The sequence below is a fragment of the Acipenser ruthenus genome, chromosome 50 (genome assembly GCF_902713425.1).
Source record: "Acipenser ruthenus chromosome 50, fAciRut3.2 maternal haplotype, whole genome shotgun sequence".
NCBI lineage: Eukaryota > Metazoa > Chordata > Actinopteri > Acipenseriformes > Acipenseridae > Acipenser > Acipenser ruthenus.
In genome coordinates, this window is record NC_081238.1 from 4,642,348 (window position 1) to 4,712,409 (window position 70,062).

Sequence of the window (70,062 nt, forward strand, 5' to 3'; positions counted from 1 at the left end):
CTTTGAGTGTTCTCTTGCTGTTATAATATTGGAAAAACATTTTGGAATTGGTTTTAGCCCCCTTAGCAGTGTTCATTTCTATCTCTCTCTTGGCCTTTCTAACTTCCTTTTTAACTTGCGTTTGCAGTTCAAAGTACTCTTTCTGTGTACTTTTGTTTTTGGTCCCTGTAAACGCTCTGTAAAATGCCTTTTTTTGCTGAATATATATATATATATATATAAATTGGTCTATTAAACCATTTTGGCAATTTTGTTTTAGATTTAGATTTGTCTACTTTTGGGATGTAGTTGTTTTGCGCCTTTTGCTGTGGATATTTTCTCTATTTTACTCCAATCTATTTCTGTTAGTCTCTGTTTCATACCTTCATAGTTTGCTTTTTTTAAATTGTAAACCTTGGCGTTAGTCATTACTTTTGGGGTTTTAAAAATCACTTCAAATGAGACCATGTTGTGGTCTGAGTTTGCCAATGGTACTCTGACCACTGTTTTAGTTATTCTGTCTTCGTTATTTGAAAAACTAAATCAAGGCATGCCTTCCCTCTAGTCGGTGTCTTGACAAATTCTGTTAGGAAGCAGTAATTTGTCATTTCCATCATTTCAATTTTGTTCGGCATGCTCCCCACCGGGTTTTGCCATATTATATGGGGGAAGTTGAAATCCCCCATTAGTATGGCTTCTCCTTTTCTACAATTTGTATATGTGTATAAGAACATAAGAACATAAGAAGATAAGAACATAAGAACATAAGAAAGCTTACAAAAGAGAGGAGGCCATTCAGCCCATCTTGCTCGTTTGGTTGTTAGTAGCTTATTGATCCCATAATCTCATCAAGCAGCTTCTTGAAGGATTCCAGGGTGTCAGCTTCAACAACATTACTGGGGAGTTGGTTCCAGACCCTCAAGTCTCTGTGTAAAAAAGTGCCTCCTATTTTCTGTTCTGAATGCCCCTTTATCTAATCTCCATTTGTGACCCCTGGTGCTTGTTTCTTTTTTCAGGTCAAAGTCATCCCCTGTTTCGACATTGTCTATACCTTTTAGGATTTTGAATGTTTGAATCAGATCGCCACGTAGTCTTCTTTGTTCAAGACTGAATAGATTCAATTCTTTTAGCCTGTCTGCATATGACATGCCTTTTAAACCCGGGATAATTCTGGTAGCTCTTCTTTGCACTCTTTCTAGAGCAGCAATATCCTTTTTGTAACGAGGTGACCAGAACTGCACACAATATTCTAGGTGAGGTCTTAATAATGCATTGTAGAGTTTTAACATTACTTTCCTTGATTTAAATTCAACACTTCTCACAATATATCTGAGCATCTTGTTAGCCTTTTTTATAGCTTCCCCACATTGTCTAGATGAAGACATTTCTGAGTCAACATAAACTCCTAGGTCTTTTTCATAGATCCCTTCTTCAATTCACTATCTCCCATATGATATTTATAATGCATATAATATATATATATATATATATATATATATATATATATATATGAGTAATATGGCACGGGTAGGATAATTGATGGACGTTATATTGCTTCACCTTTCTTGTCATTAGTATCCAGCTTTAACAAGCTCAACAAGGGACAGGTGCCACGAATCGGCACACCGGTATAAAATGCTCTCTGACCAGCAATCTGGGACAGTGTAGTGGAGGAGAAAAGACTTGGAGGACAGCGGGCTTAGAGCGAGGGAGAGAAAGAAAAGATAAAGAAAACAAACAAAAAGGATTACTTGGCAACGACTTTGGAACGGAATTGGACCCCGATTAGTGGACTGAATGAGAACCCGGTAAAAACGACCCTTTTCTGTACCTGAACCACGAGACTGCCAATGATTGATTGTTTTGTTACTTTTACGTATTGAAGAGTTTTTATGTTCTGTTTATTTTCTTTTTGATTAAAAGAAGTATAAATGGTTGCTTTATTGGAAGGCTACAACAACCTGAAAACAATTAAACATACAGACACTGTGCTGTTTGAACTCATATACGATCTCTCCGTGTCTGGTATTTTGCATCTTACCACCTGTCTATTGCAATCAATAAGTTTCCTGCACCATATTACAATATATATATATATATATATATATATATATATATATATATATATATATATATATATAAATGTCTGCTAAGAAATAAATAATAATAATAATAAATGTCGCTATTTGTATATAAAGACCTGCTACACTTCAATACTACTGCCGCTACTCGGACACCACACACGGAATCATTGTAAACACACCGCCATAGCACAGGCTGCCGACCAGCCATACCGCCGCCGTCACGAGAGCCTCCCGTTCCCTTACATACTGCTTCCTATTCCGCTCCCCCTTGTCTTTAAAACCAGCCTTTGAAATAACATTGGAATAAAGCGTAATACATTCCCCAACTAATTTGCCTTACTGGTTAATAGTCTTAAAAGCATAACTTTGAAAGTATCACTGTGAGTTATAATGATCTGTGAGGTGATATTAGTCACTACATTAAGCCCCATCAAACGAATGTGTTCATTTGGAATCATGCATTGATAATGCGTTGTCGGGAAAACTGCAAATATGTATGGAAGCGTGAGTTGAATGATTAATCACATTCTAAGGATTGATATGGTCCTGTTGTTCGTCCTGCCACATAACAATGGCGTTGCAGTTACATGCGCTGCAAAATCAAATATTTAAAATTAAACAACCATCTGATAAAACTTACTGCAGCCGGATTGTTTTAGACACACATGAGCGCATGAAAAACATCAAACATATGTTACCAAAATAGTCATTGCTGTATGATGTACAGCAACTGTGAAATGAATGGTTTTATAATCTGTTATGTGAGACTTCTGTTGAATTTTTAAGCATTTGATTCCCTGTGTACACAAAGATGGCAGTCCTGATTTAACGAGTGGGCAAGCAGAGCTCTCGGTGACTGATTTTTCAGTCTTTTTCAGTCACGTGATTGAGCGCCTTCCCGGCAATGCATCGTAATTAGAAAAGAGTAATGCAAGATATTGAACACGGACACATCCGGGATTTGAACCCGGGAACTCGCGCACCCGAAGCAAGAATCATACCCCTAGATTAAACAGCCAAATGCTGGCGGCGATTTGGTTCCACGAGCTTCCAAAGAAGCGTAGACCTAGATGCTCTGTATTGAGGAATTTGTGTCACCTTGCTGTGTGCCTGTTAGGGGCAGTCTGATTTGCTTTACCTGGCGGCTAGCATTTCTATGGGCATCGAGAGGTGGTCGCTATAAATGAGGAAACTTGTTAAGATAGGATTTAGTTTCGATATGCATACATACACATAAAAAATAAACAAAACAAAACTGTGTTTCGTTGTTTTGCAAAGGGATGCACTGCAATTTGTTATATTTTATTTTATTCTTGCGAGCACGCAGCTGTTTTATATATTCATTTTAAATAGATTGGGGGAAATTGGTACTGTGTACTTTACAAATGTAATCTAGATTGTAACGAGACCATTCAAGTGCTGACGTTGTTGTCTACTTTGTATGTACCACAAAAAGAACAGATTTGCTGAACTGGTTAATTAACCTTACTATAAAAAACTGATAGATCCAAGTATTTTATATAAACTGCAATACTATAATATGTGGTAACTAGTTGAATTAACTTCACTATAAGAAACTGCTAGATTAAGAGTTTGTTTAATTGTATCATCTCTATATGTATCTACTAGACAATTGTTAGATGGTGAAGTGAAAGTGGAATTGTCATATTGTTTACATTGTTGTTAATGTGCTTGAGATTTTGAAAACAATTATTAATTAAAACTTGTAAAGATTATTTTTGGAGTATGATTGCTTGATTTCTCCTGGATAAAAGAGTTTGTGCGGGAACCAACCACTCGAGGTCCTTGTCCTCAATAAACACACGGTGGCGTAGTGAAAATAACATAAATTTCGCTATCTGTATATAAAGACCTGCTACACTTCAATACTACTGCCGCTACTCGGACACCACACACGGAATCATTGTAAACACACCGCCATAGCACAGGCTGCCGACCAGCCATACCGCCGCCGTCACGAGAGCCTCCCGTTCCCTTACATCCTGCTTCCTATTCCGCTCCCCCTTGTCTTTAAAACCAGCCTTTGAAATGAGCCAGGTAAAGGGGAATCATCCTCTGATTGGCGCAGGGAAAGAAACGAAAGATTCTAAAAATGAAAGTAGCCTAATTAAAACAATAAAACAAAACACATAGCAGCGACCTGCGGCAATTGTCCTGCCGTGTGTGTAGCACGGAGTGCCCAGCTGACAAAACAAACACGAGCTTCTCGGTAGTTCGCCGTGATCGTATAGTGGTTAGTACTTTTCGTTGTGGCCGCAACAACCCCGGTTCGAATCCGGGTCACGGCAGGTGCAATCCTCACACGGCAGAGAAGCTTGTTCTTTTTTTTCACACGCCATCTTCATGGCATGCACCTTTTTGAAAGAAAATAGAATACAATAATTGCTTCATCGTGTTAGTACAGGCATGATGCACACCAGCCTGCTGTGTATGAAATAATAATTACAGAAATAATCAATCTATAAACACCATAAAAATCTCCCACAAACACCAGTCGCTGTATTAACGCTTATCGAGTAGAGGCAAGACGGGACCTGTCCCAGCAGCCAACGTTACAGTGGCTTAATTCAATCTTTGAAGGTGATTTTGAGAACGGAGGCGTTGGTGGTATAGTGGTGAGCATAGCTGCCTTCCAAGCAGTTGACCCGGGTTCGATTCCCGGCCAACGCAAGTCTTTTTTGAACTTTTTCATTTAACATTGGAATAAAGCGTAATACATTCCCCAACTAATTTGCCTTACTGGTTAATAGTCTTAAAAGCATAACTTTGAAAGTATCACTGTGAGTTATAATGATCTGTGAGGTGATATTAGTCACTACATTAAGCCCCATCAAACGAATGTGTTCATTTGGAATCATGCATTGATAATGCGTTGTCGGGAAAACTGCAAATATGTATGGAAGCGTGAGTTGAATGATTAATCACATTCTAAGGATTGATATGGTCCTGTTGTTCGTCCTGCCACATAACAATGGCGTTGCAGTTACATGCGCTGCAAAATCAAATATTTAAAATTAAACAACCATCTGATAAAACTTACTGCAGCCGGATTGTTTTAGACACACATGAGCGCATGAAAAACATCAAACATATGTTACCAAAATAGTCATTGCTGTATGATGTACAGCAACTGTGAAATGAATGGTTTTATAATCTGTTATGTGAGACTTCTGTTGAATTTTTAAGCATTTGATTCCCTGTGTACACAAAGATGGCAGTCCTGATTTAACGAGTGGGCAAGCAGAGCTCTCGGTGACTGATTTTTCAGTCTTTTTCAGTCACGTGATTGAGCGCCTTCCCGGCAATGCATCGTAATTAGAAAAGAGTAATGCAAGATATTGAACAGGGACACATCCGTGATTTGAACCCTGGAACTCGCGCACCCGAAGCAAGAATCATACCCCTAGATTAAACAGCCAAATGCTGGCGGCGATTTGGTTCCACGAGCTTCCACGAGCTTCCAAAGAAGCGTAGACCTAGATGCTCTGTATTGAGGAATTTGTGTCACCTTGCTGTGTGCCTGTTAGGGGCAGTCTGATTTGCTTTACCTGGCGGCTAGCATTTCTATGGGCATCGAGAGGTGGTCGCTATAAATGAGGAAACTTGTTAAGATAGGATTTAGTTTCGATATGCATACATACACATAAAAAATAAACAAAACAAAACTGTGTTTCGTTGTTTTGCAAAGGGATGCACTGCAATTTGTTATATTTTATTTTATTCTTGCGAGCACGCAGCTGTTTTATATATTCATTTTAAATAGATTGGGGGAAATTGGTACTGTGTACTTTACAAATGTAATCTAGATTGTAACGAGACCATTCAAGTGCTGACGTTGTTGTCTACTTTGTATGTACCACAAAAAGAACAGATTTGCTGAACTGGTTAATTAACCTTACTATAAAAAACTGATAGATCCAAGTATTTTATATAAACTGCAATACTATAATATGTGGTAACTAGTTGAATTAACTTCACTATAAGAAACTGCTAGATTAAGAGTTTGTTTAATTGTATCATCTCTATATGTATCTACTAGACAATTGTTAGATGGTGAAGTGAAAGTGGAATTGTCATATTGTTTACATTGTTGTTAATGTGCTTGAGATTTTGAAAACAATTATTAATTAAAACTTGTAAAGATTATTTTTGGAGTATGATTGCTTGATTTCTCCTGGATAAAAGAGTTTGTGCGGGAACCAACCACTCGAGGTCCTTGTCCTCAATAAACACACGGTGGCGTAGTGAAAATAACATAAATTTCGCTATCTGTATATAAAGACCTGCTACACTTCAATACTACTGCCGCTACTCGGACACCACACACGGAATCATTGTAAACACACCGCCATAGCACAGGCTGCCGACCAGCCATACCGCCGCCGTCACGAGAGCCTCCCGTTCCCTTACATCCTGCTTCCTATTCCGCTCCCCCTTGTCTTTAAAACCAGCCTTTGAAATGAGCCAGGTAAAGGGGAATCATCCTCTGATTGGCGCAGGGAAAGAAACGAAAGATTCTAAAAATGAAAGTAGCCTAATTAAAACAATAAAACAAAACACATAGCAGCGACCTGCGGCAATTGTCCTGCCGTGTGTGTAGCACGGAGTGCCCAGCTGACAAAACAAACACGAGCTTCTCGGTAGTTCGCCGTGATCGTATAGTGGTTAGTACTTTTCGTTGTGGCCGCAACAACCCCGGTTCGAATCCGGGTCACGGCAGGTGCAATCCTCACACGGCAGAGAAGCTTGTTCTTTTTTTTCACACGCCATCTTCATGGCATGCACCTTTTTGAAAGAAAATAGAATACAATAATTGCTTCATCGTGTTAGTACAGGCATGATGCACACCAGCCTGCTGTGTATGAAATAATAATTACAGAAATAATCAATCTATAAACACCATAAAAATCTCCCACAAACACCAGTCGCTGTATTAACGCTTATCGAGTAGAGGCAAGACGGGACCTGTCCCAGCAGCCAACGTTACAGTGGCTTAATTCAATCTTTGAAGGTGATTTTGAGAACGGAGGCGTTGGTGGTATAGTGGTGAGCATAGCTGCCTTCCAAGCAGTTGACCCGGGTTCGATTCCCGGCCAACGCAAGTCTTTTTTGAACTTTTTCATTTAACATTGGAATAAAGCGTAATACATTCCCCAACTAATTTGCCTTACTGGTTAATAGTCTTAAAAGCATAACTTTGAAAGTATCACTGTGAGTTATAATGATCTGTGAGGTGATATTAGTCACTACATTAAGCCCCATCAAACGAATGTGTTCATTTGGAATCATGCATTGATAATGCGTTGTCGGGAAAACTGCAAATATGTATGGAAGCGTGAGTTGAATGATTAATCACATTCTAAGGATTGATATGGTCCTGTTGTTCGTCCTGCCACATAACAATGGCGTTGCAGTTACATGCGCTGCAAAATCAAATATTTAAAATTAAACAACCATCTGATAAAACTTACTGCAGCCGGATTGTTTTAGACACACATGAGCGCATGAAAAACATCAAACATATGTTACCAAAATAGTCATTGCTGTATGATGTACAGCAACTGTGAAATGAATGGTTTTATAATCTGTTATGTGAGACTTCTGTTGAATTTTTAAGCATTTGATTCCCTGTGTACACAAAGATGGCAGTCCTGATTTAACGAGTGGGCAAGCAGAGCTCTCGGTGACTGATTTTTCAGTCTTTTTCAGTCACGTGATTGAGCGCCTTCCCGGCAATGCATCGTAATTAGAAAAGAGTAATGCAAGATATTGAACAGGGACACATCCGTGATTTGAACCCTGGAACTCGCGCACCCGAAGCAAGAATCATACCCCTAGATTAAACAGCCAAATGCTGGCGGCGATTTGGTTCCACGAGCTTCCACGAGCTTCCAAAGAAGCGTAGACCTAGATGCTCTGTATTGAGGAATTTGTGTCACCTTGCTGTGTGCCTGTTAGGGGCAGTCTGATTTGCTTTACCTGGCGGCTAGCATTTCTATGGGCATCGAGAGGTGGTCGCTATAAATGAGGAAACTTGTTAAGATAGGATTTAGTTTCGATATGCATACATACACATAAAAAATAAACAAAACAAAACTGTGTTTCGTTGTTTTGCAAAGGGATGCACTGCAATTTGTTATATTTTATTTTATTCTTGCGAGCACGCAGCTGTTTTATATATTCATTTTAAATAGATTGGGGGAAATTGGTACTGTGTACTTTACAAATGTAATCTAGATTGTAACGAGACCATTCAAGTGCTGACGTTGTTGTCTACTTTGTATGTACCACAAAAAGAACAGATTTGCTGAACTGGTTAATTAACCTTACTATAAAAAACTGATAGATCCAAGTATTTTATATAAACTGCAATACTATAATATGTGGTAACTAGTTGAATTAACTTCACTATAAGAAACTGCTAGATTAAGAGTTTGTTTAATTGTATCATCTCTATATGTATCTACTAGACAATTGTTAGATGGTGAAGTGAAAGTGGAATTGTCATATTGTTTACATTGTTGTTAATGTGCTTGAGATTTTGAAAACAATTATTAATTAAAACTTGTAAAGATTATTTTTGGAGTATGATTGCTTGATTTCTCCTGGATAAAAGAGTTTGTGCGGGAACCAACCACTCGAGGTCCTTGTCCTCAATAAACACACGGTGGCGTAGTGAAAATAACATAAATTTCGCTATCTGTATATAAAGACCTGCTACACTTCAATACTACTGCCGCTACTCGGACACCACACACGGAATCATTGTAAACACACCGCCATAGCACAGGCTGCCGACCAGCCATACCGCCGCCGTCACGAGAGCCTCCCGTTCCCTTACATCCTGCTTCCTATTCCGCTCCCCCTTGTCTTTAAAACCAGCCTTTGAAATGAGCCAGGTAAAGGGGAATCATCCTCTGATTGGCGCAGGGAAAGAAACGAAAGATTCTAAAAATGAAAGTAGCCTAATTAAAACAATAAAACAAAACACATAGCAGCGACCTGCTGCAATTGTTCTGCCGTGTGTGTAGCACGGAGTGCCCAGCTGACAAAACAAACACGAGCTTCTCGGTAGTTCGCCGTGATCGTATAGTGGTTAGTACTTTGCGTTGTGGCCGCAACAACCCCGGTTCGAATCCGGGTCACGGCAGGTGCAATCCTCACACGGCAGAGAAGCTTGTTCTTTTTTTTCACACGCCATCTTCATGGCATGCACCTTTTTGAAAGAAAATAGAATACAATAATTGCTTCATCGTGTTAGTACAGGCATGATGCACACCAGCCTGCTGTGTATGAAATAATAATTACAGAAATAATCAATCTATAAACACCATAAAAATCTCCCACAAACACCAGTCGCTGTATTAACGCTTATCGAGTAGAGGCAAGACGGGACCTGTCCCAGCAGCCAACGTTACAGTGGCTTAATTCAATCTTTGAAGGTGATTTTGAGAACGGAGGCGTTGGTGGTATAGTGGTGAGCATAGCTGCCTTCCAAGCAGTTGACCCGGGTTCGATTCCCGGCCAACGCAAGTCTTTTTTGAACTTTTTCATTTAACATTGGAATAAAGCGTAATACATTCCCCAACTAATTTGCCTTACTGGTTAATAGTCTTAAAAGCATAACTTTGAAAGTATCACTGTGAGTTATAATGATCTGTGAGGTGATATTAGTCACTACATTAAGCCCCATCAAACGAATGTGTTCATTTGGAATCATGCATTGATAATGCGTTGTCGGGAAAACTGCAAATATGTATGGAAGCGTGAGTTGAATGATTAATCACATTCTAAGGATTGATATGGTCCTGTTGTTCGTCCTGCCACATAACAATGGCGTTGCAGTTACATGCGCTGCAAAATCAAATATTTAAAATTAAACAACCATCTGATAAAACTTACTGCAGCCGGATTGTTTTAGACACACATGGGCGCATGAAAAAAATCAAACATATGTTACCAAAATAGTCATTGCTGTAGATGTACAGCAACTGTGAAATGAATGGTTTTATAATCTGTTATGTGAGACTTCTGTTGAATTTTTAAGCATTTGATTCCCTGTGTACACAAAGATGGCAGTCCTGATTTAACGAGTGGGCAAGCAGAGCTCTCGGTGACTGATTTGTCAGTCTTTTTCAGTCACGTGATTGAGCGCCTTCCCGGCAATGCATCGTAATTAGAAAAGAGTAATGCAAGATATTGAACACGGACACATCCGGGATTTGAACCCGGGAACTCGCGCACCCGAAGCAAGAATCATACCCCTAGATTAAACAGCCAAATGCTAGCAGCGATTTGGTTCCACGAGCTTCCAAAGAAGCGTAGACCTAGATGCTCTGTATTGAGGAATTTGTGTCACCTTGCTGTGTGCCTGTTAGGGGCAGTCTGATTTGCTTTACCTGGCGGCTAGCATTTCTATGGGCATCGAGAGGTGGTCGCTATAAATGAGGAAACTTGTTAAGATAGGATTTAGTTTCGATATGCATACATACACATAAAAAATAAACAAAACAAAACTGTGTTTCGTTGTTTTGCAAAGGGATGCACTGCAATTTGTTATATTTTATTTTATTCTTGCGAGCACGCAGCTGTTTTATATATTCATTTTAAATAGATTGGGGGAAATTGGTACTGTGTACTTTACAAATGTAATCTAGATTGTAACGAGACCATTCAAGTGCTGACGTTGTTGTCTACTTTGTATGTACCACAAGAAGAACAGATTTGCTGAACTGGTTAATTAACCTTACTATAAGAAACTGATAGATCCAAGTATTTTATATAAACTGCAGTACTATAATATGTGGTAACTAGTTGAATTAACTTCACTATAAGAAACTGCTAGATTAAGAGTTTGTTTAATTGTATCATCTCTATATGTATCTACTAGACAATTGTTAGATGGTGAAGTGAAAGTGGAATTGTCATATTGTTTACATTGTTGTTAATGTGCTTGAGATTTTGAAAACAATTATTAATTAAAACTTGTAAAGATTATTTTTGGAGTATGATTGCTTGATTTCTCCTGGATAAAAGAGTTTGTGCGGGAACCAACCACTCGAGGTCCTTGTCCTCAATAAACACACGGTGGCGTAGTGAAAATAACATAAATTTCGCTATCTGTATATAAAGACCTGCTACACTTCAATACTACTGCCGCTACTCGGACACCACACACGGAATCATTGTAAACACACCGCCATAGCACAGGCTGCCGACCAGCCATACCGCCGCCGTCACGAGAGCCTCCCGTTCCCTTACATCCTGCTTCCTATTCCGCTCCCCCTTGTCTTTAAAACCAGCCTTTGAAATGAGCCAGGTAAAGGGGAATCATCCTCTGATTGGCGCAGGGAAAGAAACGAAAGATTCTAAAAATGAAAGTAGCCTAATTAAAACAATAAAACAAAACACATAGCAGCGACCTGCGGCAATTGTCCTGCCGTGTGTGTAGCACGGAGTGCCCAGCTGACAAAACAAACACGAGCTTCTCGGTAGTTCGCCGTGATCGTATAGTGGTTAGTACTTTTCGTTGTGGCCGCAACAACCCCGGTTCGAATCCGGGTCACGGCAGTGCAATCCTCACACGGCAGAGAAGCTTGTTCTTTTTTTTCACACGCCATCTTCATGGCATGCACCTTTTTGAAAGAAAATAGAATACAATAATTGCTTCATCGTGTTAGTACAGGCATGATGCACACCAGCCTGCTGTGTATGAAATAATAATTACAGAAATAATCAATCTATAAACACCATAAAAATCTCCCACAAACACCAGTCGCTGTATTAACGCTTATCGAGTAGAGGCAAGACGGGACCTGTCCCAGCAGCCAACGTTACAGTGGCTTAATTCAATCTTTGAAGGTGATTTTGAGAACGGAGGCGTTGGTGGTATAGTGGTGAGCATAGCTGCCTTCCAAGCAGTTGACCCGGGTTCGATTCCCGGCCAACGCAAGTCTTTTTTGAACTTTTTCATTTAACATTGGAATAAAGCGTAATACATTCCCCAACTAATTTGCCTTACTGGTTAATAGTCTTAAAAGCATAACTTTGAAAGTATCACTGTGAGTTATAATGATCTGTGAGGTGATATTAGTCACTACATTAAGCCCCATCAAACGAATGTGTTCATTTGGAATCATGCATTGATAATGCGTTGTCGGGAAAACTGCAAATATGTATGGAAGCGTGAGTTGAATGATTAATCACATTCTAAGGATTGATATGGTCCTGTTGTTCGTCCTGCCACATAACAATGGCGTTGCAGTTACATGCGCTGCAAAATCAAATATTTAAAATTAAACAACCATCTGATAAAACTTACTGCAGCCGGATTGTTTTAGACACACATGAGCGCATGAAAAACATCAAACATATGTTACCAAAATAGTCATTGCTGTATGATGTACAGCAACTGTGAAATGAATGGTTTTATAATCTGTTATGTGAGACTTCTGTTGAATTTTTAAGCATTTGATTCCCTGTGTACACAAAGATGGCAGTCCTGATTTAACGAGTGGGCAAGCAGAGCTCTCGGTGACTGATTTTTCAGTCTTTTTCAGTCACGTGATTGAGCGCCTTCCCGGCAATGCATCGTAATTAGAAAAGAGTAATGCAAGATATTGAACAGGGACACATCCGTGATTTGAACCCTGGAACTCGCGCACCCGAAGCAAGAATCATACCCCTAGATTAAACAGCCAAATGCTGGCGGCGATTTGGTTCCACGAGCTTCCACGAGCTTCCAAAGAAGCGTAGACCTAGATGCTCTGTATTGAGGAATTTGTGTCACCTTGCTGTGTGCCTGTTAGGGGCAGTCTGATTTGCTTTACCTGGCGGCTAGCATTTCTATGGGCATCGAGAGGTGGTCGCTATAAATGAGGAAACTTGTTAAGATAGGATTTAGTTTCGATATGCATACATACACATAAAAAATAAACAAAACAAAACTGTGTTTCGTTGTTTTGCAAAGGGATGCACTGCAATTTGTTATATTTTATTTTATTCTTGCGAGCACGCAGCTGTTTTATATATTCATTTTAAATAGATTGGGGGAAATTGGTACTGTGTACTTTACAAATGTAATCTAGATTGTAACGAGACCATTCAAGTGCTGACGTTGTTGTCTACTTTGTATGTACCACAAAAAGAACAGATTTGCTGAACTGGTTAATTAACCTTACTATAAAAAACTGATAGATCCAAGTATTTTATATAAACTGCAATACTATAATATGTGGTAACTAGTTGAATTAACTTCACTATAAGAAACTGCTAGATTAAGAGTTTGTTTAATTGTATCATCTCTATATGTATCTACTAGACAATTGTTAGATGGTGAAGTGAAAGTGGAATTGTCATATTGTTTACATTGTTGTTAATGTGCTTGAGATTTTGAAAACAATTATTAATTAAAACTTGTAAAGATTATTTTTGGAGTATGATTGCTTGATTTCTCCTGGATAAAAGAGTTTGTGCGGGAACCAACCACTCGAGGTCCTTGTCCTCAATAAACACACGGTGGCGTAGTGAAAATAACATAAATTTCGCTATCTGTATATAAAGACCTGCTACACTTCAATACTACTGCCGCTACTCGGACACCACACACGGAATCATTGTAAACACACCGCCATAGCACAGGCTGCCGACCAGCCATACCGCCGCCGTCACGAGAGCCTCCCGTTCCCTTACATCCTGCTTCCTATTCCGCTCCCCCTTGTCTTTAAAACCAGCCTTTGAAATGAGCCAGGTAAAGGGGAATCATCCTCTGATTGGCGCAGGGAAAGAAACGAAAGATTCTAAAAATGAAAGTAGCCTAATTAAAACAATAAAACAAAACACATAGCAGCGACCTGCGGCAATTGTCCTGCCGTGTGTGTAGCACGGAGTGCCCAGCTGACAAAACAAACACGAGCTTCTCGGTAGTTCGCCGTGATCGTATAGTGGTTAGTACTTTTCGTTGTGGCCGCAACAACCCCGGTTCGAATCCGGGTCACGGCAGGTGCAATCCTCACACGGCAGAGAAGCTTGTTCTTTTTTTTCACACGCCATCTTCATGGCATGCACCTTTTTGAAAGAAAATAGAATACAATAATTGCTTCATCGTGTTAGTACAGGCATGATGCACACCAGCCTGCTGTGTATGAAATAATAATTACAGAAATAATCAATCTATAAACACCATAAAAATCTCCCACAAACACCAGTCGCTGTATTAACGCTTATCGAGTAGAGGCAAGACGGGACCTGTCCCAGCAGCCAACGTTACAGTGGCTTAATTCAATCTTTGAAGGTGATTTTGAGAACGGAGGCGTTGGTGGTATAGTGGTGAGCATAGCTGCCTTCCAAGCAGTTGACCCGGGTTCGATTCCCGGCCAACGCAAGTCTTTTTTGAACTTTTTCATTTAACATTGGAATAAAGCGTAATACATTCCCCAACTAATTTGCCTTACTGGTTAATAGTCTTAAAAGCATAACTTTGAAAGTATCACTGTGAGTTATAATGATCTGTGAGGTGATATTAGTCACTACATTAAGCCCCATCAAACGAATGTGTTCATTTGGAATCATGCATTGATAATGCGTTGTCGGGAAAACTGCAAATATGTATGGAAGCGTGAGTTGAATGATTAATCACATTCTAAGGATTGATATGGTCCTGTTGTTCGTCCTGCCACATAACAATGGCGTTGCAGTTACATGCGCTGCAAAATCAAATATTTAAAATTAAACAACCATCTGATAAAACTTACTGCAGCCGGATTGTTTTAGACACACATGAGCGCATGAAAAACATCAAACATATGTTACCAAAATAGTCATTGCTGTATGATGTACAGCAACTGTGAAATGAATGGTTTTATAATCTGTTATGTGAGACTTCTGTTGAATTTTTAAGCATTTGATTCCCTGTGTACACAAAGATGGCAGTCCTGATTTAACGAGTGGGCAAGCAGAGCTCTCGGTGACTGATTTTTCAGTCTTTTTCAGTCACGTGATTGAGCGCCTTCCCGGCAATGCATCGTAATTAGAAAAGAGTAATGCAAGATATTGAACAGGGACACATCCGTGATTTGAACCCTGGAACTCGCGCACCCGAAGCAAGAATCATACCCCTAGATTAAACAGCCAAATGCTGGCGGCGATTTGGTTCCACGAGCTTCCACGAGCTTCCAAAGAAGCGTAGACCTAGATGCTCTGTATTGAGGAATTTGTGTCACCTTGCTGTGTGCCTGTTAGGGGCAGTCTGATTTGCTTTACCTGGCGGCTAGCATTTCTATGGGCATCGAGAGGTGGTCGCTATAAATGAGGAAACTTGTTAAGATAGGATTTAGTTTCGATATGCATACATACACATAAAAAATAAACAAAACAAAACTGTGTTTCGTTGTTTTGCAAAGGGATGCACTGCAATTTGTTATATTTTATTTTATTCTTGCGAGCACGCAGCTGTTTTATATATTCATTTTAAATAGATTGGGGGAAATTGGTACTGTGTACTTTACAAATGTAATCTAGATTGTAACGAGACCATTCAAGTGCTGACGTTGTTGTCTACTTTGTATGTACCACAAAAAGAACAGATTTGCTGAACTGGTTAATTAACCTTACTATAAAAAACTGATAGATCCAAGTATTTTATATAAACTGCAATACTATAATATGTGGTAACTAGTTGAATTAACTTCACTATAAGAAACTGCTAGATTAAGAGTTTGTTTAATTGTATCATCTCTATATGTATCTACTAGACAATTGTTAGATGGTGAAGTGAAAGTGGAATTGTCATATTGTTTACATTGTTGTTAATGTGCTTGAGATTTTGAAAACAATTATTAATTAAAACTTGTAAAGATTATTTTTGGAGTATGATTGCTTGATTTCTCCTGGATAAAAGAGTTTGTGCGGGAACCAACCACTCGAGGTCCTTGTCCTCAATAAACACACGGTGGCGTAGTGAAAATAACATAAATTTCGCTATCTGTATATAAAGACCTGCTACACTTCAATACTACTGCCGCTACTCGGACACCACACACGGAATCATTGTAAACACACCGCCATAGCACAGGCTGCCGACCAGCCATACCGCCGCCGTCACGAGAGCCTCCCGTTCCCTTACATCCTGCTTCCTATTCCGCTCCCCCTTGTCTTTAAAACCAGCCTTTGAAATGAGCCAGGTAAAGGGGAATCATCCTCTGATTGGCGCAGGGAAAGAAACGAAAGATTCTAAAAATGAAAGTAGCCTAATTAAAACAATAAAACAAAACACATAGCAGCGACCTGCTGCAATTGTTCTGCCGTGTGTGTAGCACGGAGTGCCCAGCTGACAAAACAAACACGAGCTTCTCGGTAGTTCGCCGTGATCGTATAGTGGTTAGTACTTTGCGTTGTGGCCGCAACAACCCCGGTTCGAATCCGGGTCACGGCAGGTGCAATCCTCACACGGCAGAGAAGCTTGTTCTTTTTTTTCACACGCCATCTTCATGGCATGCACCTTTTTGAAAGAAAATAGAATACAATAATTGCTTCATCGTGTTAGTACAGGCATGATGCACACCAGCCTGCTGTGTATGAAATAATAATTACAGAAATAATCAATCTATAAACACCATAAAAATCTCCCACAAACACCAGTCGCTGTATTAACGCTTATCGAGTAGAGGCAAGACGGGACCTGTCCCAGCAGCCAACGTTACAGTGGCTTAATTCAATCTTTGAAGGTGATTTTGAGAACGGAGGCGTTGGTGGTATAGTGGTGAGCATAGCTGCCTTCCAAGCAGTTGACCCGGGTTCGATTCCCGGCCAACGCAAGTCTTTTTTGAACTTTTTCATTTAACATTGGAATAAAGCGTAATACATTCCCCAACTAATTTGCCTTACTGGTTAATAGTCTTAAAAGCATAACTTTGAAAGCACTGTGAGTTATAATGATCTGTGAGGTGATATTAGTCACTACATTAAGCCCCATCAAACGAATGTGTTCATTTGGAATCATGCATTGATAATGCGTTGTCGGGAAAACTGCAAATATGTATGGAAGCGTGAGTTGAATGATTAATCACATTCTAAGGATTGATATGGTCCTGTTGTTCGTCCTGCCACATAACAATGGCGTTGCAGTTACATGCGCTGCAAAATCAAATATTTAAAATTAAACAACCATCTGATAAAACTTACTGCAGCCGGATTGTTTTAGACACACATGGGCGCATGAAAAAAATCAAACATATGTTACCAAAATAGTCATTGCTGTAGATGTACAGCAACTGTGAAATGAATGGTTTTATAATCTGTTATGTGAGACTTCTGTTGAATTTTTAAGCATTTGATTCCCTGTGTACACAAAGATGGCAGTCCTGATTTAACGAGTGGGCAAGCAGAGCTCTCGGTGACTGATTTGTCAGTCTTTTTCAGTCACGTGATTGAGCGCCTTCCCGGCAATGCATCGTAATTAGAAAAGAGTAATGCAAGATATTGAACACGGACACATCCGGGATTTGAACCCGGGAACTCGCGCACCCGAAGCAAGAATCATACCCCTAGATTAAACAGCCAAATGCTAGCGGCGATTTGGTTCCACGAGCTTCCAAAGAAGCGTAGACCTAGATGCTCTGTATTGAGGAATTAGTGTCACCTTGCTGTGTGCCTGTTAGGGGCAGTCTGATTTGCTTTACCTGGCGGCTAGCATTTCTATGGGCATCGAGAGGTGGTCGCTATAAATGAGGAAACTTGTTAAGATAGGATTTAGTTTCGATATGCATACATACACATAAAAAATAAACAAAACAAAACTGTGTTTCGTTGTTTTGCAAAGGGATGCACTGCAATTTGTTATATTTTATTTTATTCTTGCGAGCACGCAGCTGTTTTATATATTCATTTTAAATAGATTGGGGGAAATTGGTACTGTGTACTTTACAAATGTAATCTAGATTGTAACGAGACCATTCAAGTGCTGACGTTGTTGTCTACTTTGTATGTACCACAAGAAGAACAGATTTGCTGAACTGGTTAATTAACCTTACTATAAGAAACTGATAGATCCAAGTATTTTATATAAACTGCAGTACTATAATATGTGGTAACTAGTTGAATTAACTTCACTATAAGAAACTGCTAGATTAAGAGTTTGTTTAATTGTATCATCTCTATATGTATCTACTAGACAATTGTTAGATGGTGAAGTGAAAGTGGAATTGTCATATTGTTTACATTGTTGTTAATGTGCTTGAGATTTTGAAAACAATTATTAATTAAAACTTGTAAAGATTATTTTTGGAGTATGATTGCTTGATTTCTCCTGGATAAAAGAGTTTGTGCGGGAACCAACCACTCGAGGTCCTTGTCCTCAATAAACACACGGTGGCGTAGTGAAAATAACATAAATTTCGCTATCTGTATATAAAGACCTGCTACACTTCAATACTACTGCCGCTACTCGGACACCACACACGGAATCATTGTAAACACACCGCCATAGCACAGGCTGCCGACCAGCCATACCGCCGCCGTCACGAGAGCCTCCCGTTCCCTTACATCCTGCTTCCTATTCCGCTCCCCCTTGTCTTTAAAACCAGCCTTTGAAATGAGCCAGGTAAAGGGGAATCATCCTCTGATTGGCGCAGGGAAAGAAACGAAAGATTCTAAAAATGAAAGTAGCCTAATTAAAACAATAAAACAAAACACATAGCAGCGACCTGCGGCAATTGTCCTGCCGTGTGTGTAGCACGGAGTGCCCAGCTGACAAAACAAACACGAGCTTCTCGGTAGTTCGCCGTGATCGTATAGTGGTTAGTACTTTGCGTTGTGGCCGCAACAACCCCGGTTCGAATCCGGGTCACGGCAGGTGCAATCCTCACACGGCAGAGAAGCTTGTTCTTTTTTTTCACACGCCATCTTCATGGCATGCACCTTTTTGAAAGAAAATAGAATACAATAATTGCTTCATCGTGTTAGTACAGGCATGATGCACACCAGCCTGCTGTGTATGAAATAATAATTACAGAAATAATCAATCTATAAACACCATAAAAATCTCCCACAAACACCAGTCGCTGTATTAACGCTTATCGAGTAGAGGCAAGACGGGACCTGTCCCAGCAGCCAACGTTACAGTGGCTTAATTCAATCTTTGAAGGTGATTTTGAGAACGGAGGCGTTGATGGTATAGTGGTGAGCATAGCTGCCTTCCAAGCAGTTGACCCGGGTTCGATTCCCGGCCAACGCAAGTCTTTTTTGAACTTTTTCATTTAACATTGGAATAAAGCGTAATACATTCCCCAACTAATTTGCCTTACTGGTTAATAGTCTTAAAAGCATAACTTTGAAAGTATCACTGTGAGTTATAATGATCTGTGAGGTGATATTAGTCACTACATTAAGCCCCATCAAACGAATGTGTTCATTTGGAATCATGCATTGATAATGCGTTGTCGGGAAAACTGCAAATATGTATGGAAGCGTGAGTTGAATGATTAATCACATTCTAAGGATTGATATGGTCCTGTTGTTCGTCCTGCCACATAACAATGGCGTTGCAGTTACATGCGCTGCAAAATCAAATATTTAAAATTAAACAACCATCTGATAAAACTTACTGCAGCCGGATTGTTTTAGACACACATGGGCGCATGAAAAAAATCAAACATATGTTACCAAAATAGTCATTGCTGTAGATGTACAGCAACTGTGAAATGAATGGTTTTATAATCTGTTATGTGAGACTTCTGTTGAATTTTTAAGCATTTGATTCCCTGTGTACACAAAGATGGCAGTCCTGATTTAACGAGTGGGCAAGCAGAGCTCTCGGTGACTGATTTGTCAGTCTTTTTCAGTCACGTGATTGAGCGCCTTCCCGGCAATGCATCGTAATTAGAAAAGAGTAATGCAAGATATTGAACACGGACACATCCGGGATTTGAACCCGGGAACTCGCGCACCCGAAGCAAGAATCATACCCCTAGATTAAACAGCCAAATGCTAGCGGCGATTTGGTTCCACGAGCTTCCAAAGAAGCGTAGACCTAGATGCTCTGTATTGAGGAATTAGTGTCACCTTGCTGTGTGCCTGTTAGGGGCAGTCTGATTTGCTTTACCTGGCGGCTAGCATTTCTATGGGCATCGAGAGGTGGTCGCTATAAATGAGGAAACTTGTTAAGATAGGATTTAGTTTCGATATGCATACATACACATAAAAAATAAACAAAACAAAACTGTGTTTCGTTGTTTTGCAAAGGGATGCACTGCAATTTGTTATATTTTATTTTATTCTTGCGAGCACGCAGCTGTTTTATATATTCATTTTAAATAGATTGGGGGGAAATTGGTACTGTGTACTTTACAAATGTAATCTAGATTGTAACGAGACCATTCAAGTGCTGACGTTGTTGTCTACTTTGTATGTACCACAAAAAGAACAGATTTGCTGAACTGGTTAATTAACCTTACTATAAAAAAACTGATAGATCCAAGTATTTTATATAAACTGCAATACTATAATATGTGGTAACTAGTTGAATTAACTTCACTATAAGAAACTGCTAGATTAAGAGTTTGTTTAATTGTATCATCTCTATATGTATCTACTAGACAATTGTTAGATGGTGAAGTGAAAGTGGAATTGTCATATTGTTTACATTGTTGTTAATGTGCTTGAGATTTTGAAAACAATTATTAATTAAAACTTGTAAAGATTATTTTTGGAGTATGATTGCTTGATTTCTCCTGGATAAAAGAGTTTGTGCGGGAACCAACCACTCGAGGTCCTTGTCCTCAATAAACACACGGTGGCGTAGTGAAAATAACATAAATTTCGCTATCTGTATATAAAGACCTGCTACACTTCAATACTACTGCCGCTACTCGGACACCACACACGGAATCATTGTAAACACACCGCCATAGCACAGGCTGCCGACCAGCCATACCGCCGCCGTCACGAGAGCCTCCCGTTCCCTTACATCCTGCTTCCTATTCCGCTCCCCCTTGTCTTTAAAACCAGCCTTTGAAATGAGCCAGGTAAAGGGGAATCATCCTCTGATTGGCGCAGGGAAAGAAACGAAAGATTCTAAAAATGAAAGTAGCCTAATTAAAACAATAAAACAAAACACATAGCAGCGACCTGCGGCAATTGTCCTGCCGTGTGTGTAGCACGGAGTGCCCAGCTGACAAAACAAACACGAGCTTCTCGGTAGTTCGCCGTGATCGTATAGTGGTTAGTACTTTTCGTTGTGGCCGCAACAACCCCGGTTCGAATCCGGGTCACGGTAGGTGCAATCCTCACACGGCAGAGAAGCTTGTTCTTTTTTTTCACACGCCATCTTCATGGCATGCACCTTTTTGAAAGAAAATAGAATACAATAATTGCTTCATCGTGTTAGTACAGGCATGATGCACACCAGCCTGCTGTGTATGAAATAATAATTACAGAAATAATCAATCTATAAACACCATAAAAATCTCCCACAAACACCAGTCGCTGTATTAACGCTTATCGAGTAGAGGCAAGACGGGACCTGTCCCAGCAGCCAACGTTACAGTGGCTTAATTCAATCTTTGAAGGTGATTTTGAGAACGGAGGCGTTGGTGGTATAGTGATGAGCATAGCTGCCTTCCAAGCAGTTGACCCGGGTTCGATTCCCGGCCAACGCAAGTCTTTTTTGAACTTTTTCATTTAACATTGGAATAAAGCGTAATACATTCCCCAACTAATTTGCCTTACTGGTTAATAGTCTTAAAAGCATAACTTTGAAAGTATCACTGTGAGTTATAATGATCTGTGAGGTGATATTAGTCACTACATTAAGCCCCATCAAACGAATGTGTTCATTTGGAATCATGCATTGATAATGCGTTGTCGGGAAAACTGCAAATATGTATGGAAGCGTGAGTTGAATGATTAATCACATTCTAAGGATTGATATGGTCCTGTTGTTCGTCCTGCCACATAACAATGGCGTTGCAGTTACATGCGCTGCAAAATCAAATATTTAAAATTAAACAACCATCTGATAAAACTTACTGCAGCCGGATTGTTTTAGACACACATGAGCGCATGAAAAACATCAAACATATGTTACCAAAATAGTCATTGCTGTATGATGTACAGCAACTGTGAAATGAATGGTTTTATAATCTGTTATGTGAGACTTCTGTTGAATTTTTAAGCATTTGATTCCCTGTGTACACAAAGATGGCAGTCCTGATTTAACGAGTGGGCAAGCAGAGCTCTCGGTGACTGATTTTTCAGTCTTTTTCAGTCACGTGATTGAGCGCCTTCCCGGCAATGCATCGTAATTAGAAAAGAGTAATGCAAGATATTGAACACGGACACATCCGGGATTTGAACCCGGGAACTCGCGCACCCGAAGCAAGAATCATACCCCTAGATTAAACAGCCAAATGCTGGCGGCGATTTGGTTCCACGAGCTTCCAAAGAAGCGTAGACCTAGATGCTCTGTATTGAGGAATTTGTGTCACCTTGCTGTGTGCCTGTTAGGGGCAGTCTGATTTGCTTTACCTGGCGGCTAGCATTTCTATGGGCATCGAGAGGTGGTCGCTATAAATGAGGAAACTTGTTAAGATAGGATTTAGTTTCGATATGCATACATACACATAAAAAATAAACAAAACAAAACTGTGTTTCGTTGTTTTGCAAAGGGATGCACTGCAATTTGTTATATTTTATTTTATTCTTGCGAGCACGCAGCTGTTTTATATATTCATTTTAAATAGATTGGGGGAAATTGGTACTGTGTACTTTACAAATGTAATCTAGATTGTAACGAGACCATTCAAGTGCTGACGTTGTTGTCTACTTTGTATGTACCACAAAAAGAACAGATTTGCTGAACTGGTTAATTAACCTTACTATAAAAAACTGATAGATCCAAGTATTTTATATAAACTGCAATACTATAATATGTGGTAACTAGTTGAATTAACTTCACTATAAGAAACTGCTAGATTAAGAGTTTGTTTAATTGTATCATCTCTATATGTATCTACTAGACAATTGTTAGATGGTGAAGTGAAAGTGGAATTGTCATATTGTTTACATTGTTGTTAATGTGCTTGAGATTTTGAAAACAATTATTAATTAAAACTTGTAAAGATTATTTTTGGAGTATGATTGCTTGATTTCTCCTGGATAAAAGAGTTTGTGCGGGAACCAACCACTCGAGGTCCTTGTCCTCAATAAACACACGGTGGCGTAGTGAAAATAACATAAATTTCGCTATCTGTATATAAAGACCTGCTACACTTCAATACTACTGCCGCTACTCGGACACCACACACGGAATCATTGTAAACACACCGCCATAGCACAGGCTGCCGACCAGCCATACCGCCGCCGTCACGAGAGCCTCCCGTTCCCTTACATCCTGCTTCCTATTCCGCTCCCCCTTGTCTTTAAAACCAGCCTTTGAAATGAGCCAGGTAAAGGGGAATCATCCTCTGATTGGCGCAGGGAAAGAAACGAAAGATTCTAAAAATGAAAGTAGCCTAATTAAAACAATAAAACAAAACACATAGCAGCGACCTGCTGCAATTGTTCTGCCGTGTGTGTAGCACGGAGTGCCCAGCTGACAAAACAAACACGAGCTTCTCGGTAGTTCGCCGTGATCGTATAGTGGTTAGTACTTTGCGTTGTGGCCGCAACAACCCCGGTTCGAATCCGGGTCACGGCAGGTGCAATCCTCACACGGCAGAGAAGCTTGTTCTTTTTTTTCACACGCCATCTTCATGGCATGCACCTTTTTGAAAGAAAATAGAATACAATAATTGCTTCATCGTGTTAGTACAGGCATGATGCACACCAGCCTGCTGTGTATGAAATAATAATTACAGAAATAATCAATCTATAAACACCATAAAAATCTCCCACAAACACCAGTCGCTGTATTAACGCTTATCGAGTAGAGGCAAGACGGGACCTGTCCCAGCAGCCAACGTTACAGTGGCTTAATTCAATCTTTGAAGGTGATTTTGAGAACGGAGGCGTTGGTGGTATAGTGGTGAGCATAGCTGCCTTCCAAGCAGTTGACCCGGGTTCGATTCCCGGCCAACGCAAGTCTTTTTTGAACTTTTTCATTTAACATTGGAATAAAGCGTAATACATTCCCCAACTAATTTGCCTTACTGGTTAATAGTCTTAAAAGCATAACTTTGAAAGTATCACTGTGAGTTATAATGATCTGTGAGGTGATATTAGTCACTACATTAAGCCCCATCAAACGAATGTGTTCATTTGGAATCATGCATTGATAATGCGTTGTCGGGAAAACTGCAAATATGTATGGAAGCGTGAGTTGAATGATTAATCACATTCTAAGGATTGATATGGTCCTGTTGTTCGTCCTGCCACATAACAATGGCGTTGCAGTTACATGCGCTGCAAAATCAAATATTTAAAATTAAACAACCATCTGATAAAACTTACTGCAGCCGGATTGTTTTAGACACACATGGGCGCATGAAAAAAATCAAACATATGTTACCAAAATAGTCATTGCTGTATGATGTACAGCAACTGTGAAATGAATGGTTTTATAATCTGTTATGTGAGACTTCTGTTGAATTTTTAAGCATTTGATTCCCTGTGTACACAAAGATGGCAGTCCTGATTTAACGAGTGGGCAAGCAGAGCTCTCGGTGACTGATTTGTCAGTCTTTTTCAGTCACGTGATTGAGCGCCTTCCCGGCAATGCATCGTAATTAGAAAAGAGTAATGCAAGATATTGAACACGGACACATTCGGGATTTGAACCCGGGAACTCGCGCACCCGAAGCAAGAATCATACCCCTAGATTAAACAGCCAAATGCTGGCGGCGATTTGGTTCCACGAGCTTCCACGAGCTTCCAAAGAAGCGTAGACCTAGATGCTCTGTATTGAGGAATTTGTGTCACCTTGCTGTGTGCCTGTTAGGGGCAGTCTGATTTGCTTTACCTGGCGGCTAGCATTTCTATGGGCATCGAGAGGTGGTCGCTATAAATGAGGAAACTTGTTAAGATAGGATTTAGTTTCGATATGCATACATACACATAAAAAATAAACAAAACAAAACTGTGTTTCGTTGTTTTGCAAAGGGATGCACTGCAATTTGTTATATTTTATTTTATTCTTGCGAGCACGCAGCTGTTTTATATATTCATTTTAAATAGATTGGGGGAAATTGGTACTGTGTACTTTACAAATGTAATCTAGATTGTAACGAGACCATTCAAGTGCTGACGTTGTTGTCTACTTTGTATGTACCACAAAAAGAACAGATTTGCTGAACTGGTTAATTAACCTTACTATAAAAAACTGATAGATCCAAGTATTTTATATAAACTGCAATACTATAATATGTGGTAACTAGTTGAATTAACTTCACTATAAGAAACTGCTAGATTAAGAGTTTGTTTAATTGTATCATCCTATATGTATCTACTAGACAATTGTTAGATGGTGAAGTGAAAGTGGAATTGTCATATTGTTTACATTGTTGTTAATGTGCTTGAGATTTTGAAAACAATTATTAATTAAAACTTGTAAAGATTATTTTTGGAGTATGATTGCTTGATTTCTCCTGGATAAAAGAGTTTGTGCGGGAACCAACCACTCGAGGTCCTTGTCCTCAATAAACACACGGTGGCGTAGTGAAAATAACATAAATTTCGCTATCTGTATATAAAGACCTGCTACACTTCAATACTACTGCCGCTACTCGGACACCACACACGGAATCATTGTAAACACACCGCCATAGCACAGGCTGCCGACCAGCCATACCGCCGCCGTCACGAGAGCCTCCCGTTCCCTTACATCCTGCTTCCTATTCCGCTCCCCCTTGTCTTTAAAACCAGCCTTTGAAATGAGCCAGGTAAAGGGGAATCATCCTCTGATTGGCGCAGGGAAAGAAACGAAAGATTCTAAAAATGAAAGTAGCCTAATTAAAACAATAAAACAAAACACATAGCAGCGACCTGCTGCAATTGTTCTGCCGTGTGTGTAGCACGGAGTGCCCAGCTGACAAAACAAACACGAGCTTCTCGGTAGTTCGCCGTGATCGTATAGTGGTTAGTACTTTGCGTTGTGGCCGCAACAACCCCGGTTCGAATCCGGGTCACGGCAGGTGCAATCCTCACACGGCAGAGAAGCTTGTTCTTTTTTTTCACACGCCATCTTCATGGCATGCACCTTTTTGAAAGAAAATAGAATACAATAATTGCTTCATCGTGTTAGTACAGGCATGATGCACACCAGCCTGCTGTGTATGAAATAATAATTACAGAAATAATCAATCTATAAACACCATAAAAATCTCCCACAAACACCAGTCGCTGTATTAACGCTTATCGAGTAGAGGCAAGACGGGACCTGTCCCAGCAGCCAACGTTACAGTGGCTTAATTCAATCTTTGAAGGTGATTTTGCGAACGGAGGCGTTGGTGGTATAGTGGTGAGCATAGCTGCCTTCCAAGCAGTTGACCCGGGTTCGATTCCCGGCCAACGCAAGTCTTTTTTGAACTTTTTCATTTAACATTGGAATAAAGCGTAATACATTCCCCAACTAATTTGCCTTACTGGTTAATAGTCTTAAAAGCATAACTTTGAAAGTATCACTGTGAGTTATAATGATCTGTGAGGTGATATTAGTCACTACATTAAGCCCCATCAAACGAATGTGTTCATTTGGAATCATGCATTGATAATGCGTTGTCGGGAAAACTGCAAATATGTATGGAAGCGTGAGTTGAATGATTAATCACATTCTAAGGATTGATATGGTCCTGTTGTTCGTCCTGCCACATAACAATGGCGTTGCAGTTACATGCGCTGCAAAATCAAATATTTAAAATTAAACAACCATCTGATAAAACTTACTGCAGCCGGATTGTTTTAGACACACATGGGCGCATGAAAAAAATCAAACATATGTTACCAAAATAGTCATTGCTGTATGATGTACAGCAACTGTGAAATGAATGGTTTTATAATCTGTTATGTGAGACTTCTGTTGAATTTTTAAGCATTTGATTCCCTGTGTACACAAAGATGGCAGTCCTGATTTAACGAGTGGGCAAGCAGAGCTCTCGGTGACTGATTTGTCAGTCTTTTTCAGTCACGTGATTGAGCGCCTTCCCGGCAATGCATCGTAATTAGAAAAGAGTAATGCAAGATATTGAACACGGACACATCCGGGATTTGAACCCGGGAACTCGCGCACCCGAAGCAAGAATCATACCCCTAGATTAAACAGCCAAATGCTAGCGGCGATTTGGTTCCACGAGCTTCCAAAGAAGCGTAGACCTAGATGCTCTGTATTGAGGAATTAGTGTCACCTTGCTGTGTGCCTGTTAGGGGCAGTCTGATTTGCTTTACCTGGCGGCTAGCATTTCTATGGGCATCGAGAGGTGGTCGCTATAAATGAGGAAACTTGTTAAGATAGGATTTAGTTTCGATATGCATACATACACATAAAAAATAAACAAAACAAAACTGTGTTTCGTTGTTTTGCAAAGGGATGCACTGCAATTTGTTATATTTTATTTTATTCTTGCGAGCACGCAGCTGTTTTATATATTCATTTTAAATAGATTGGGGGAAATTGGTACTGTGTACTTTACAAATGTAATCTAGATTGTAACGAGACCATTCAAGTGCTGACGTTGTTGTCTACTTTGTATGTACCACAAGAAGAACAGATTTGCTGAACTGGTTAATTAACCTTACTATAAGAAACTGATAGATCCAAGTATTTTATATAAACTGCAGTACTATAATATGTGGTAACTAGTTGAATTAACTTCACTATAAGAAACTGCTAGATTAAGAGTTTGTTTAATTGTATCATCTCTATATGTATCTACTAGACAATTGTTAGATGGTGAAGTGAAAGTGGAATTGTCATATTGTTTACATTGTTGTTAATGTGCTTGAGATTTTGAAAACAATTATTAATTAAAACTTGTAAAGATTATTTTTGGAGTATGATTGCTTGATTTCTCCTGGATAAAAGAGTTTGTGCGGGAACCAACCACTCGAGGTCCTTGTCCTCAATAAACACACGGTGGCGTAGTGAAAATAACATAAATTTCGCTATCTGTATATAAAGACCTGCTACACTTCAATACTACTGCCGCTACTCGGACACCACACACGGAATCATTGTAAACACACCGCCATAGCACAGGCTGCCGACCAGCCATACCGCCGCCGTCACGAGAGCCTCCCGTTCCCTTACATCCTGCTTCCTATTCCGCTCCCCCTTGTCTTTAAAACCAGCCTTTGAAATGAGCCAGGTAAAGGGGAATCATCCTCTGATTGGCGCAGGGAAAGAAACGAAAGATTCTAAAAATGAAAGTAGCCTAATTAAAACAATAAAACAAAACACATAGCAGCGACCTGCTGCAATTGTTCTGCCGTGTGTGTAGCACGGAGTGCCCAGCTGACAAAACAAACACGAGCTTCTCGGTAGTTCGCCGTGATCGTATAGTGGTTAGTACTTTGCGTTGTGGCCGCAACAACCCCGGTTCGAATCCGGGTCACGGCAGGTGCAATCCTCACACGGCAGAGAAGCTTGTTCTTTTTTTTCACACGCCATCTTCATGGCATGCACCTTTTTGAAAGAAAATAGAATACAATAATTGCTTCATCGTGTTAGTACAGGCATGATGCACACCAGCCTGCTGTGTATGAAATAATAATTACAGAAATAATCAATCTATAAACACCATAAAAATCTCCCACAAACACCAGTCGCTGTATTAACGCTTATCGAGTAGAGGCAAGACGGGACCTGTCCCAGCAGCCAACGTTACAGTGGCTTAATTCAATCTTTGAAGGTGATTTTGCGAACGGAGGCGTTGGTGGTATAGTGGTGAGCATAGCTGCCTTCCAAGCAGTTGACCCGGGTTCGATTCCCGGCCAACGCAAGTCTTTTTTGAACTTTTTCATTTAACATTGGAATAAAGCGTAATACATTCCCCAACTAATTTGCCTTACTGGTTAATAGTCTTAAAAGCATAACTTTGAAAGTATCACTGTGAGTTATAATGATCTGTGAGGTGATATTAGTCACTACATTAAGCCCCATCAAACGAATGTGTTCATTTGGAATCATGCATTGATAATGCGTTGTCGGGAAAACTGCAAATATGTATGGAAGCGTGAGTTGAATGATTAATCACATTCTAAGGATTGATATGGTCCTGTTGTTCGTCCTGCCACATAACAATGGCGTTGCAGTTACATGCGCTGCAAAATCAAATATTTAAAATTAAACAACCATCTGATAAAACTTACTGCAGCCGGATTGTTTTAGACACACATGGGCGCATGAAAAAAATCAAACATATGTTACCAAAATAGTCATTGCTGTATGATGTACAGCAACTGTGAAATGAATGGTTTTATAATCTGTTATGTGAGACTTCTGTTGAATTTTTAAGCATTTGATTCCCTGTGTACACAAAGATGGCAGTCCTGATTTAACGAGTGGGCAAGCAGAGCTCTCGGTGACTGATTTGTCAGTCTTTTTCAGTCACGTGATTGAGCGCCTTCCCGGCAATGCATCGTAATTAGAAAAGAGTAATGCAAGATATTGAACACGGACACATCCGGGATTTGAACCCGGGAACTCGCGCACCCGAAGCAAGAATCATACCCCTAGATTAAACAGCCAAATGCTGGCGGCGATTTGGTTCCACGAGCTTCCAAAGAAGCGTAGACCTAGATGCTCTGTATTGAGGAATTTGTGTCACCTTGCTGTGTGCCTGTTAGGGGCAGTCTGATTTGCTTTACCTGGCGGCTAGCATTTCTATGGGCATCGAGAGGTGGTCGCTATAAATGAGGAAACTTGTTAAGATAGGATTTAGTTTCGATATGCATACATACACATAAAAAATAAACAAAACAAAACTGTGTTTCGTTGTTTTGCAAAGGGATGCACTGCAATTTGTTATATTTTATTTTATTCTTGCGAGCACGCAGCTGTTTTATATATTCATTTTAAATAGATTGGGGGAAATTGGTACTGTGTACTTTACAAATGTAATCTAGATTGTAACGAGACCATTCAAGTGCTGACGTTGTTGTCTACTTTGTATGTACCACAAAAAGAACAGATTTGCTGAACTGGTTAATTAACCTTACTATAAAAAACTGATAGATCCAAGTATTTTATATAAACTGCAATACTATAATATGTGGTAACTAGTTGAATTAACTTCACTATAAGAAACTGCTAGATTAAGAGTTTGTTTAATTGTATCATCTCTATATGTATCTACTAGACAATTGTTAGATGGTGAAGTGAAAGTGGAATTGTCATATTGTTTACATTGTTGTTAATGTGCTTGAGATTTTGAAAACAATTATTAATTAAAACTTGTAAAGATTATTTTTGGAGTATGATTGCTTGATTTCTCCTGGATAAAAGAGTTTGTGCGGGAACCAACCACTCGAGGTCCTTGTCCTCAATAAACACACGGTGGCGTAGTGAAAATAACATAAATTTCGCTATCTGTATATAAAGACCTGCTACACTTCAATACTACTGCCGCTACTCGGACACCACACACGGAATCATTGTAAACACACCGCCATAGCACAGGCTGCCGACCAGCCATACCGCCGCCGTCACGAGAGCCTCCCGTTCCCTTACATCCTGCTTCCTATTCCGCTCCCCCTTGTCTTTAAAACCAGCCTTTGAAATGAGCCAGGTAAAGGGGAATCATCCTCTGATTGGCGCAGGGAAAGAAACGAAAGATTCTAAAAATGAAAGTAGCCTAATTAAAACAATAAAACAAAACACATAGCAGCGACCTGCTGCAATTGTTCTGCCGTGTGTGTAGCACGGAGTGCCCAGCTGACAAAACAAACACGAGCTTCTCGGTAGTTCGCCGTGATCGTATAGTGGTTAGTACTTTGCGTTGTGGCCGCAACAACCCCGGTTCGAATCCGGGTCACGGCAGGTGCAATCCTCACACGGCAGAGAAGCTTGTTCTTTTTTTTCACACGCCATCTTCATGGCATGCACCTTTTTGAAAGAAAATAGAATACAATAATTGCTTCATCGTGTTAGTACAGGCATGATGCACACCAGCCTGCTGTGTATGAAATAATAATTACAGAAATAATCAATCTATAAACACCATAAAAATCTCCCACAAACACCAGTCGCTGTATTAACGCTTATCGAGTAGAGGCAAGACGGGACCTGTCCCAGCAGCCAACGTTACAGTGGCTTAATTCAATCTTTGAAGGTGATTTTGAGAACGGAGGCGTTGGTGGTATAGTGGTGAGCATAGCTGCCTTCCAAGCAGTTGACCCGGGTTCGATTCCCGGCCAACGCAAGTCTTTTTTGAACTTTTTCATTTAACATTGGAATAAAGCGTAATACATTCCCCAACTAATTTGCCTTACTGGTTAATAGTCTTAAAAGCATAACTTTGAAAGTATCACTGTGAGTTATAATGATCTGTGAGGTGATATTAGTCACTACATTAAGCCCCATCAAACGAATGTGTTCATTTGGAATCATGCATTGATAATGCGTTGTCGGGAAAACTGCAAATATGTATGGAAGCGTGAGTTGAATGATTAATCACATTCTAAGGATTGATATGGTCCTGTTGTTCGTCCTGCCACATAACAATGGCGTTGCAGTTACATGCGCTGCAAAATCAAATATTTAAAATTAAACAACCATCTGATAAAACTTACTGCAGCCGGATTGTTTTAGACACACATGGGCGCATGAAAAAAATCAAACATATGTTACCAAAATAGTCATTGCTGTATGATGTACAGCAACTGTGAAATGAATGGTTTTATAATCTGTTATGTGAGACTTCTGTTGAATTTTTAAGCATTTGATTCCCTGTGTACACAAAGATGGCAGTCCTGATTTAACGAGTGGGCAAGCAGAGCTCTCGGTGACTGATTTGTCAGTCTTTTTCAGTCACGTGATTGAGCGCCTTCCCGGCAATGCATCGTAATTAGAAAAGAGTAATGCAAGATATTGAACACGGACACATCCGGGATTTGAACCCGGGAACTCGCGCACCCGAAGCAAGAATCATACCCCTAGATTAAACAGCCAAATGCTAGCGGCGATTTGGTTCCACGAGCTTCCAAAGAAGCGTAGACCTAGATGCTCTGTATTGAGGAATTAGTGTCACCTTGCTGTGTGCCTGTTAGGGGCAGTCTGATTTGCTTTACCTGGCGGCTAGCATTTCTATGGGCATCGAGAGGTGGTCGCTATAAATGAGGAAACTTGTTAAGATAGGATTTAGTTTCGATATGCATACATACACATAAAAAATAAACAAAACAAAACTGTGTTTCGTTGTTTTGCAAAGGGATGCACTGCAATTTGTTATATTTTATTTTATTCTTGCGAGCACGCAGCTGTTTTATATATTCATTTTAAATAGATTGGGGGAAATTGGTACTGTGTACTTTACAAATGTAATCTAGATTGTAACGAGACCATTCAAGTGCTGACGTTGTTGTCTACTTTGTATGTACCACAAGAAGAACAGATTTGCTGAACTGGTTAATTAACCTTACTATAAGAAACTGATAGATCCAAGTATTTTATATAAACTGCAGTACTATAATATGTGGTAACTAGTTGAATTAACTTCACTATAAGAAACTGCTAGATTAAGAGTTTGTTTAATTGTATCATCTCTATATGTATCTACTAGACAATTGTTAGATGGTGAAGTGAAAGTGGAATTGTCATATTGTTTACATTGTTGTTAATGTGCTTGAGATTTTGAAAACAATTATTAATTAAAACTTGTAAAGATTATTTTTGGAGTATGATTGCTTGATTTCTCCTGGATAAAAGAGTTTGTGCGGGAACCAACCACTCGAGGTCCTTGTCCTCAATAAACACACGGTGGCGTAGTGAAAATAACATAAATTTCGCTATCTGTATATAAAGACCTGCTACACTTCAATACTACTGCCGCTACTCGGACACCACACACGGAATCATTGTAAACACACCGCCATAGCACAGGCTGCCGACCAGCCATACCGCCGCCGTCACGAGAGCCTCCCGTTCCCTTACATCCTGCTTCCTATTCCGCTCCCCCTTGTCTTTAAAACCAGCCTTTGAAATGAGCCAGGTAAAGGGGAATCATCCTCTGATTGGCGCAGGGAAAGAAACGAAAGATTCTAAAAATGAAAGTAGCCTAATTAAAACAATAAAACAAAACACATAGCAGCGACCTGCGGCAATTGTCCTGCCGTGTGTGTAGCACGGAGTGCCCAGCTGACAAAACAAACACGAGCTTCTCGGTAGTTCGCCGTGATCGTATAGTGGTTAGTACTTTTCGTTGTGGCCGCAACAACCCCGGTTCGAATCCGGGTCACGGCAGGTGCAATCCTCACACGGCAGAGAAGCTTGTTCTTTTTTTTCACACGCCATCTTCATGGCATGCACCTTTTTGAAAGAAAATAGAATACAATAATTGCTTCATCGTGTTAGTACAGGCATGATGCACACCAGCCTGCTGTGTATGAAATAATAATTACAGAAATAATCAATCTATAAACACCATAAAAATCTCCCACAAACACCAGTCGCTGTATTAACGCTTATCGAGTAGAGGCAAGACGGGACCTGTCCCAGCAGCCAACGTTACAGTGGCTTAATTCAATCTTTGAAGGTGATTTTGAGAACGGAGGCGTTGGTGGTATAGTGGTGAGCATAGCTGCCTTCCAAGCAGTTGACCCGGGTTCGATTCCCGGCCAACGCAAGTCTTTTTTGAACTTTTTCATTTAACATTGGAATAAAGCGTAATACATTCCCCAACTAATTTGCCTTACTGGTTAATAGTCTTAAAAGCATAACTTTGAAAGTATCACTGTGAGTTATAATGATCTGTGAGGTGATATTAGTCACTACATTAAGCCCCATCAAACGAATGTGTTCATTTGGAATCATGCATTGATAATGCGTTGTCGGGAAAACTGCAAATATGTATGGAAGCGTGAGTTGAATGATTAATCACATTCTAAGGATTGATATGGTCCTGTTGTTCGTCCTGCCACATAACAATGGCGTTGCAGTTACATGCGCTGCAAAATCAAATATTTAAAATTAAACAACCATCTGATAAAACTTACTGCAGCCGGATTGTTTTAGACACACATGAGCGCATGAAAAACATCAAACATATGTTACCAAAATAGTCATTGCTGTATGATGTACAGCAACTGTGAAATGAATGGTTTTATAATCTGTTATGTGAGACTTCTGTTGAATTTTTAAGCATTTGATTCCCTGTGTACACAAAGATGGCAGTCCTGATTTAACGAGTGGGCAAGCAGAGCTCTCGGTGACTGATTTTTCAGTCTTTTTCAGTCACGTGATTGAGCGCCTTCCCGGCAATGCATCGTAATTAGAAAAGAGTAATGCAAGATATTGAACACGGACACATCCGTGATTTGAACCCTGGAACTCGCGCACCCGAAGCAAGAATCATACCCCTAGATTAAACAGCCAAATGCTGGCGGCGATTTGGTTCCACGAGCTTCCACGAGCTTCCAAAGAAGCGTAGACCTAGATGCTCTGTATTGAGGAATTTGTGTCACCTTGCTGTGTGCCTGTTAGGGGCAGTCTGATTTGCTTTACCTGGCGGCTAGCATTTCTATGGGCATCGAGAGGTGGTCGCTATAAATGAGGAAACTTATTAAGATAGGATTTAGTTTCGATATGCATACATACACATAAAAAATAAACAAAACAAAACTGTGTTTCGTTGTTTTGCAAAGGGATGCACTGCAATTTGTTATATTTTATTTTATTCTTGCGAGCACGCAGCTGTTTTATATATTCATTTTAAATAGATTGGGGGAAATTGGTACTGTGTACTTTACAAATGTAATCTAGATTGTAACGAGACCATTCAAGTGCTGACGTTGTTGTCTACTTTGTATGTACCACAAAAAGAACAGATTTGCTGAACTGGTTAATTAACCTTACTATAAAAAACTGATAGATCCAAGTATTTTATATAAACTGCAATACTATAATATGTGGTAACTAGTTGAATTAACTTCACTATAAGAAACTGCTAGATTAAGAGTTTGTTTAATTGTATCATCTCTATATGTATCTACTAGACAATTGTTAGATGGTGAAGTGAAAGTGGAATTGTCATATTGTTTACATTGTTGTTAATGTGCTTGAGATTTTGAAAACAATTATTAATTAAAACTTGTAAAGATTATTTTTGGAGTATGATTGCTTGATTTCTCCTGGATAAAAGAGTTTGTGCGGGAACCAACCACTCGAGGTCCTTGTCCTCAATAAACACACGGTGGCGTAGTGAAAATAACATAAATTTCGCTATCTGTATATAAAGACCTGCTACACTTCAATACTACTGCCGCTACTCGGACACCACACACGGAATCATTGTAAACACACCGCCATAGCACAGGCTGCCGACCAGCCATACCGCCGCCGTCACGAGAGCCTCCCGTTCCCTTACATCCTGCTTCCTATTCCGCTCCCCCTTGTCTTTAAAACCAGCCTTTGAAATGAGCCAGGTAAAGGGGAATCATCCTCTGATTGGCGCAGGGAAAGAAACGAAAGATTCTAAAAATGAAAGTAGCCTAATTAAAACAATAAAACAAAACACATAGCAGCGACCTGCGGCAATTGTCCTGCCGTGTGTGTAGCACGGAGTGCCCAGCTGACAAAACAAACACGAGCTTCTCGGTAGTTCGCCGTGATCGTATAGTGGTTAGTACTTTTCGTTGTGGCCGCAACAACCCCGGTTCGAATCCGGGTCACGGTAGGTGCAATCCTCACACGGCAGAGAAGCTTGTTCTTTTTTTTCACACGCCATCTTCATGGCATGCACCTTTTTGAAAGAAAATAGAATACAATAATTGCTTCATCGTGTTAGTACAGGCATGATGCACACCAGCCTGCTGTGTATGAAATAATAATTACAGAAATAATCAATCTATAAACACCATAAAAATCTCCCACAAACACCAGTCGCTGTATTAACGCTTATCGAGTAGAGGCAAGACGGGACCTGTCCCAGCAGCCAACGTTACAGTGGCTTAATTCAATCTTTGAAGGTGATTTTGAGAACGGAGGCGTTGGTGGTATAGTGGTGAGCATAGCTGCCTTCCAAGCAGTTGACCCGGGTTCGATTCCCGGCCAACGCAAGTCTTTTTTGAACTTTTTCATTTAACATTGGAATAAAGCGTAATACATTCCCCAACTAATTTGCCTTACTGGTTAATAGTCTTAAAAGCATAACTTTGAAAGTATCACTGTGAGTTATAATGATCTGTGAGGTGATATTAGTCACTACATTAAGCCCCATCAAACGAATGTGTTCATTTGGAATCATGCATTGATAATGCGTTGTCGGGAAAACTGCAAATATGTATGGAAGCGTGAGTTGAATGATTAATCACATTCTAAGGATTGATATGGTCCTGTTGTTCGTCCTGCCACATAACAATGGCGTTGCAGTTACATGCGCTGCAAAATCAAATATTTAAAATTAAACAACCATCTGATAAAACTTACTGCAGCCGGATTGTTTTAGACACACATGAGCGCATGAAAAACATCAAACATATGTTACCAAAATAGTCATTGCTGTATGATGTACAGCAACTGTGAAATGAATGGTTTTATAATCTGTTATGTGAGACTTCTGTTGAATTTTTAAGCATTTGATTCCCTGTGTACACAAAGATGGCAGTCCTGATTTAACGAGTGGGCAAGCAGAGCTCTCGGTGACTGATTTTTCAGTCTTTTTCAGTCACGTGATTGAGCGCCTTCCCGGCAATGCATCGTAATTAGAAAAGAGTAATGCAAGATATTGAACACGGACACATCCGTGATTTGAACCCTGGAACTCGCGCACCCGAAGCAAGAATCATACCCCTAGATTAAACAGCCAAATGCTGGCGGCGATTTGGTTCCACGAGCTTCCACGAGCTTCCAAAGAAGCTTAGACCTAGATGCTCTGTATTGAGGAATTTGTGTCACCTTGCTGTGTGCCTGTTAGGGGCAGTCTGATTTGCTTTACCTGGCGGCTAGCATTTCTATGGGCATCGAGAAGTGGTCGCTATAAATGAGGAAACTTGTTAAGATAGGATTTAGTTTCGATATGCATACATACACATAAAAAATAAACAAAACAAAACTGTGTTTCGTTGTTTTGCAAAGGGATGCACTGCAATTTGTTATATTTTATTTTATTCTTGCGAGCACGCAGCTGTTTTATATATTCATTTTAAATAAATTGGGGGAAATTGGTACTGTGTACTTTACAAATGTAATCTAGATTGTAACGAGACCATTCAAGTGCTGACGTTGTTGTCTACTTTGTATGTACCACAAAAAGAACAGATTTGCTGAACTGGTTAATTAACCTTACTATAAAAAACTGATAGATCCAAGTATTTTATATAAACTGCAATACTATAATATGTGGTAACTAGTTGAATTAACTTCACTATAAGAAACTGCTAGATTAAGAGTTTGTTTAATTGTATCATCTCTATATGTATCTACTAGACAATTGTTAGATGGTGAAGTGAAAGTGGAATTGTCATATTGTTTACATTGTTGTTAATGTGCTTGAGATTTTGAAAACAATTATTAATTAAAACTTGTAAAGATTATTTTTGGAGTATGATTGCTTGATTTCTCCTGGATAAAAGAGTTTGTGCGGGAACCAACCACTCGAGGTCCTTGTCCTCAATAAACACACGGTGGCGTAGTGAAAATAACATAAATTTCGCTATCTGTATATAAAGACCTGCTACACTTCAATACTACTGCCGCTACTCGGACACCACACACGGAATCATTGTAAACACACCGCCATAGCACAGGCTGCCGACCAGCCATACCGCCGCCGTCACGAGAGCCTCCCGTTCCCTTACATCCTGCTTCCTATTCCGCTCCCCCTTGTCTTTAAAACCAGCCTTTGAAATGAGCCAGGTAAAGGGGAATCATCCTCTGATTGGCGCAGGGAAAGAAACGAAAGATTCTAAAAATGAAAGTAGCCTAATTAAAACAATAAAACAAAACACATAGCAGCGACCTGCTGCAATTGTTCTGCCGTGTGTGTAGCACGGAGTGCCCAGCTGACAAAACAAACACGAGCTTCTCGGTAGTTCGCCGTGATCGTATAGTGGTTAGTACTTTGCGTTGTGGCCGCAACAACCCCGGTTCGAATCCGGGTCACGGCAGGTGCAATCCTCACACGGCAGAGAAGCTTGTTCTTTTTTTTCACACGCCATCTTCATGGCATGCACCTTTTTGAAAGAAAATAGAATACAATAATTGCTTCATCGTGTTAGTACAGGCATGATGCACACCAGCCTGCTGTGTATGAAATAATAATTACAGAAATAATCAATCTATAAACACCATAAAAATCTCCCACAAACACCAGTCGCTGTATTAACGCTTATCGAGTAGAGGCAAGACGGGACCTGTCCCAGCAGCCAACGTTACAGTGGCTTAATTCAATCTTTGAAGGTGATTTTGAGAACGGAGGCGTTGGTGGTATAGTGGTGAGCATAGCTGCCTTCCAAGCAGTTGACCCGGGTTCGATTCCCGGCCAACGCAAGTCTTTTTTGAACTTTTTCATTTAACATTGGAATAAAGCGTAATACATTCCCCAACTAATTTGCCTTACTGGTTAATAGTCTTAAAAGCATAACTTTGAAAGTATCACTGTGAGTTATAATGATCTGTGAGGTGATATTAGTCACTACATTAAGCCCCATCAAACGAATGTGTTCATTTGGAATCATGCATTGATAATGCGTTGTCGGGAAAACTGCAAATATGTATGGAAGCGTGAGTTGAATGATTAATCACATTCTAAGGATTGATATGGTCCTGTTGTTCGTCCTGCCACATAACAATGGCGTTGCAGTTACATGCGCTGCAAAATCAAATATTTAAAATTAAACAACCATCTGATAAAACTTACTGCAGCCGGATTGTTTTAGACACACATGAGCGCATGAAAAACATCAAACATATGTTACCAAAATAGTCATTGCTGTATGATGTACAGCAACTGTGAAATGAATGGTTTTATAATCTGTTATGTGAGACTTCTGTTGAATTTTTAAGCATTTGATTCCCTGTGTACACAAAGATGGCAGTCCTGATTTAACGAGTGGGCAAGCAGAGCTCTCGGTGACTGATTTTTCAGTCTTTTTCAGTCACGTGATTGAGCGCCTTCCCGGCAATGCATCGTAATTAGAAAAGAGTAATGCAAGATATTGAACAGGGACACATCCGTGATTTGAACCCTGGAACTCGCGCACCCGAAGCAAGAATCATACCCCTAGATTAAACAGCCAAATGCTGGCGGCGATTTGGTTCCACGAGCTTCCACGAGCTTCCAAAGAAGCGTAGACCTAGATGCTCTGTAGAGGAATTTGTGTCACCTTGCTGTGTGCCTGTTAGGGGCAGTCTGATTTGCTTTACCTGGCGGCTAGCATTTCTATGGGCATCGAGAGGTGGTCGCTATAAATGAGGAAACTTGTTAAGATAGGATTTAGTTTCGATATGCATACATACACATAAAAAATAAACAAAACAAAACTGTGTTTCGTTGTTTTGCAAAGGGATGCACTGCAATTTGTTATATTTTATTTTATTCTTGCGAGCACGCAGCTGTTTTATATATTCATTTTAAATAGATTGGGGGAAATTGGTACTGTGTACTTTACAAATGTAATCTAGATTGTAACGAGACCATTCAAGTGCTGACGTTGTTGTCTACTTTGTATGTACCACAAGAAGAACAGATTTGCTGAACTGGTTAATTAACCTTACTATAAGAAACTGATAGATCCAAGTATTTTATATAAACTGCAGTACTATAATATGTGGTAACTAGTTGAATTAACTTCACTATAAGAAACTGCTAGATTAAGAGTTTGTTTAATTGTATCATCTCTATATGTATCTACTAGACAATTGTTAGATGGTGAAGTGAAAGTGGAATTGTCATATTGTTTACATTGTTGTTAATGTGCTTGAGATTTTGAAAACAATTATTAATTAAAACTTGTAAAGATTATTTTTGGAGTATGATTGCTTGATTTCTCCTGGATAAAAGAGTTTGTGCGGGAACCAACCACTCGAGGTCCTTGTCCTCAATAAACACACGGTGGCGTAGTGAAAATAACATAAATTTCGCTATCTGTATATAAAGACCTGCTACACTTCAATACTACTGCCGCTACTCGGACACCACACACGGAATCATTGTAAACACACCGCCATAGCACAGGCTGCCGACCAGCCATACCGCCGCAGTCACGAGAGCCTCCCGTTCCCTTACATCCTGCTTCCTATTCCGCTCCCCCTTGTCTTTAAAACCAGCCTTTGAAATGAGCCAGGTAAAGGGGAATCATCCTCTGATTGGCGCAGGGAAAGAAACGAAAGATTCTAAAAATGAAAGTAGCCTAATTAAAACAATAAAACAAAACACATAGCAGCGACCTGCGGCAATTGTCCTGCCGTGTGTGTAGCACGGAGTGCCCAGCTGACAAAACAAACACGAGCTTCTCGGTAGTTCGCCGTGATCGTATAGTGGTTAGTACTTTTCGTTGTGGCCGCAACAACCCCGGTTCGAATCCGGGTCACGGCAGGTGCAATCCTCACACGGCAGAGAAGCTTGTTCTTTTTTTTCACACGCCATCTTCATGGCATGCACCTTTTTGAAAGAAAATAGAATACAATAATTGCTTCATCGTGTTAGTACAGGCATGATGCACACCAGCCTGCTGTGTATGAAATAATAATTACAGAAATAATCAATCTATAAACACCATAAAAATCTCCCACAAACACCAGTCGCTGTATTAACGCTTATCGAGTAGAGGCAAGACGGGACCTGTCCCAGCAGCCAACGTTACAGTGGCTTAATTCAATCTTTGAAGGTGATTTTGAGAACGGAGGCGTTGGTGGTATAGTGGTGAGCATAGCTGCCTTCCAAGCAGTTGACCCGGGTTCGATTCCCGGCCAACGCAAGTCTTTTTTGAACTTTTTCATTTAACATTGGAATAAAGCGTAATACATTCCCCAACTAATTTGCCTTACTGGTTAATAGTCTTAAAAGCATAACTTTGAAAGTATCACTGTGAGTTATAATGATCTGTGAGGTGATATTAGTCACTACATTAAGCCCCATCAAACGAATGTGTTCATTTGGAATCATGCATTGATAATGCGTTGTCGGGAAAACTGCAAATATGTATGGAAGCGTGAGTTGAATGATTAATCACATTCTAAGGATTGATATGGTCCTGTTGTTCGTCCTGCCACATAACAATGGCGTTGCAGTTACATGCGCTGCAAAATCAAATATTTAAAATTAAACAACCATCTGATAAAACTTACTGCAGCCGGATTGTTTTAGACACACATGAGCGCATGAAAAACATCAAACATATGTTACCAAAATAGTCATTGCTGTATGATGTACAGCAACTGTGAAATGAATGGTTTTATAATCTGTTATGTGAGACTTCTGTTGAATTTTTAAGCATTTGATTCCCTGTGTACACAAAGATGGCAGTCCTGATTTAACGAGTGGGCAAGCAGAGCTCTCGGTGACTGATTTGTCAGTCTTTTTCAGTCACGTGATTGAGCGCCTTCCCGGCAATGCATCGTAATTAGAAAAGAGTAATGCAAGATATTGAACACGGACACATCCGTGATTTGAACCCTGGAACTCGCGCACCCGAAGCAAGAATCATACCCCTAGATTAAACAGCCAAATGCTGGCGGCGATTTGGTTCCACGAGCTTCCACGAGCTTCCAAAGAAGCGTAGACCTAGATGCTCTGTATTGAGGAATTTGTGTCACCTTGCTGTGTGCCTGTTAGGGGCAGTCTGATTTGCTTTACCTGGCGGCTAGCATTTCTATGGGCATCGAGAGGTGGTCGCTATAAATGAGGAAACTTGTTAAGATAGGATTTAGTTTCGATATGCATACATACACATAAAAAATAAACAAAACAAAACTGTGTTTCGTTGTTTTGCAAAGGGATGCACTGCAATTTGTTATATTTTATTTTATTCTTGCGAGCACGCAGCTGTTTTATATATTCATTTTAAATAGATTGGGGGAAATTGGTACTGTGTACTTTACAAATGTAATCTAGATTGTAACGAGACCATTCAAGTGCTGACGTTGTTGTCTACTTTGTATGTACCACAAAAAGAACAGATTTGCTGAACTGGTTAATTAACCTTACTATAAAAAACTGATAGATCCAAGTATTTTATATAAACTGCAATACTATAATATGTGGTAACTAGTTGAATTAACTTCACTATAAGAAACTGCTAGATTAAGAGTTTGTTTAATTGTATCATCTCTATATGTATCTACTAGACAATTGTTAGATGGTGAAGTGAAAGTGGAATTGTCATATTGTTTACATTGTTGTTAATGTGCTTGAGATTTTGAAAACAATTATTAATTAAAACTTGTAAAGATTATTTTTGGAGTATGATTGCTTGATTTCTCCTGGATAAAAGAGTTTGTGCGGGAACCAACCACTCGAGGTCCTTGTCCTCAATAAACACACGGTGGCGTAGTGAAAATAACATAAATTTCGCTATCTGTATATAAAGACCTGCTACACTTCAATACTACTGCCGCTACTCGGACACCACACACGGAATCATTGTAAACACACCGCCATAGCACAGGCTGCCGACCAGCCATACCGCCGCCGTCACGAGAGCCTCCCGTTCCCTTACATCCTGCTTCCTATTCCGCTCCCCCTTGTCTTTAAAACCAGCCTTTGAAATGAGCCAGGTAAAGGGGAATCATCCTCTGATTGGCGCAGGGAAAGAAACGAAAGATTCTAAAAATGAAAGTAGCCTAATTAAAACAATAAAACAAAACACATAGCAGCGACCTGCGGCAATTGTCCTGCCGTGTGTGTAGCACGGAGTGCCCAGCTGACAAAACAAACACGAGCTTCTCGGTAGTTCGCCGTGATCGTATAGTGGTTAGTACTTTTCGTTGTGGCCGCAACAACCCCGGTTCGAATCCGGGTCACGGTAGGTGCAATCCTCACACGGCAGAGAAGCTTGTTCTTTTTTTTCACACGCCATCTTCATGGCATGCACCTTTTTGAAAGAAAATAGAATACAATAATTGCTTCATCGTGTTAGTACAGGCATGATGCACACCAGCCTGCTGTGTATGAAATAATAATTACAGAAATAATCAATCTATAAACACCATAAAAATCTCCCACAAACACCAGTCGCTGTATTAACGCTTATCGAGTAGAGGCAAGACGGGACCTGTCCCAGCAGCCAACGTTACAGTGGCTTAATTCAATCTTTGAAGGTGATTTTGAGAACGGAGGCGTTGGTGGTATAGTGGTGAGCATAGCTGCCTTCCAAGCAGTTGACCCGGGTTCGATTCCCGGCCAACGCAAGTCTTTTTTGAACTTTTTCATTTAACATTGGAATAAAGCGTAATACATTCCCCAACTAATTTGCCTTACTGGTTAATAGTCTTAAAAGCATAACTTTGAAAGTATCACTGTGAGTTATAATGATCTGTGAGGTGATATTAGTCACTACATTAAGCCCCATCAAACGAATGTGTTCATTTGGAATCATGCATTGATAATGCGTTGTCGGGAAAACTGCAAATATGTATGGAAGCGTGAGTTGAATGATTAATCACATTCTAAGGATTGATATGGTCCTGTTGTTCGTCCTGCCACATAACAATGGCGTTGCAGTTACATGCGCTGCAAAATCAAATATTTAAAATTAAACAACCATCTGATAAAACTTACTGCAGCCGGATTGTTTTAGACACACATGAGCGCATGAAAAACATCAAACATATGTTACCAAAATAGTCATTGCTGTATGATGTACAGCAACTGTGAAATGAATGGTTTTATAATCTGTTATGTGAGACTTCTGTTGAATTTTTAAGCATTTGATTCCCTGTGTACACAAAGATGGCAGTCCTGATTTAACGAGTGGGCAAGCAGAGCTCTCGGTGACTGATTTTTCAGTCTTTTTCAGTCACGTGATTGAGCGCCTTCCCGGCAATGCATCGTAATTAGAAAAGAGTAATGCAAGATATTGAACACGGACACATCCGTGATTTGAACCCTGGAACTCGCGCACCCGAAGCAAGAATCATACCCCTAGATTAAACAGCCAAATGCTGGCGGCGATTTGGTTCCACGAGCTTCCACGAGCTTCCAAAGAAGCGTAGACCTAGATGCTCTGTATTGAGGAATTTGTGTCACCTTGCTGTGTGCCTGTTAGGGGCAGTCTGATTTGCTTTACCTGGCGGCTAGCATTTCTATGGGCATCGAGAGGTGGTCGCTATAAATGAGGAAACTTGTTAAGATAGGATTTAGTTTCGATATGCATACATACACATAAAAAATAAACAAAACAAAACTGTGTTTCGTTGTTTTGCAAAGGGATGCACTGCAATTTGTTATATTTTATTTTATTCTTGCGAGCACGCAGCTGTTTTATATATTCATTTTAAATAGATTGGGGGAAATTGGTACTGTGTACTTTACAAATGTAATCTAGATTGTAACGAGACCATTCAAGTGCTGACGTTGTTGTCTACTTTGTATGTACCACAAAAAGAACAGATTTGCTGAACTGGTTAATTAACCTTACTATAAAAAACTGATAGATCCAAGTATTTTATATAAACTGCAATACTATAATATGTGGTAACTAGTTGAATTAACTTCACTATAAGAAACTGCTAGATTAAGAGTTTGTTTAATTGTATCATCTCTATATGTATCTACTAGACAATTGTTAGATGGTGAAGTGAAAGTGGAATTGTCATATTGTTTACATTGTTGTTAATGTGCTTGAGATTTTGAAAACAATTATTAATTAAAACTTGTAAAGATTATTTTTGGAGTATGATTGCTTGATTTCTCCTGGATAAAAGAGTTTGTGCGGGAACCAACCACTCGAGGTCCTTGTCCTCAATAAACACACGGTGGCGTAGTGAAAATAACATAAATTTCGCTATCTGTATATAAAGACCTGCTACACTTCAATACTACTGCCGCTACTCGGACACCACACACGGAATCATTGTAAACACACCGCCATAGCACAGGCTGCCGACCAGCCATACCGCCGCCGTCACGAGAGCCTCCCGTTCCCTTACATCCTGCTTCCTATTCCGCTCCCCCTTGTCTTTAAAACCAGCCTTTGAAATGAGCCAGGTAAAGGGGAATCATCCTCTGATTGGCGCAGGGAAAGAAACGAAAGATTCTAAAAATGAAAGTAGCCTAATTAAAACAATAAAACAAAACACATAGCAGCGACCTGCGGCAATTGTCCTGCCGTGTGTGTAGCACGGAGTGCCCAGCTGACAAAACAAACACGAGCTTCTCGGTAGTTCGCCGTGATCGTATAGTGGTTAGTACTTTTCGTTGTGGCCGCAACAACCCCGGTTCGAATCCGGGTCACGGCAGGTGCAATCCTCACACGGCAGAGAAGCTTGTTCTTTTTTTTCACACGCCATCTTCATGGCATGCACCTTTTTGAAAGAAAATAGAATACAATAATTGCTTCATCGTGTTAGTACAGGCATGATGCACACCAGCCTGCTGTGTATGAAATAATAATTACAGAAATAATCAATCTATAAACACCATAAAAATCTCCCACAAACACCAGTCGCTGTATTAACGCTTATCGAGTAGAGGCAAGACGGGACCTGTCCCAGCAGCCAACGTTACAGTGGCTTAATTCAATCTTTGAAGGTGATTTTGAGAACGGAGGCGTTGGTGGTATAGTGGTGAGCATAGCTGCCTTCCAAGCAGTTGACCCGGGTTCGATTCCCGGCCAACGCAAGTCTTTTTTGAACTTTTTCATTTAACATTGGAATAAAGCGTAATACATTCCCCAACTAATTTGCCTTACTGGTTAATAGTCTTAAAAGCATAACTTTGAAAGTATCACTGTGAGTTATAATGATCTGTGAGGTGATATTAGTCACTACATTAAGCCCCATCAAACGAATGTGTTCATTTGGAATCATGCATTGATAATGCGTTGTCGGGAAAACTGCAAATATGTATGGAAGCGTGAGTTGAATGATTAATCACATTCTAAGGATTGATATGGTCCTGTTGTTCGTCCTGCCACATAACAATGGCGTTGCAGTTACATGCGCTGCAAAATCAAATATTTAAAATTAAACAACCATCTGATAAAACTTACTGCAGCCGGATTGTTTTAGACACACATGAGCGCATGAAAAACATCAAACATATGTTACCAAAATAGTCATTGCTGTATGATGTACAGCAACTGTGAAATGAATGGTTTTATAATCTGTTATGTGAGACTTCTGTTGAATTTTTAAGCATTTGATTCCCTGTGTACACAAAGATGGCAGTCCTGATTTAACGAGTGGGCAAGCAGAGCTCTCGGTGACTGATTTGTCAGTCTTTTTCAGTCACGTGATTGAGCGCCTTCCCGGCAATGCATCGTAATTAGAAAAGAGTAATGCAAGATATTGAACACGGACACATCCGGGATTTGAACCCGGGAACTCGCGCACCCGAAGCAAGAATCATACCCCTAGATTAAACAGCCAAATGCTGGCGGCGATTTGGTTCCACGAGCTTCCACGAGCTTCCAAAGAAGCGTAGACCTAGATGCTCTGTATTGAGGAATTTGTGTCACCATGCTGTGTGCCTGTTAGGGGCAGTCTGATTTGCTTTACCTGGCGGCTAGCATTTCTATGGGCATCGAGAGGTGGTCGCTATAAATGAGGAAACTTGTTAAGATAGGATTTAGTTTTGATATGCATACATACACATAAAAAATAAACAAAACAAAACTGTGTTTCGTTGTTTTGCAAAGGGATGCACTGCAATTTGTTATATTTTATTTTATTCTTGCGAGCACGCAGCTGTTTTATATATTCATTTTAAATAGATTGGGGGAAATTGGTACTGTGTACTTTACAAATGTAATCTAGATTGTAACGAGACCATTCAAGTGCTGACGTTGTTGTCTACTTTGTATGTACCACAAAAAGAACAGATTTGCTGAACTGGTTAATTAACCTTACTATAAAAAACTGATAGATCCAAGTATTTTATATAAACTGCAATACTATAATATGTGGTAACTAGTTGAATTAACTTCACTATAAGAAACTGCTAGATTAAGAGTTTGTTTAATTGTATCATCTCTATATGTATCTACTAGACAATTGTTAGATGGTGAAGTGAAAGTGGAATTGTCATATTGTTTACATTGTTGTTAATGTGCTTGAGATTTTGAAAACAATTATTAATTAAAACTTGTAAAGATTATTTTTGGAGTATGATTGCTTGATTTCTCCTGGATAAAAGAGTTTGTGCGGGAACCAACCACTCGAGGTCCTTGTCCTCAATAAACACACGGTGGCGTAGTGAAAATAACATAAATTTCGCTATCTGTATATAAAGACCTGCTACACTTCAATACTACTGCCGCTACTCGGACACCACACACGGAATCATTGTAAACACACCGCCATAGCACGGCTGCCGACCAGCCATACCGCCGCCGTCACGAGAGCCTCCCGTTCCCTTACATCCTGCTTCCTATTCCGCTCCCCCTTGTCTTTAAAACCAGCCTTTGAAATGAGCCAGGTAAAGGGGAATCATCCTCTGATTGGCGCAGGGAAAGAAACGAAAGATTCTAAAAATGAAAGTAGCCTAATTAAAACAATAAAACAAAACACATAGCAGCGACCTGCGGCAATTGTCCTGCCGTGTGTGTAGCACGGAGTGCCCAGCTGACAAAACAAACACGAGCTTCTCGGTAGTTCGCCGTGATCGTATAGTGGTTAGTACTTTTCGTTGTGGCCGCAACAACCCCGGTTCGAATCCGGGTCACGGTAGGTGCAATCCTCACACGGCAGAGAAGCTTGTTCTTTTTTTTCACACGCCATCTTCATGGCATGCACCTTTTTGAAAGAAAATAGAATACAATAATTGCTTCATCATGTTAGTACAGGCATGATGCACACCAGCCTGCTGTGTATGAAATAATAATTACAGAAATAATCAATCTATAAACACCATAAAAATCTCCCACAAACACCAGTCGCTGTATTAACGCTTATCGAGTAGAGGCAAGACGGGACCTGTCCCAGCAGCCAACGTTACAGTGGCTTAATTCAATCTTTGAAGGTGATTTTGAGAACGGAGGCGTTGGTGGTATAGTGGTGAGCATAGCTGCCTTCCAAGCAGTTGACCCGGGTTCGATTCCCGGCCAACGCAAGTCTTTTTTGAACTTTTTCATTTAACATTGGAATAAAGCGTAATACATTCCCCAACTAATTTGCCTTACTGGTTAATAGTCTTAAAAGCATAACTTTGAAAGTATCACTGTGAGTTATAATGATCTGTGAGGTGATATTAGTCACTACATTAAGCCCCATCAAACGAATGTGTTCATTTGGAATCATGCATTGATAATGCGTTGTCGGGAAAACTGCAAATATGTATGGAAGCGTGAGTTGAATGATTAATCACATTCTAAGGATTGATATGGTCCTGTTGTTCGTCCTGCCACATAACAATGGCGTTGCAGTTACATGCGCTGCAAAATCAAATATTTAAAATTAAACAACCATCTGATAAAACTTACTGCAGCCGGATTGTTTTAGACACACATGGGCGCATGAAAAAAATCAAACATATGTTACCAAAATAGTCATTGCTGTATGATGTACAGCAACTGTGAAATGAATGGTTTATAATCTGTTATGTGAGACTTCTGTTGAATTTTTAAGCATTTGATTCCCTGTGTACACAAAGATGGCAGTCCTGATTTAACGAGTGGGCAAGCAGAGCTCTCGGTGACTGATTTGTCAGTCTTTTTCAGTCACGTGATTGAGCGCCTTCCCGGCAATGCATCGTAATTAGAAAAGAGTAATGCAAGATATTGAACACGGACACATCCGGGATTTGAACCCGGGAACTCGCGCACCCGAAGCAAGAATCATACCCCTAGATTAAACAGCCCAATGCTAGCAGCGATTTGGTTCCACGAGCTTCCAAAGAAGCGTGACCTAGATGCTCTGTATTGAGGAATTAGTGTCACCTTGCTGTGTGCCTGTTAGGGGCAGTCTGATTTGCTTTACCTGGCGGCTAGCATTTCTATGGGCATCGAGAGGTGGTCGCTATAAATGAGGAAACTTGTTAAGATAGGATTTAGTTTCGATATGCATACATACACATAAAAAATAAACAAAACAAAACTGTGTTTCGTTGTTTTGCAAAGGGATGCACTGCAATTTGTTATATTTTATTTTATTCTTGCGAGCACGCAGCTGTTTTATATATTCATTTTAAATAGATTGGGGGAAATTGGTACTGTGTACTTTACAAATGTAATCTAGATTGTAACGAGACCATTCAAGTGCTGACGTTGTTGTCTACTTTGTATGTACCACAAAAAGAACAGATTTGCTGAACTGGTTAATTAACCTTACTATAAAAAACTGATAGATCCAAGTATTTTATATAAACTGCAATACTATAATATGTGGTAACTAGTTGAATTAACTTCACTATAAGAAACTGCTAGATTAAGAGTTTGTTTAATTGTATCATCTCTATATGTATCTACTAGACAATTGTTAGATGGTGAAGTGAAAGTGGAATTGTCATATTGTTTACATTGTTGTTAATGTGCTTGAGATTTTGAAAACAATTATTAATTAAAACTTGTAAAGATTATTTTTGGAGTATGATTGCTTGATTTCTCCTGGATAAAAGAGTTTGTGCGGGAACCAACCACTCGAGGTCCTTGTCCTCAATAAACACACGGTGGCGTAGTGAAAATAACATAAATTTCGCTATCTGTATATAAAGACCTGCTACACTTCAATACTACTGCCGCTACTCGGACACCACACACGGAATCATTGTAAACACACCGCCATAGCACAGGCTGCCGACCAGCCATACCGCCGCCGTCACGAGAGCCTCCCGTTCCCTTACATCCTGCTTCCTATTCCGCTCCCCCTTGTCTTTAAAACCAGCCTTTGAAATGAGCCAGGTAAAGGGGAATCATCCTCTGATTGGCGCAGGGAAAGAAACGAAAGATTCTAAAAATGAAAGTAGCCTAATTAAAACAATAAAACAAAACACATAGCAGCGACCTGCGGCAATTGTCCTGCCGTGTGTGTAGCACGGAGTGCCCAGCTGACAAAACAAACACGAGCTTCTCGGTAGTTCGCCGTGATCGTATAGTGGTTAGTACTTTTCGTTGTGGCCGCAACAACCCCGGTTCGAATCCGGGTCACGGCAGGTGCAATCCTCACACGGCAGAGAAGCTTGTTCTTTTTTTTCACACGCCATCTTCATGGCATGCACCTTTTTGAAAGAAAATAGAATACAATAATTGCTTCATCGTGTTAGTACAGGCATGATGCACACCAGCCTGCTGTGTATGAAATAATAATTACAGAAATAATCAATCTATAAACACCATAAAAATCTCCCACAAACACCAGTCGCTGTATTAACGCTTATCGAGTAGAGGCAAGACGGGACCTGTCCCAGCAGCCAACGTTACAGTGGCTTAATTCAATCTTTGAAGGTGATTTTGAGAACGGAGGCGTTGGTGGTATAGTGGTGAGCATAGCTGCCTTCCAAGCAGTTGACCCGGGTTCGATTCCCGGCCAACGCAAGTCTTTTTTGAACTTTTTCATTTAACATTGGAATAAAGCGTAATACATTCCCCAACTAATTTGCCTTACTGGTTAATAGTCTTAAAAGCATAACTTTGAAAGTATCACTGTGAGTTATAATGATCTGTGAGGTGATATTAGTCACTACATTAAGCCCCATCAAACGAATGTGTTCATTTGGAATCATGCATTGATAATGCGTTGTCGGGAAAACTGCAAATATGTATGGAAGCGTGAGTTGAATGATTAATCACATTCTAAGGATTGATATGGTCCTGTTGTTCGTCCTGCCACATAACAATGGCGTTGCAGTTACATGCGCTGCAAAATCAAATATTTAAAATTAAACAACCATCTGATAAAACTTACTGCAGCCGGATTGTTTTAGACACACATGAGCGCATGAAAAACATCAAACATATGTTACCAAAATAGTCATTGCTGTATGATGTACAGCAACTGTGAAATGAATGGTTTTATAATCTGTTATGTGAGACTTCTGTTGAATTTTTAAGCATTTGATTCCCTGTGTACACAAAGATGGCAGTCCTGATTTAACGAGTGGGCAAGCAGAGCTCTCGGTGACTGATTTGTCAGTCTTTTTCAGTCACGTGATTGAGCGCCTTCCCGGCAATGCATCGTAATTAGAAAAGAGTAATGCAAGATATTGAACACGGACACATCCGTGATTTGAACCCTGGAACTCGCGCACCCGAAGCAAGAATCATACCCCTAGATTAAACAGCCAAATGCTGGCGGCGATTTGGTTCCACGAGCTTCCACGAGCTTCCAAAGAAGCGTAGACCTAGATGCTCTGTATTGAGGAATTTGTGTCACCATGCTGTGTGCCTGTTAGGGGCAGTCTGATTTGCTTTACCTGGCGGCTAGCATTTCTATGGGCATCGAGAGGTGGTCGCTATAAATGAGGAAACTTGTTAAGATAGGATTTAGTTTTGATATGCATACATACACATAAAAAATAAACAAAACAAAACTGTGTTTCGTTGTTTTGCAAAGGGATGCACTGCAATTTGTTATATTTTATTTTATTCTTGCGAGCACGCAGCTGTTTTATATATTCATTTTAAATAGATTGGGGGAAATTGGTACTGTGTACTTTACAAATGTAATCTAGATTGTAACGAGACCATTCAAGTGCTGACGTTGTTGTCTACTTTGTATGTACCACAAAAAGAACAGATTTGCTGAACTGGTTAATTAACCTTACTATAAAAAACTGATAGATCCAAGTATTTTATATAAACTGCAATACTATAATATGTGGTAACTAGTTGAATTAACTTCACTATAAGAAACTGCTAGATTAAGAGTTTGTTTAATTGTATCATCTCTATATGTATCTACTAGACAATTGTTAGATGGTGAAGTGAAAGTGGAATTGTCATATTGTTTACATTGTTGTTAATGTGCTTGAGATTTTGAAAACAATTATTAATTAAAACTTGTAAAGATTATTTTTGGAGTATGATTGCTTGATTTCTCCTGGATAAAAGAGTTTGTGCGGGAACCAACCACTCGAGGTCCTTGTCCTCAATAAACACACGGTGGCGTAGTGAAAATAACATAAATTTCGCTATCTGTATATAAAGACCTGCTACACTTCAATACTACTGCCGCTACTCGGACACCACACACGGAATCATTGTAAACACACCGCCATAGCACGGCTGCCGACCAGCCATACCGCCGCCGTCACGAGAGCCTCCCGTTCCCTTACATCCTGCTTCCTATTCCGCTCCCCCTTGTCTTTAAAACCAGCCTTTGAAATGAGCCAGGTAAAGGGGAATCATCCTCTGATTGGCGCAGGGAAAGAAACGAAAGATTCTAAAAATGAAAGTAGCCTAATTAAAACAATAAAACAAAACACATAGCAGCGACCTGCGGCAATTGTCCTGCCGTGTGTGTAGCACGGAGTGCCCAGCTGACAAAACAAACACGAGCTTCTCGGTAGTGCGCCGTGATCGTATAGTGGTTAGTACTTTTCGTTGTGGCCGCAACAACCCCGGTTCGAATCCGGGTCACGGTAGGTGCAATCCTCACACGGCAGAGAAGCTTGTTCTTTTTTTTCACACGCCATCTTCATGGCATGCACCTTTTTGAAAGAAAATAGAATACAATAATTGCTTCATCATGTTAGTACAGGCATGATGCACACCAGCCTGCTGTGTATGAAATAATAATTACAGAAATAATCAATCTATAAACACCATAAAAATCTCCCACAAACACCAGTCGCTGTATTAACGCTTATCGAGTAGAGGCAAGACGGGACCTGTCCCAGCAGCCAACGTTACAGTGGCTTAATTCAATCTTTGAAGGTGATTTTGAGAACGGAGGCGTTGGTGGTATAGTGGTGAGCATAGCTGCCTTCCAAGCAGTTGACCCGGGTTCGATTCCCGGCCAACGCAAGTCTTTTTTGAACTTTTTCATTTAACATTGGAATAAAGCGTAATACATTCCCCAACTAATTTGCCTTACTGGTTAATAGTCTTAAAAGCATAACTTTGAAAGTATCACTGTGAGTTATAATGATCTGTGAGGTGATATTAGTCACTACATTAAGCCCCATCAAACGAATGTGTTCATTTGGAATCATGCATTGATAATGCGTTGTCGGGAAAACTGCAAATATGTATGGAAGCGTGAGTTGAATGATTAATCACATTCTAAGGATTGATATGGTCCTGTTGTTCGTCCTGCCACATAACAATGGCGTTGCAGTTACATGCGCTGCAAAATCAAATATTTAAAATTAAACAACCATCTGATAAAACTTACTGCAGCCGGATTGTTTTAGACACACATGGGCGCATGAAAAAAATCAAACATATGTTACCAAAATAGTCATTGCTGTATGATGTACAGCAACTGTGAAATGAATGGTTTATAATCTGTTATGTGAGACTTCTGTTGAATTTTTAAGCATTTGATTCCCTGTGTACACAAAGATGGCAGTCCTGATTTAACGAGTGGGCAAGCAGAGCTCTCGGTGACTGATTTGTCAGTCTTTTTCAGTCACGTGATTGAGCGCCTTCCCGGCAATGCATCGTAATTAGAAAAGAGTAATGCAAGATATTGAACACGGACACATCCGGGATTTGAACCCGGGAACTCGCGCACCCGAAGCAAGAATCATACCCCTAGATTAAACAGCCCAATGCTAGCAGCGATTTGGTTCCACGAGCTTCCAAAGAAGCGTAGACCTAGATGCTCTGTATTGAGGAATTAGTGTCACCTTGCTGTGTGCCTGTTAGGGGCAGTCTGATTTGCTTTACCTGGCGGCTAGCATTTCTATGGGCATCGAGAGGTGGTCGCTATAAATGAGGAAACTTGTTAAGATAGGATTTAGTTTCGATATGCATACATACACATAAAAAATAAACAAAACAAAACTGTGTTTCGTTGTTTTGCAAAGGGATGCACTGCAATTTGTTATATTTTATTTTATTCTTGCGAGCACGCAGCTGTTTTATATATTCATTTTAAATAGATTGGGGGAAATTGGTACTGTGTACTTTACAAATGTAATCTAGATTGTAACGAGACCATTCAAGTGCTGACGTTGTTGTCTACTTTGTATGTACCACAAAAAGAACAGATTTGCTGAACTGGTTAATTAACCTTACTATAAAAAACTGATAGATCCAAGTATTTTATATAAACTGCAATACTATAATATGTGGTAACTAGTTGAATTAACTTCACTATAAGAAACTGCTAGATTAAGAGTTTGTTTAATTGTATCATCTCTATATGTATCTACTAGACAATTGTTAGATGGTGAAGTGAAAGTGGAATTGTCATATTGTTTACATTGTTGTTAATGTGCTTGAGATTTTGAAAACAATTATTAATTAAAACTTGTAAAGATTATTTTTGGAGTATGATTGCTTGATTTCTCCTGGATAAAAGAGTTTGTGCGGGAACCAACCACTCGAGGTCCTTGTCCTCAATAAACACACGGTGGCGTAGTGAAAATAACATAAATTTCGCTATCTGTATATAAAGACCTGCTACACTTCAATACTACTGCCGCTACTCGGACACCACACACGGAATCATTGTAAACACACCGCCATAGCACAGGCTGCCGACCAGCCATACCGCCGCCGTCACGAGAGCCTCCCGTTCCCTTACATCCTGCTTCCTATTCCGCTCCCCCTTGTCTTTAAAACCAGCCTTTGAAATGAGCCAGGTAAAGGGGAATCATCCTCTGATTGGCGCAGGGAAAGAAACGAAAGATTCTAAAAATGAAAGTAGCCTAATTAAAACAATAAAACAAAACACATAGCAGCGACCTGCGGCAATTGTCCTGCCGTGTGTGTAGCACGGAGTGCCCAGCTGACAAAACAAACACGAGCTTCTCGGTAGTTCGCCGTGATCGTATAGTGGTTAGTACTTTTCGTTGTGGCCGCAACAACCCCGGTTCGAATCCGGGTCACGGCAGGTGCAATCCTCACACGGCAGAGAAGCTTGTTCTTTTTTTTCACACGCCATCTTCATGGCATGCACCTTTTTGAAAGAAAATAGAATACAATAATTGCTTCATCGTGTTAGTACAGGCATGATGCACACCAGCCTGCTGTGTATGAAATAATAATTACAGAAATAATCAATCTATAAACACCATAAAAATCTCCCACAAACACCAGTCGCTGTATTAACGATTATCGAGTAGAGGCAAGACGGGACCTGTCCCAGCAGCCAACGTTACAGTGGCTTAATTCAATCTTTGAAGGTGATTTTGAGAACGGAGGCGTTGGTGGTATAGTGGTGAGCATAGCTGCCTTCCAAGCAGTTGACCCGGGTTCGATTCCCGGCCAACGCAAGTCTTTTTTGAACTTTTTCATTTAACATTGGAATAAAGCGTAATACATTCCCCAACTAATTTGCCTTACTGGTTAATAGTCTTAAAAGCATAACTTTGAAAGTATCACTGTGAGTTATAATGATCTGTGAGGTGATATTAGTCACTACATTAAGCCCCATCAAACGAATGTGTTCATTTGGAATCATGCATTGATAATGCGTTGTCGGGAAAACTGCAAATATGTATGGAAGCGTGAGTTGAATGATTAATCACATTCTAAGGATTGATATGGTCCTGTTGTTCGTCCTGCCACATAACAATGGCGTTGCAGTTACATGCGCTGCAAAATCAAATATTTAAAATTAAACAACCATCTGATAAAACTTACTGCAGCCGGATTGTTTTAGACACACATGAGCGCATGAAAAACATCAAACATATGTTACCAAAATAGTCATTGCTGTATGATGTACAGCAACTGTGAAATGAATGGTTTTATAATCTGTTATGTGAGACTTCTGTTGAATTTTTAAGCATTTGATTCCCTGTGTACACAAAGATGGCAGTCCTGATTTAACGAGTGGGCAAGCAGAGCTCTCGGTGACTGATTTGTCAGTCTTTTTCAGTCACGTGATTGAGCGCCTTCCCGGCAATGCATCGTAATTAGAAAAGAGTAATGCAAGATATTGAACACGGACACATCCGTGATTTGAACCCTGGAACTCGCGCACCCGAAGCAAGAATCATACCCCTAGATTAAACAGCCAAATGCTGGCGGCGATTTGGTTCCACGAGCTTCCACGAGCTTCCAAAGAAGCGTAGACCTAGATGCTCTGTATTGAGGAATTTGTGTCACCTTGCTGTGTGCCTGTTAGGGGCAGTCTGATTTGCTTTACCTGGCGGCTAGCATTTCTATGGGCATCGAGAGGTGGTCGCTATAAATGAGGAAACTTGTTAAGATAGGATTTAGTTTCGATATGCATACATACACATAAAAAATAAACAAAACAAAACTGTGTTTCGTTGTTTTGCAAAGGGATGCACTGCAATTTGTTATATTTTATTTTATTCTTGCGAGCACGCAGCTGTTTTATATATTCATTTTAAATAGATTGGGGGAAATTGGTACTGTGTACTTTACAAATGTAATCTAGATTGTAACGAGACCATTCAAGTGCTGACGTTGTTGTCTACTTTGTATGTACCACAAAAAGAACAGATTTGCTGAACTGGTTAATTAACCTTACTATAAAAAACTGATAGATCCAAGTATTTTATATAAACTGCAATACTATAATATGTGGTAACTAGTTGAATTAACTTCACTATAAGAAACTGCTAGATTAAGAGTTTGTTTAATTGTATCATCTCTATATGTATCTACTAGACAATTGTTAGATGGTGAAGTGAAAGTGGAATTGTCATATTGTTTACATTGTTGTTAATGTGCTTGAGATTTTGAAAACAATTATTAATTAAAACTTGTAAAGATTATTTTTGGAGTATGATTGCTTGATTTCTCCTGGATAAAAGAGTTTGTGCGGGAACCAACCACTCGAGGTCCTTGTCCTCAATAAACACACGGTGGCGTAGTGAAAATAACATAAATTTCGCTATCTGTATATAAAGACCTGCTACACTTCAATACTACTGCCGCTACTCGGACACCACACACGGAATCATTGTAAACACACCGCCATAGCACAGGCTGCCGACCAGCCATACCGCCGCCGTCACGAGAGCCTCCCGTTCCCTTACATCCTGCTTCCTATTCCGCTCCCCCTTGTCTTTAAAACCAGCCTTTGAAATGAGCCAGGTAAAGGGGAATCATCCTCTGATTGGCGCAGGGAAAGAAACGAAAGATTCTAAAAATGAAAGTAGCCTAATTAAAACAATAAAACAAAACACATAGCAGCGACCTGCGGCAATTGTCCTGCCGTGTGTGTAGCACGGAGTGCCCAGCTGACAAAACAAACACGAGCTTCTCGGTAGTTCGCCGTGATCGTATAGTGGTTAGTACTTTTCGTTGTGGCCGCAACAACCCCGGTTCGAATCCGGGTCACGGTAGGTGCAATCCTCACACGGCAGAGAAGCTTGTTCTTTTTTTTCACACGCCATCTTCATGGCATGCACCTTTTTGAAAGAAAATAGAATACAATAATTGCTTCATCGTGTTAGTACAGGCATGATGCACACCAGCCTGCTGTGTATGAAATAATAATTACAGAAATAATCAATCTATAAACACCATAAAAATCTCCCACAAACACCAGTCGCTGTATTAACGCTTATCGAGTAGAGGCAAGACGGGACCTGTCCCAGCAGCCAACGTTACAGTGGCTTAATTCAATCTTTGAAGGTGATTTTGAGAACGGAGGCGTTGGTGGTATAGTGGTGAGCATAGCTGCCTTCCAAGCAGTTGACCCGGGTTCGATTCCCGGCCAACGCAAGTCTTTTTTGAACTTTTTCATTTAACATTGGAATAAAGCGTAATACATTCCCCAACTAATTTGCCTTACTGGTTAATAGTCTTAAAAGCATAACTTTGAAAGTATCACTGTGAGTTATAATGATCTGTGAGGTGATATTAGTCACTACATTAAGCCCCATCAAACGAATGTGTTCATTTGGAATCATGCATTGATAATGCGTTGTCGGGAAAACTGCAAATATGTATGGAAGCGTGAGTTGAATGATTAATCACATTCTAAGGATTGATATGGTCCTGTTGTTCGTCCTGCCACATAACAATGGCGTTGCAGTTACATGCGCTGCAAAATCAAATATTTAAAATTAAACAACCATCTGATAAAACTTACTGCAGCCGGATTGTTTTAGACACACATGGGCGCATGAAAAAAATCAAACATATGTTACCAAAATAGTCATTGCTGTATGATGTACAGCAACTGTGAAATGAATGGTTTTATAATCTGTTATGTGAGACTTCTGTTGAATTTTTAAGCATTTGATTCCCTGTGTACACAAAGATGGCAGTCCTGATTTAACGAGTGGGCAAGCAGAGCTCTCGGTGACTGATTTGTCAGTCTTTTTCAGTCACGTGATTGAGCGCCTTCCCGGCAATGCATCGTAATTAGAAAAGAGTAATGCAAGATATTGAACACGGACACATCCGGGATTTGAACCCGGGAACTCGCGCACCCGAAGCAAGAATCATACCCCTAGATTAAACAGCCAAATGCTAGCGGCGATTTGGTTCCACGAGCTTCCAAAGAAGCGTAGACCTAGATGCTCTGTATTGAGGATTAGTGTCACCTTGCTGTGTGCCTGTTAGGGGCAGTCTGATTTGCTTTACCTGGCGGCTAGCATTTCTATGGGCATCGAGAGGTGGTCGCTATAAATGAGGAAACTTGTTAAGATAGGATTTAGTTTCGATATGCATACATACACATAAAAAATAAACAAAACAAAACTGTGTTTCGTTGTTTTGCAAAGGGATGCACTGCAATTTGTTATATTTTATTTTATTCTTGCGAGCACGCAGCTGTTTTATATATTCATTTTAAATAGATTGGGGAAAATTGGTACTGTGTACTTTACAAATGTAATCTAGATTGTAACGAGACCATTCAAGTGCTGACGTTGTTGTCTACTTTGTATGTACCACAAAAAGAACAGATTTGCTGAACTGGTTAATTAACCTTACTATAAAAAACTGATAGATCCAAGTATTTTATATAAACTGCAATACTATAATATGTGGTAACTAGTTGAATTAACTTCACTATAAGAAACTGCTAGATTAAGAGTTTGTTTAATTGTATCATCTCTATATGTATCTACTAGACAATTGTTAGATGGTGAAGTGAAAGTGGAATTGTCATATTGTTTACATTGTTGTTAATGTGCTTGAGATTTTGAAAACAATTATTAATTAAAACTTGTAAAGATTATTTTTGGAGTATGATTGCTTGATTTCTCCTGGATAAAAGAGTTTGTGCGGGAACCAACCACTCGAGGTCCTTGTCCTCAATAAACACACGGTGGCGTAGTGAAAATAACATAAATTTCGCTATCTGTATATAAAGACCTGCTACACTTCAATACTACTGCCGCTACTCGGACACCACACACGGAATCATTGTAAACACACCGCCATAGCACAGGCTGCCGACCAGCCATACCGCCGCCGTCACGAGAGCCTCCCGTTCCCTTACATCCTGCTTCCTATTCCGCTCCCCCTTGTCTTTAAAACCAGCCTTTGAAATGAGCCAGGTAAAGGGGAATCATCCTCTGATTGGCGCAGGGAAAGAAACGAAAGATTCTAAAAATGAAAGTAGCCTAATTAAAACAATAAAACAAAACACATAGCAGCGACCTGCGGCAATTGTCCTGCCGTGTGTGTAGCACGGAGTGCCCAGCTGACAAAACAAACACGAGCTTCTCGGTAGTTCGCCGTGATCGTATAGTGGTTAGTACTTTTCGTTGTGGCCGCAACAACCCCGGTTCGAATCCGGGTCACGGCAGGTGCAATCCTCACACGGCAGAGAAGCTTGTTCTTTTTTTTCACACGCCATCTTCATGGCATGCACCTTTTTGAAAGAAAATAGAATACAATAATTGCTTCATCGTGTTAGTACAGGCATGATGCACACCAGCCTGCTGTGTATGAAATAATAATTACAGAAATAATCAATCTATAAACACCATAAAAATCTCCCACAAACACCAGTCGCTGTATTAACGCTTATCGAGTAGAGGCAAGACGGGACCTGTCCCAGCAGCCAACGTTACAGTGGCTTAATTCAATCTTTGAAGGTGATTTTGAGAACGGAGGCGTTGGTGGTATAGTGGTGAGCATAGCTGCCTTCCAAGCAGTTGACCCGGGTTCGATTCCCGGCCAACGCAAGTCTTTTTTGAACTTTTTCATTTAACATTGGAATAAAGCGTAATACATTCCCCAACTAATTTGCCTTACTGGTTAATAGTCTTAAAAGCATAACTTTGAAAGTATCACTGTGAGTTATAATGATCTGTGAGGTGATATTAGTCACTACATTAAGCCCCATCAAACGAATGTGTTCATTTGGAATCATGCATTGATAATGCGTTGTCGGGAAAACTGCAAATATGTATGGAAGCGTGAGTTGAATGATTAATCACATTCTAAGGATTGATATGGTCCTGTTGTTCGTCCTGCCACATAACAATGGCGTTGCAGTTACATGCGCTGCAAAATCAAATATTTAAAATTAAACAACCATCTGATAAAACTTACTGCAGCCGGATTGTTTTAGACACACATGGGCGCATGAAAAAAATCAAACATATGTTACCAAAATAGTCATTGCTGTATGATGTACAGCAACTGTGAAATGAATGGTTTTATAATCTGTTATGTGAGACTTCTGTTGAATTTTTAAGCATTTGATTCCCTGTGTACACAAAGATGGCAGTCCTGATTTAACGAGTGGGCAAGCAGAGCTCTCGGTGACTGATTTGTCAGTCTTTTTCAGTCACGTGATTGAGCGCCTTCCCGGCAATGCATCGTAATTAGAAAAGAGTAATGCAAGATATTGAACACGGACACATCCGGGATTTGAACCCGGGAACTCGCGCACCCGAAGCAAGAATCATACCCCTAGATTAAACAGCCAAATGCTAGCGGCGATTTGGTTCCACGAGCTTCCAAAGAAGCGTAGACCTAGATGCTCTGTATTGAGGAATTAGTGTCACCTTGCTGTGTGCCTGTTAGGGGCAGTCTGATTTGCTTTACCTGGCGGCTAGCATTTCTATGGGCATCGAGAGGTGGTCGCTATAAATGAGGAAACTTGTTAAGATAGGATTTAGTTTCGATATGCATACATACACATAAAAAATAAACAAAACAAAACTGTGTTTCGTTGTTTTGCAAAGGGATGCACTGCAATTTGTTATATTTTATTTTATTCTTGCGAGCACGCAGCTGTTTTATATATTCATTTTAAATAGATTGGGGGAAATTGGTACTGTGTACTTTACAAATGTAATCTAGATTGTAACGAGACCATTCAAGTGCTGACGTTGTTGTCTACTTTGTATGTACCACAAAAAGAACAGATTTGCTGAACTGGTTAATTAACCTTACTATAAAAAACGGATAGATCCAAGTATTTTATATAAACTGCAATACTATAATATGTGGTAACTAGTTGAATTAACTTCACTATAAGAAACTGCTAGATTAAGAGTTTGTTTAATTGTATCATCTCTATATGTATCTACTAGACAATTGTTAGATGGTGAAGTGAAAGTGGAATTGTCATATTGTTTACATTGTTGTTAATGTGCTTGAGATTTTGAAAACAATTATTAATTAAAACTTGTAAAGATTATTTTTGGAGTATGATTGCTTGATTTCTCCTGGATAAAAGAGTTTGTGCGGGAACCAACCACTCGAGGTCCTTGTCCTCAATAAACACACGGTGGCGTAGTGAAAATAACATAAATTTCGCTATCTGTATATAAAGACCTGCTACACTTCAATACTACTGCCGCTACTCGGACACCACACACGGAATCATTGTAAACACACCGCCATAGCACAGGCTGCCGACCAGCCATACCGCCGCCGTCACGAGAGCCTCCCGTTCCCTTACATCCTGCTTCCTATTCCGCTCCCCCTTGTCTTTAAAACCAGCCTTTGAAATGAGCCAGGTAAAGGGGAATCATCCTCTGATTGGCGCAGGGAAAGAAACGAAAGATTCTAAAAATGAAAGTAGCCTAATTAAAACAATAAAACAAAACACATAGCAGCGACCTGCGGCAATTGTCCTGCCGTGTGTGTAGCACGGAGTGCCCAGCTGACAAAACAAACACGAGCTTCTCGGTAGTTCGCCGTGATCGTATAGTGGTTAGTACTTTTCGTTGTGGCCGCAACAACCCCGGTTCGAATCCGGGTCACGGCAGGTGCAATCCTCACACGGCAGAGAAGCTTGTTCTTTTTTTTCACACGCCATCTTCATGGCATGCACCTTTTTGAAAGAAAATAGAATACAATAATTGCTTCATCGTGTTAGTACAGGCATGATGCACACCAGCCTGCTGTGTATGAAATAATAATTACAGAAATAATCAATCTATAAACACCATAAAAATCTCCCACAAACACCAGTCGCTGTATTAACGCTTATCGAGTAGAGGCAAGACGGGACCTGTCCCAGCAGCCAACGTTACAGTGGCTTAATTCAATCTTTGAAGGTGATTTTGAGAACGGAGGCGTTGGTGGTATAGTGGTGAGCATAGCTGCCTTCCAAGCAGTTGACCCGGGTTCGATTCCCGGCCAACGCAAGTCTTTTTTGAACTTTTTCATTTAACATTGGAATAAAGCGTAATACATTCCCCAACTAATTTGCCTTACTGGTTAATAGTCTTAAAAGCATAACTTTGAAAGTATCACTGTGAGTTATAATGATCTGTGAGGTGATATTAGTCACTACATTAAGCCCCATCAAACGAATGTGTTCATTTGGAATCATGCATTGATAATGCGTTGTCGGGAAAACTGCAAATATGTATGGAAGCGTGAGTTGAATGATTAATCACATTCTAAGGATTGATATGGTCCTGTTGTTCGTCCTGCCACATAACAATGGCGTTGCAGTTACATGCGCTGCAAAATCAAATATTTAAAATTAAACAACCATCTGATAAAACTTACTGCAGCCGGATTGTTTTAGACACACATGAGCGCATGAAAAACATCAAACATATGTTACCAAAATAGTCATTGCTGTATGATGTACAGCAACTGTGAAATGAATGGTTTTATAATCTGTTATGTGAGACTTCTGTTGAATTTTTAAGCATTTGATTCCCTGTGTACACAAAGATGGCAGTCCTGATTTAACGAGTGGGCAAGCAGAGCTCTCGGTGACTGATTTGTCAGTCTTTTTCAGTCACGTGATTGAGCGCCTTCCCGGCAATGCATCGTAATTAGAAAAGAGTAATGCAAGATATTGAACACGGACACATCCGTGATTTGAACCCTGGAACTCGCGCACCCGAAGCAAGAATCATACCCCTAGATTAAACAGCCAAATGCTGGCGGCGATTTGGTTCCACGAGCTTCCACGAGCTTCCAAAGAAGCGTAGACCTAGATGCTCTGTATTGAGGAATTTGTGTCACCTTGCTGTGTGCCTGTTAGGGGCAGTCTGATTTGCTTTACCTGGCGGCTAGCATTTCTATGGGCATCGAGAGGTGGTCGCTATAAATGAGGAAACTTGTTAAGATAGGATTTAGTTTCGATATGCATACATACACATAAAAAATAAACAAAACAAAACTGTGTTTCGTTGTTTTGCAAAGGGATGCACTGCAATTTGTTATATTTTATTTTATTCTTGCGAGCACGCAGCTGTTTTATATATTCATTTTAAATAGATTGGGGGAAATTGGTACTGTGTACTTTACAAATGTAATCTAGATTGTAACGAGACCATTCAAGTGCTGACGTTGTTGTCTACTTTGTATGTACCACAAAAAGAACAGATTTGCTGAACTGGTTAATTAACCTTACTATAAAAAACTGATAGATCCAAGTATTTTATATAAACTGCAATACTATAATATGTGGTAACTAGTTGAATTAACTTCACTATAAGAAACTGCTAGATTAAGAGTTTGTTTAATTGTATCATCTCTATATGTATCTACTAGACAATTGTTAGATGGTGAAGTGAAAGTGGAATTGTCATATTGTTTACATTGTTGTTAATGTGCTTGAGATTTTGAAAACAATTATTAATTAAAACTTGTAAAGATTATTTTTGGAGTATGATTGCTTGATTTCTCCTGGATAAAAGAGTTTGTGCGGGAACCAACCACTCGAGGTCCTTGTCCTCAATAAACACACGGTGGCGTAGTGAAAATAACATAAATTTCGCTATCTGTATATAAAGACCTGCTACACTTCAATACTACTGCCGCTACTCGGACACCACACACGGAATCATTGTAAACACACCGCCATAGCACAGGCTGCCGACCAGCCATACCGCCGCCGTCACGAGAGCCTCCCGTTCCCTTACATCCTGCTTCCTATTCCGCTCCCCCTTGTCTTTAAAACCAGCCTTTGAAATGAGCCAGGTAAAGGGGAATCATCCTCTGATTGGCGCAGGGAAAGAAACGAAAGATTCTAAAAATGAAAGTAGCCTAATTAAAACAATAAAACAAAACACATAGCAGCGACCTGCGGCAATTGTCCTGCCGTGTGTGTAGCACGGAGTGCCCAGCTGACAAAACAAACACGAGCTTCTCGGTAGTTCGCCGTGATCGTATAGTGGTTAGTACTTTTCGTTGTGGCCGCAACAACCCCGGTTCGAATCCGGGTCACGGTAGGTGCAATCCTCACACGGCAGAGAAGCTTGTTCTTTTTTTTCACACGCCATCTTCATGGCATGCACCTTTTTGAAAGAAAATAGAATACAATAATTGCTTCATCGTGTTAGTACAGGCATGATGCACACCAGCCTGCTGTGTATGAAATAATAATTACAGAAATAATCAATCTATAAACACCATAAAAATCTCCCACAAACACCAGTCGCTGTATTAACGCTTATCGAGTAGAGGCAAGACGGGACCTGTCCCAGCAGCCAACGTTACAGTGGCTTAATTCAATCTTTGAAGGTGATTTTGAGAACGGAGGCGTTGGTGGTATAGTGGTGAGCATAGCTGCCTTCCAAGCAGTTGACCCGGGTTCGATTCCCGGCCAACGCAAGTCTTTTTTGAACTTTTTCATTTAACATTGGAATAAAGCGTAATACATTCCCCAACTAATTTGCCTTACTGGTTAATAGTCTTAAAAGCATAACTTTGAAAGTATCACTGTGAGTTATAATGATCTGTGAGGTGATATTAGTCACTACATTAAGCCCCATCAAACGAATGTGTTCATTTGGAATCATGCATTGATAATGCGTTGTCGGGAAAACTGCAAATATGTATGGAAGCGTGAGTTGAATGATTAATCACATTCTAAGGATTGATATGGTCCTGTTGTTCGTCCTGCCACATAACAATGGCGTTGCAGTTACATGCGCTGCAAAATCAAATATTTAAAATTAAACAACCATCTGATAAAACTTACTGCAGCCGGATTGTTTTAGACACACATGAGCGCATGAAAAACATCAAACATATGTTACCAAAATAGTCATTGCTGTATGATGTACAGCAACTGTGAAATGAATGGTTTTATAATCTGTTATGTGAGACTTCTGTTGAATTTTTAAGCATTTGATTCCCTGTGTACACAAAGATGGCAGTCCTGATTTAACGAGTGGGCAAGCAGAGCTCTCGGTGACTGATTTGTCAGTCTTTTTCAGTCACGTGATTGAGCGCCTTCCCGGCAATGCATCGTAATTAGAAAAGAGTAATGCAAGATATTGAACACGGACACATCCGTGATTTGAACCCTGGAACTCGCGCACCCGAAGCAAGAATCATACCCCTAGATTAAACAGCCAAATGCTGGCGGCGATTTGGTTCCACGAGCTTCCACGAGCTTCCAAAGAAGCGTAGACCTAGATGCTCTGTATTGAGGAATTTGTGTCACCTTGCTGTGTGCCTGTTAGGGGCAGTCTGATTTGCTTTACCTGGCGGCTAGCATTTCTATGGGCATCGAGAGGTGGTCGCTATAAATGAGGAAACTTGTTAAGATAGGATTTAGTTTCGATATGCATACATACACATAAAAAATAAACAAAACAAAACTGTGTTTCGTTGTTTTGCAAAGGGATGCACTGCAATTTGTTATATTTTATTTTATTCTTGCGAGCACGCAGCTGTTTTATATATTCATTTTAAATAGATTGGGGGAAATTGGTACTGTGTACTTTACAAATGTAATCTAGATTGTAACGAGACCATTCAAGTGCTGACGTTGTTGTCTACTTTGTATGTACCACAAGAAGAACAGATTTGCTGAACTGGTTAATTAACCTTACTATAAGAAACTGATAGATCCAAGTATTTTATATAAACTGCAATACTATAATATGTGGTAACTAGTTGAATTAACTTCACTATAAGAAACTGCTAGATTAAGAGTTTGTTTAATTGTATCATCTCTATATGTATCTACTAGACAATTGTTAGATGGTGAAGTGAAAGTGGAATTGTCATATTGTTTACATTGTTGTTAATGTGCTTGAGATTTTGAAAACAATTATTAATTAAAACTTGTAAAGATTATTTTTGGAGTATGATTGCTTGATTTCTCCTGGATAAAAGAGTTTGTGCGGGAACCAACCACTCGAGGTCCTTGTCCTCAATAAACACACGGTGGCGTAGTGAAAATAACATAAATTTCGCTATCTGTATATAAAGACCTGCTACACTTCAATACTACTGCCGCTACTCGGACACCACACACGGAATCATTGTAAACACACCGCCATAGCACAGGCTGCCGACCAGCCATACCGCCGCCGTCACGAGAGCCTCCCGTTCCCTTACATCCTGCTTCCTATTCCGCTCCCCCTTGTCTTTAAAACCAGCCTTTGAAATGAGCCAGGTAAAGGGGAATCATCCTCTGATTGGCGCAGGGAAAGAAACGAAAGATTCTAAAAATGAAAGTAGCCTAATTAAAACAATAAAACAAAACACATAGCAGCGACCTGCGGCAATTGTCCTGCCGTGTGTGTAGCACGGAGTGCCCAGCTGACAAAACAAACACGAGCTTCTCGGTAGTTCGCCGTGATCGTATAGTGGTTAGTACTTTTCGTTGTGGCCGCAACAACCCCGGTTCGAATCCGGGTCACGGCAGGTGCAATCCTCACACGGCAGAGAAGCTTGTTCTTTTTTTTCACACGCCATCTTCATGGCATGCACCTTTTTGAAAGAAAATAGAATACAATAATTGCTTCATCGTGTTAGTACAGGCATGATGCACACCAGCCTGCTGTGTATGAAATAATAATTACAGAAATAATCAATCTATAAACACCATAAAAATCTCCCACAAACACCAGTCGCTGTATTAACGCTTATCGAGTAGAGGCAAGACGGGACCTGTCCCAGCAGCCAACGTTACAGTGGCTTAATTCAATCTTTGAAGGTGATTTTGAGAACGGAGGCGTTGGTGGTATAGTGGTGAGCATAGCTGCCTTCCAAGCAGTTGACCCGGGTTCGATTCCCGGCCAACGCAAGTCTTTTTTGAACTTTTTCATTTAACATTGGAATAAAGCGTAATACATTCCCCAACTAATTTGCCTTACTGGTTAATAGTCTTAAAAGCATAACTTTGAAAGTATCACTGTGAGTTATAATGATCTGTGAGGTGATATTAGTCACTACATTAAGCCCCATCAAACGAATGTGTTCATTTGGAATCATGCATTGATAATGCGTTGTCGGGAAAACTGCAAATATGTATGGAAGCGTGAGTTGAATGATTAATCACATTCTAAGGATTGATATGGTCCTGTTGTTCGTCCTGCCACATAACAATGGCGTTGCAGTTACATGCGCTGCAAAATCAAATATTTAAAATTAAACAACCATCTGATAAAACTTACTGCAGCCGGATTGTTTTAGACACACATGAGCGCATGAAAAACATCAAACATATGTTACCAAAATAGTCATTGCTGTATGATGTACAGCAACTGTGAAATGAATGGTTTTATAATCTGTTATGTGAGACTTCTGTTGAATTTTTAAGCATTTGATTCCCTGTGTACACAAAGATGGCAGTCCTGATTTAACGAGTGGGCAAGCAGAGCTCTCGGTGACTGATTTGTCAGTCTTTTTCAGTCACGTGATTGAGCGCCTTCCCGGCAATGCATCGTAATTAGAAAAGAGTAATGCAAGATATTGAACACGGACACATCCGTGATTTGAACCCTGGAACTCGCGCACCCGAAGCAAGAATCATACCCCTAGATTAAACAGCCAAATGCTGGCGGCGATTTGGTTCCACGAGCTTCCACGAGCTTCCAAAGAAGCGTAGACCTAGATGCTCTGTATTGAGGAATTTGTGTCACCTTGCTGTGTGCCTGTTAGGGGCAGTCTGATTTGCTTTACCTGGCGGCTAGCATTTCTATGGGCATCGAGAGGTGGTCGCTATAAATGAGGAAACTTGTTAAGATAGGATTTAGTTTCGATATGCATACATACACATAAAAAATAAACAAAACAAAACTGTGTTTCGTTGTTTTGCAAAGGGATGCACTGCAATTTGTTATATTTTATTTTATTCTTGCGAGCACGCAGCTGTTTTATATATTCATTTTAAATAGATTGGGGGAAATTGGTACTGTGTACTTTACAAATGTAATCTAGATTGTAACGAGACCATTCAAGTGCTGACGTTGTTGTCTACTTTGTATGTACCACAAAAAGAACAGATTTGCTGAACTGGTTAATTAACCTTACTATAAAAAACTGATAGATCCAAGTATTTTATATAAACTGCAATACTATAATATGTGGTAACTAGTTGAATTAACTTCACTATAAGAAACTGCTAGATTAAGAGTTTGTTTAATTGTATCATCTCTATATGTATCTACTAGACAATTGTTAGATGGTGAAGTGAAAGTGGAATTGTCATATTGTTTACATTGTTGTTAATGTGCTTGAGATTTTGAAAACAATTATTAATTAAAACTTGTAAAGATTATTTTTGGAGTATGATTGCTTGATTTCTCCTGGATAAAAGAGTTTGTGCGGGAACCAACCACTCGAGGTCCTTGTCCTCAATAAACACACGGTGGCGTAGTGAAAATAACATAAATTTCGCTATCTGTATATAAAGACCTGCTACACTTCAATACTACTGCCGCTACTCGGACACCACACACGGAATCATTGTAAACACACCGCCATAGCACAGGCTGCCGACCAGCCATACCGCCGCCGTCACGAGAGCCTCCCGTTCCCTTACATCCTGCTTCCTATTCCGCTCCCCCTTGTCTTTAAAACCAGCCTTTGAAATGAGCCAGGTAAAGGGGAATCATCCTCTGATTGGCGCAGGGAAAGAAACGAAAGATTCTAAAAATGAAAGTAGCCTAATTAAAACAATAAAACAAAACACATAGCAGCGACCTGCGGCAATTGTCCTGCCGTGTGTGTAGCACGGAGTGCCCAGCTGACAAAACAAACACGAGCTTCTCGGTAGTTCGCCGTGATCGTATAGTGGTTAGTACTTTTCGTTGTGGCCGCAACAACCCCGGTTCGAATCCGGGTCACGGTAGGTGCAATCCTCACACGGCAGAGAAGCTTGTTCTTTTTTTTCACACGCCATCTTCATGGCATGCACCTTTTTGAAAGAAAATAGAATACAATAATTGCTTCATCGTGTTAGTACAGGCATGATGCACACCAGCCTGCTGTGTATGAAATAATAATTACAGAAATAATCAATCTATAA

At 40.0% G+C, this 70,062-nt stretch overlaps 35 non-coding genes across 35 annotated transcripts; all 35 read left to right on the forward strand.

Moving 5' to 3' along the window:
- The first annotated feature begins 4,682 nt into the window (after positions 1 to 4,682).
- trnag-ucc (transfer RNA glycine (anticodon UCC)) lies at positions 4,683 to 4,754 on the forward strand. Its single transcript has one exon. It is a non-coding gene; the product is annotated as a tRNA-Gly (tRNA).
- Positions 4,755 to 7,113: 2,359 nt separating this feature from the next.
- Positions 7,114 to 7,185, forward strand: trnag-ucc (transfer RNA glycine (anticodon UCC)). The gene has a single exon. It is a non-coding gene; the product is annotated as a tRNA-Gly (tRNA).
- A 1,977-nt stretch (positions 7,186 to 9,162) lies between these two features.
- trnah-gug (transfer RNA histidin (anticodon GUG)) lies at positions 9,163 to 9,234 on the forward strand. The gene has a single exon. It is a non-coding gene; the product is annotated as a tRNA-His (tRNA).
- Positions 9,235 to 9,544: 310 nt separating this feature from the next.
- Positions 9,545 to 9,616, forward strand: trnag-ucc (transfer RNA glycine (anticodon UCC)). The gene has a single exon. It is a non-coding gene; the product is annotated as a tRNA-Gly (tRNA).
- Positions 9,617 to 11,963: 2,347 nt separating this feature from the next.
- On the forward strand, positions 11,964 to 12,035 carry trnag-ucc (transfer RNA glycine (anticodon UCC)). Its single transcript has one exon. It is a non-coding gene; the product is annotated as a tRNA-Gly (tRNA).
- Positions 12,036 to 14,394: 2,359 nt separating this feature from the next.
- On the forward strand, positions 14,395 to 14,466 carry trnag-ucc (transfer RNA glycine (anticodon UCC)). Its single transcript has one exon. It is a non-coding gene; the product is annotated as a tRNA-Gly (tRNA).
- Positions 14,467 to 16,443: 1,977 nt separating this feature from the next.
- trnah-gug (transfer RNA histidin (anticodon GUG)) lies at positions 16,444 to 16,515 on the forward strand. The gene has a single exon. It is a non-coding gene; the product is annotated as a tRNA-His (tRNA).
- A 310-nt stretch (positions 16,516 to 16,825) lies between these two features.
- trnag-ucc (transfer RNA glycine (anticodon UCC)) lies at positions 16,826 to 16,897 on the forward strand. Its single transcript has one exon. It is a non-coding gene; the product is annotated as a tRNA-Gly (tRNA).
- Positions 16,898 to 18,860: 1,963 nt separating this feature from the next.
- On the forward strand, positions 18,861 to 18,932 carry trnah-gug (transfer RNA histidin (anticodon GUG)). The gene has a single exon. It is a non-coding gene; the product is annotated as a tRNA-His (tRNA).
- Positions 18,933 to 19,242: 310 nt separating this feature from the next.
- On the forward strand, positions 19,243 to 19,314 carry trnag-ucc (transfer RNA glycine (anticodon UCC)). The gene has a single exon. It is a non-coding gene; the product is annotated as a tRNA-Gly (tRNA).
- Positions 19,315 to 21,664: 2,350 nt separating this feature from the next.
- trnag-ucc (transfer RNA glycine (anticodon UCC)) lies at positions 21,665 to 21,736 on the forward strand. Its single transcript has one exon. It is a non-coding gene; the product is annotated as a tRNA-Gly (tRNA).
- Positions 21,737 to 23,703: 1,967 nt separating this feature from the next.
- On the forward strand, positions 23,704 to 23,775 carry trnah-gug (transfer RNA histidin (anticodon GUG)). Its single transcript has one exon. It is a non-coding gene; the product is annotated as a tRNA-His (tRNA).
- Positions 23,776 to 24,085: 310 nt separating this feature from the next.
- On the forward strand, positions 24,086 to 24,157 carry trnag-ucc (transfer RNA glycine (anticodon UCC)). Its single transcript has one exon. It is a non-coding gene; the product is annotated as a tRNA-Gly (tRNA).
- Positions 24,158 to 26,133: 1,976 nt separating this feature from the next.
- On the forward strand, positions 26,134 to 26,205 carry trnah-gug (transfer RNA histidin (anticodon GUG)). The gene has a single exon. It is a non-coding gene; the product is annotated as a tRNA-His (tRNA).
- A 310-nt stretch (positions 26,206 to 26,515) lies between these two features.
- Positions 26,516 to 26,587, forward strand: trnag-ucc (transfer RNA glycine (anticodon UCC)). Its single transcript has one exon. It is a non-coding gene; the product is annotated as a tRNA-Gly (tRNA).
- A 1,967-nt stretch (positions 26,588 to 28,554) lies between these two features.
- Positions 28,555 to 28,626, forward strand: trnah-gug (transfer RNA histidin (anticodon GUG)). The gene has a single exon. It is a non-coding gene; the product is annotated as a tRNA-His (tRNA).
- A 310-nt stretch (positions 28,627 to 28,936) lies between these two features.
- Positions 28,937 to 29,008, forward strand: trnag-ucc (transfer RNA glycine (anticodon UCC)). Its single transcript has one exon. It is a non-coding gene; the product is annotated as a tRNA-Gly (tRNA).
- Positions 29,009 to 30,975: 1,967 nt separating this feature from the next.
- trnah-gug (transfer RNA histidin (anticodon GUG)) lies at positions 30,976 to 31,047 on the forward strand. The gene has a single exon. It is a non-coding gene; the product is annotated as a tRNA-His (tRNA).
- A 310-nt stretch (positions 31,048 to 31,357) lies between these two features.
- Positions 31,358 to 31,429, forward strand: trnag-ucc (transfer RNA glycine (anticodon UCC)). Its single transcript has one exon. It is a non-coding gene; the product is annotated as a tRNA-Gly (tRNA).
- Positions 31,430 to 33,778: 2,349 nt separating this feature from the next.
- On the forward strand, positions 33,779 to 33,850 carry trnag-ucc (transfer RNA glycine (anticodon UCC)). The gene has a single exon. It is a non-coding gene; the product is annotated as a tRNA-Gly (tRNA).
- Positions 33,851 to 36,209: 2,359 nt separating this feature from the next.
- Positions 36,210 to 36,281, forward strand: trnag-ucc (transfer RNA glycine (anticodon UCC)). The gene has a single exon. It is a non-coding gene; the product is annotated as a tRNA-Gly (tRNA).
- A 1,977-nt stretch (positions 36,282 to 38,258) lies between these two features.
- On the forward strand, positions 38,259 to 38,330 carry trnah-gug (transfer RNA histidin (anticodon GUG)). The gene has a single exon. It is a non-coding gene; the product is annotated as a tRNA-His (tRNA).
- A 310-nt stretch (positions 38,331 to 38,640) lies between these two features.
- trnag-ucc (transfer RNA glycine (anticodon UCC)) lies at positions 38,641 to 38,712 on the forward strand. The gene has a single exon. It is a non-coding gene; the product is annotated as a tRNA-Gly (tRNA).
- A 2,357-nt stretch (positions 38,713 to 41,069) lies between these two features.
- On the forward strand, positions 41,070 to 41,141 carry trnag-ucc (transfer RNA glycine (anticodon UCC)). The gene has a single exon. It is a non-coding gene; the product is annotated as a tRNA-Gly (tRNA).
- A 2,359-nt stretch (positions 41,142 to 43,500) lies between these two features.
- Positions 43,501 to 43,572, forward strand: trnag-ucc (transfer RNA glycine (anticodon UCC)). The gene has a single exon. It is a non-coding gene; the product is annotated as a tRNA-Gly (tRNA).
- Positions 43,573 to 45,931: 2,359 nt separating this feature from the next.
- Positions 45,932 to 46,003, forward strand: trnag-ucc (transfer RNA glycine (anticodon UCC)). Its single transcript has one exon. It is a non-coding gene; the product is annotated as a tRNA-Gly (tRNA).
- A 2,358-nt stretch (positions 46,004 to 48,361) lies between these two features.
- Positions 48,362 to 48,433, forward strand: trnag-ucc (transfer RNA glycine (anticodon UCC)). Its single transcript has one exon. It is a non-coding gene; the product is annotated as a tRNA-Gly (tRNA).
- A 2,347-nt stretch (positions 48,434 to 50,780) lies between these two features.
- trnag-ucc (transfer RNA glycine (anticodon UCC)) lies at positions 50,781 to 50,852 on the forward strand. Its single transcript has one exon. It is a non-coding gene; the product is annotated as a tRNA-Gly (tRNA).
- Positions 50,853 to 53,210: 2,358 nt separating this feature from the next.
- trnag-ucc (transfer RNA glycine (anticodon UCC)) lies at positions 53,211 to 53,282 on the forward strand. The gene has a single exon. It is a non-coding gene; the product is annotated as a tRNA-Gly (tRNA).
- A 2,348-nt stretch (positions 53,283 to 55,630) lies between these two features.
- Positions 55,631 to 55,702, forward strand: trnag-ucc (transfer RNA glycine (anticodon UCC)). The gene has a single exon. It is a non-coding gene; the product is annotated as a tRNA-Gly (tRNA).
- Positions 55,703 to 58,061: 2,359 nt separating this feature from the next.
- On the forward strand, positions 58,062 to 58,133 carry trnag-ucc (transfer RNA glycine (anticodon UCC)). The gene has a single exon. It is a non-coding gene; the product is annotated as a tRNA-Gly (tRNA).
- A 2,348-nt stretch (positions 58,134 to 60,481) lies between these two features.
- Positions 60,482 to 60,553, forward strand: trnag-ucc (transfer RNA glycine (anticodon UCC)). Its single transcript has one exon. It is a non-coding gene; the product is annotated as a tRNA-Gly (tRNA).
- A 2,349-nt stretch (positions 60,554 to 62,902) lies between these two features.
- On the forward strand, positions 62,903 to 62,974 carry trnag-ucc (transfer RNA glycine (anticodon UCC)). The gene has a single exon. It is a non-coding gene; the product is annotated as a tRNA-Gly (tRNA).
- Positions 62,975 to 65,333: 2,359 nt separating this feature from the next.
- On the forward strand, positions 65,334 to 65,405 carry trnag-ucc (transfer RNA glycine (anticodon UCC)). The gene has a single exon. It is a non-coding gene; the product is annotated as a tRNA-Gly (tRNA).
- A 2,359-nt stretch (positions 65,406 to 67,764) lies between these two features.
- On the forward strand, positions 67,765 to 67,836 carry trnag-ucc (transfer RNA glycine (anticodon UCC)). Its single transcript has one exon. It is a non-coding gene; the product is annotated as a tRNA-Gly (tRNA).
- Positions 67,837 to 70,062: the final 2,226 nt, after the last annotated feature.